The 72089-nt window shown below is 45.5% G+C and overlaps 1 protein-coding gene across 1 annotated transcript; it reads left to right on the top strand.

The window, feature by feature from the left end:
• Positions 1–18737: 18737 nt before the first annotated feature.
• eif2b3 (eukaryotic translation initiation factor 2B, subunit 3 gamma) lies at positions 18738–70339 on the top strand (the record flags this gene model as incomplete). The annotated part of the gene is made up of 6 exons (XM_079529346.1): positions 18738–19057; positions 19562–19717; positions 22447–22604; positions 48824–48983; positions 51412–51523; positions 70246–70339. Exons 2-6 carry the CDS (start codon positions 19570–19572, stop codon positions 70337–70339), a joined length of 672 nt encoding a protein of 223 aa, XP_079385472.1. The 5' UTR covers positions 18738–19057; positions 19562–19569.
• Between the last annotated feature and the right edge of the window lie 1750 nt (positions 70340–72089).

Raw genomic sequence — 72089 nt, 5'->3', positions numbered from 1 at the left:
GCCAGCCAGCCAGCCATGCAGCCAGCCAGCCAGTCAGCCATGCAGCCAGCCAGCCAGTCAGCCATGCAGCCAGCCAGTCAGCCAGCCAGTCAGCCATGCAGCCAGCCAGCCAGTCAGCCATGCAGCCAGCCAGTCAGTCAGCCAGTCAGCCATGCAGCCAGCCAGTCAGCCAGCCAGCCATGCAGCCAGCCAGCCAGCCAGCCATGCAGCCAGCCAGCCAGCCAGCCATGCAGCCAGCCAGCCAGCCAGCCATGCAGCCAGCCAGCCAGCCAGCCAGCCATGCAGCCAGCCAGTCAGTCAGCCAGTCAGCCATGCAGCCAGCCAGCCAGTCAGCCATGCAGCCAGCCAGTCAGTCAGTCAGTCAGTCAGTCAGCCAGTCAGTCAGCCAGTCAGTCAGTCAGTCAGCCATGCAGCCAGCCAGTCAGTCAGTCAGTCAGCCATGCAGCCAGCCAGCCAGCCAGTCAGCCATGCAGCCAGCCAGCCAGCCAGTCAGCCATGCAGCCAGCCAGCCAGTCAGCCATGCAGCCAACCAGCCAGTCAGCCAGCCAGCCAGTCAGCCATGCAGCCAGCCAGCCAGCCAGCCAGCCAGCCAGTCAGCCATGCAGCCAGCCAGCCAGCCAGCCAGCCAGTCAGCCATGCAGCCAGCCAGCCAGCCAGTCAGCCATGCAGCCAGCCAGTCAGTCAGTCAGTCAGCCATGCAGCCAGCCAGTCAGTCAGTCAGCCAGCCATGCAGCCAGCCAGCCAGTCAGCTATGCAGCCAACCAGCCAGCCAGTCAGCCATGCAGCCAGCCAGCCAGCCAGCCAGCCAGTCAGCCATGCAGCCAGCCAGCCAACCAGCCAGCCAGCCAGTCAGCCATGCAGCCAGCCAGTCAGCCAGTCAGCCATGCAGCCAGCCAGCCAGCCAGCCAGCCAGTCAGCCATGCAGCCAGCCAGCCAACCAGCCAGCCAGCCAGTCAGCCATGCAGCCAGCCAGTCAGTCAGCCATGCAGCCAGCCAGTCAGTCAGTCAGCCAGCCATGCAGCCAGCCAGCCAGTCAGCTATGCAGCCAACCAGCCAGCCAGTCAGCCATGCAGCCAGCCAGCCAGCCAGCCAGCCAGTCAGCCATGCAGCCAGCCAGCCAACCAGCCAGCCAGCCAGTCAGCCATGCAGCCAGCCAGCCAGCCAGCCAGCCAGTCAGCCATGCAGCCAACCAGCCAGCCAGTCAGTCATGCAGCCAGCCAGCCAGCCAGCCAGCCAGTCAGCCATGCAGCCAGCCAGCCAGTCAGTCATGCAGCCAACCAGCCAGCCAGTCAGTCATGCAGCCAGCCAGCCAGCCAGCCAGCCAGTCAGCCATGCAGCCAGCCAGCCAGCCAGCCAGTCAGCCAACCAGCCAGCCAGCCAGTCAGCCATGCAGCCAGCCAGCCAGTCAGCCATGCAGCCAGCCAGCCAGCCAGCCAGTCAGCCATGCAGCCAGCCAGCCAGTCAGCCATGCAGCCAGTCAGCCAGCCAGTCAGTCATGCAGCCAGCCAGCCAGCCAGCCAGCCAGTCAGCCAACCAGCCAGCCAGCCAGTCAGCCATGCAGCCAGCCAGCCAGTCAGCCATGCAGCCAGCCAGCCAGCCACCCAGTCAGCCATGCAGCCAGCCAGTCAGCCATGCAGCCAGTCAGCCAGCCAGTCAGCCATGCAGCCAGCCAGCCAGCCAGTCAGCCATGCAGCCAGTCAGCCAGCCAGTCAGCCATGCAGCCAGCCAGCCAGCCAGTCAGCCATGCAGCCAGTCAGCCAGCCAGTCAGCCATGCAGCCAGCCAGCCAGCCAGCCAGCCAGCCAGCCAGCCAGTCAGCCATGCAGCCAGCCATGCAGCCAGCCAGCCAGTCAGCCATGCAGCCAGCCAGCCAGTCAGCCATGCAGCCAGCCAGCCAGTCAGCCATGCAGCCAGTCAGCCATGCAGCCAGCCATGCAGCCAGCCATGCAGCCAGCCATGCAGCCAGTCAGCCAGCCAGTCAGCCATGCAGCCAGTCAGCCAGCCAGTCAGCCATGCAGCCAGCCATGCAGCCAGCCATGCAGCCAGCCATGCAGCCAGCCTGCAGCCAGCCTGCAGCCAGCCATGCAGCCAGCCATGCAGCCAGCCATGCAGCCAGCCTGCAGCCAGCCATGCAGCCAGCCTGCAGCCAGCCATGCAGCCAGCCTGCAGCCAGCCATGCAGCCAGCCATGCAGCCAGCCTGCAGCCAGCCATGCAGCCAGCCTGCAGCCAGCCATGCAGCCAGCCTGCAGCCAGCCATGCAGCCAGCCATGCAGCCAGCCTGCAGCCAGCCTGCAGCCAGCCATGCAGCCAGCCAGCCAGTCAGCCTGCAGCCAGCCATGCAGCCAGCCTGCAGCCAGCCATGCAGCCAGCCAGTCAGCCTGCAGCCAGCCATGCAGCCAGCCTGCAGCCAGCCATGCAGCCAGCCAGCCAGTCAGCCTGCAGCCAGCCATGCAGCCAGCCAGCCAGTCAGCCATGCAGCCAGACAGACAGACCTGCAGCCAGCCAGCCAGACGGCCAACTTTCTGGCCAGCCTGCCAGCCAGACATACAGTACAGTACAGACACGCACAGATGCAGACACAATGAAACATGGTCCAAAAGACAGAGAAACATCAGCCAGGATGTCTTGCTGGTTGGACTAAGTTCAGTTTGGCATCAACTTTGTGTGAGTTCACTGACATGACAGTCAGTTCAGTGAGTGGCCAGTACTGAGGACATAGTGTCCAGGCGGACACTCACACCAAGCTCCCCGTTTACTGGAACAACCACAGGACTATTGAGTACTTTTTGAGTACTAATTGAGTACTTTTTCCACCACTGTTTTTTTTTCACTCACAGCACAGAAGTCACATCAGCGGTTCTCAAACTTTGTCACTTCAACAAGAACCCATGTTACAGATCTGTAAAACAGTGGTTCCCAAACCTTTTCAAGTCAAGCACCTTCCTTGATATGGATGTGGATTTGGCCGCAGACCCCCAACTGAAAAGAGTTTGTGGCCAGGGACCCGGAGTATAGAGAAGATTTGTGTTAAAAATATATATATATTCGCCTCACTGCTGTCGCCCCACAGCTAGAAGGTCCTGGGTTCGATTCCCGCTGGGGACGCTGTGGGCGTGTACTCTCCTCCGCGTCATCAGTGCCCATACCCGAGGCGGGGTTGGCAAAAGGGCCTTTCTGTGTGGAGTTTGCATGTTCTCCCTGTGTCCCCTATAGGGTAGGTATATACCCTCAAAAAACATGCAGTAATCCTGGTCTCTAAACTGCTTCCCCCTGGACAACCGGGGCGCCTGATGGAGGGGAAAGGAACTAGTTGGAATAACGTGTTCCTTCCACGCGCTACGTCCAACCGGGGAAACTCCCCCCTGTCAGGTGAAAAGAAGCAGCTTGGACTGCATAGAAGGAAGCATGAGGTCAGTCCGCTGCCCTCCGAGGTGGCAGAGGAAGTGTAGCGCCCAGGATTACATTAGATAATTGACACTGGGTGAAAAAATTGGTTGCAAAATCATGGGATAAAAATGATGTAAAAAAATAAAAAATAAAAAATAATAATCACAACATTTTCCAAAATGTTAAAAAATAGCAGATGTACAAGCTTGCAGCGAGGCACAATACTGGTGATTTATTCCTCTAAAGTTAACAATAAATCAAATACCTTAATTTATTAATTCATTAACTTTTGTGTTAATTTAAACTTTGTCAATCCAGTGAAACTTTTAGACATCAATTCTGACATCAAAGTGTGTGTGTGTGTGTGTGTGTGTGTGTGTGTGTGTGTGTGTGTGTGTGTGTGTGTGTGCGTGTGCGTGTGCGTGTGCGCGTGCGCGTGTGCGTGTGCGCATGCGTAACAATTCCGGAAACATACACAACTACTGTACTTATTTTGTTTTACGTTTTTTTGAGACCATTTCTTCCTCGAAAAGAGGGCTGGGAGACAGTCAACATATAATTACATGCTTTTGGAATGTTAGGAAGCTAAGGCTTTTCCATTTGCACTTAACCCAGAACGTGACTTCAGCGACATCAGGCTAATTATGGTAGAACATCCTATATTACAATTGAAAACATGTGCCCAAAAGCACGCACAGGAACAAAAGGCACCAGCTACTACGTCACTGACACGCTGCAACACGCTGCAACACACACTGCAACAACACACTAACACGTCACACACTTACCCTCCGCGTCGTTGGTTCCCTATCTCCTCATGTCGCGCCGCACGGCCACACTCGCCACCAGCCGCGTAAAAATTGTCATCGCACTGCCACTACAGCCGGCTCCCGTCCACACTCGCTATCAACATCAATATCAATAACAAACACAAACACGCCACAAGCACCGACACCCCCGCCTAATTTGTTGCCACGTCTATGAAAACAAGCACAGACAAAATGCCATTCAACACGCTACTTACACACACTACCACTCGCTTACAATACGCGGACCTGGCAACACTACATTCCCTCTCCCATTCGCTCACAGCCCACCACGTGACCCACACAGGGAGGGAGACGATTGCGTGATGCTTCTAGGTACAGGATTCTATAGGTCACCACTTTTGGTGTGACACACACACAGTGTACAGCCTGCCGGAAACCAACAGTAGAAGAAGAAGAACAACAACAACACAGGTTCTACACTGATTCTAACTTGGATGGAGAGCGCCGCGATTACATACATACAACGTTACAATCATGCAAACACGACCGCATCGACACCTGACGTGGTACAACCGGGCCGAACCGAGGCGCATATATGGATAACAACAACAACGCCAACACTACACGCAGACGCTGCAACAACGCGATGCAACACAAAACGTAAGTTACGTATGTAACTATGGTTCTATGAATCCTGGATGACTGCTTAACACTGGATGATTTGCGTCCAGTGTTAAGCACTGCCTCTGGCAGTCAGTACGGATGAAATACAACAGCTGTGTACAACGCAGTGTCACTGCAGACACGTGTGTGTGTGTGGTGTGTGCGTGCGTGCGTGCGCGGGGGGGGGGGGGGGGGGGGAATTTGGATCGCCTCGCGATGCAGCTGAAATGGCACACACACACACGCCACAAAACGCTAATAATAATAATAACACAAAATTACACCACTACACTAATCATAACAACAGTACAGAGAACAGTACAGTACACATGAGTACAGTACAGAAAAAAACCTCACATCAGCATATTAATCCATATCCAATAATAATAATAATAACAAATAATAACACAACACTAATAACTATAATATCAACAGTACAGACAACAGTACAGTACAGTACATCAGAATATTAATCCATGTAATAATAATAATAATAATAAATAACAACACAACACTAATAACAGTACAGAGAACAGTACAGTACAGTACACATGAGTACAGTACAGTACAGTATACTGTTCCTGCGCCTTGCCATGCTCTCTTTCAATCATAATAACAATAATCAATAACACTACTAATAACAACAATAATATCAACAATACAGAGAACAGCACAGTACACATGAGTACAGTACAGTACAGAAACAAAGCTCACATCACAATATTAATCCATGTAATAATACTAATAATAATAATAAGAAATAATAACACAACACTAATAACTATAATATCAACAGTACAGAGAACAGTACAGTACAGTACATCAGAATATTAATCCATGTAATAATAATAATAATAATAATAAAAAATAACACTAATACAACAGCACAGAGAACAGTACAGTACAGTACACATGAGTACAGTACAGTACAAAGACTTACAGTACAGCACAGTACAGTACAGTATACTGTTCCTGCGCCTTGCCATGCTCACTTTCAGACGCAAATACACAAAACCACACAGGGCCACTCAGCCAGCTTGGCAACTTTGCGCTTTCCAAGCAAATGCATAAATTCAAACATCATGGCTTGCCATTGCCTTCTTCCCATTTGCGACGCATCGCATGGCGCGAGGATGAGCGGGCCGAAGGCCCGCGAAATTCTAGTTATGTACATGCAGAGAATACACACACACATTAAACTCGTATCACATGTGCGGTGGAGCCACACAATGGCTAAGCACTTAAGCCATTTTGACCTGAGATCAGATTCTAAAAATGTCTTCTACATCCTGACAGTTTTCTGAAAAAGCTGTTTCTATGTCAGCCGTTCTTCGATTTTTTTTTAAATGGCAGACCTACAAGCTTGTAGCTTGTAGATCTGCTATTTTTCAATAGCTAAAGCATAACATAATGCTAACACCAAAAGGGGTTCCCGCCCAAAATGGATTAAGCTATTTTAAAAGGATTTTTAGGAAATGTTTGGGAATGTTTGAAAATGTTCAGCCATAATGCCCACAATAGGAGCGCCAGGTTGAAAGTGGTTTTAAAATATAGGATTGGATGCATGATGCTAATTGCTTAAAATGTACGATGGATGCCTGCAGACAATGGTTGACAAATACCAAACAATTTGTGGGTCACGGACCAATTTTTATGGGTCACGACTCGACTAAAAATACCATTTTCTTTTCCTACATTTAAATATATATATATATTTCAAAATTATTTTTTGAATAAATATATTTTAAATTATTTCCTACATTTTAAAACAAACAAACAAAGAAATTATAAGTAGTCTCAGTCGAATTAGCCAGACAACTATTAATTACACAATCTCCGAATGTTAGTATGCTACACAAAACATCCCGAAAGCTGACAACGGTAGCTGTCATCTGTTCGTCATTTCCGTTCGCGGAAATATATTTTAAAATATTTTGATATATAGCTATATATGCTTCAATTATTTTTTTATTTTAGGACAAAGCTCTGGCAGGCAACAGTCTGGCTCGTGAGACTGGTGTCTAAAGTTCCCTCCAGGCTGCGTTTTTCCGCCGTTTTTCCCGGAAAACGGCAGCAGTCTCCCATGGTTTCCTCTGCCGTTGGCCCGGTGTTGTGTGAATGTGTGCATGTAATGCACTTCCAAAAGCGCTGTGGGCTATATAGGCAATATTGCTACTGGTAGGTTTTCAGGAATGTCATTCACCAAACCAATGGCAATGATATTATCGTCTCTGTCGGGTGGAAAACTCCTCAAATTAAAAAACAGCAAATCAAAGTTCGAACTGGATGTGCTATACATTTGATGCTTTTGTGTGACGCTGTAGTATGATCAAGAAGTGCGTTAATAAAAATAATAAAAAATTAAATAATAATAATAATAACAATAATAATAATAATAATAATAATAATAATAATAATAATAATAATAATAATAATAATAATAATAATAATAATAATAATAAAAACAGAATATGCATGGTGATAGGAGGTTTATGCCCTACAGCAACATTATGTGTACCAGTATTGGCCAAGAACAAAGGTGCCTATCCCTTGTCAATGCGTTAGACGGTGACCCCTTGGAGATGAGGTGGAGTGCAATAATAGCTACCATCAGCTTCCAATACTCAGCACATAGTCTACCCAAGCTGTGCTATTCATACGCTCTGGTTCCTGCATGGGATCTTACAGCTACCCTGGCCTGACCTGGACTGAGCTAGACTCTACTAATAACATGTGCCAGACATTTTAATTACTGTCCCTTCAAGTTCTGTACGTCCAAATTACTGTGCTTAATTTTGTTGTCAAAGCATTGTGTCAAATTTAGCTCAACAAACCGAATATTCTTTAATACTCTACATGTCACAGACAAACTGCAGTGTCGACCCTGACTGAAATTGGAGGGAATGATGTGAAACTATAATTTTCATCTTTGAGTGTGCGCGCGTGTGTGTGTGCGTGCACGCGTGTGTGCTTGTGTGTGTGTGTGTGTCTGTGGCCACTGTCTGTCTGACTTCATTGACTGTCTGGGAGGTCTAAAGAACCACACTGGACACACACACACACACACACACACACACACACACACACACACACACACACACACACACACACACACACACACACACACACACACACACACACACACACACACCGCAGACACCCAGAGAGATCACAAGGCCAGAGACTGTGGACAGACAGGCTGCTGAACTCTGTGGTCAAAACACAGTGGAATCCTCCTTCCTCCTCTTCATTCCTTCCCCCTGTCCTTTCCTCACTCCTTCCCTCCTTCCTTCCCTCCTTCCCCCAATTCCTTCCTTGCTTGTTTCTGCGTATAAAATGTCATATTGTTAAGAATGGGAGACAATGACATTTTTAGTACCTTTTTTGTTAGTTTTTTAATCATTAATTTAATCACTTTCAATGTGGCATAGGCCTATGTAATTTTGACATGCAAAATAACACAAGATCAAAACATTTGCGGCTATTCTCGCAGGTCACAAAAATAAATGTCAAGTTAGTGTTTAACATCATTATTATTATTTTCTAATTGCTCATTTATTTGGTTCCTTCCGTACCTCGCTCTCATCATAACACAAAGTTCACATTCCACCTAGACATTTGTGAAAGTACACGTGTGTGTGTGTGGTTTCACACACGCACACGTACGCAAGGGACAACTTCTATCCAGTACTTAACATAAATTGTGGTTGGTATAAGAGCAGTTATTTAAGTTGCTACAGTACATACATTTCACTTCTAACACAGGGAATTTCTCATGGAATGAGTAATGAAAAAAAAAAAAAAAAAATCTCTCATGTTTTCATACAATAAAAAACCCACAAAATACCTCCCTTTACACCACTCCCTTTCATCCTTTCTTATTTTGAAAGTCTCTCATTTCTGTCTGTCTGTCTGTCTGTCTGTCTGTCTGTCTGTCTGTCTGTCTGTGTCTGTCTCTTGTTACTGGTTGTCAGGCAATGAGGCAAACTACCATACTGTCGTAGTACGACTGTGTCGTTTTAAAGAGCTGAAAACAGGAGATCGGCTTCTTTCGGCATGTGTGCCTCTGTCTGTCGCACAACGAAATGTAAACCAGTCAAACAGTAGACAGATACACAAGCACACGCAAGGAATGCAGGGAAGCAAACAAACAGGCAGGCATGCAAGCAGGCAGGCAGGCAGGCAGGCAGGCAGGCAGGTAGGTAGGCACACAGACAGATAGACAGACAGGCATGCATGCATGCATGCAGGCAGCCTGTGCAGTGGCATGCCATCCCCTTGCGGCAGGGAGTTGCCCAGCTTTCCCCACTCTGGCTCATCAAAAAGCCAACCCAGATATTTCCTGCCTCTGACACTAGCTTGGCTCTCGCGTCCGTTCCTCCTTCATGTTGGAGGGAAACAAGAAAAGAATTAGTTCAGCTGCGTTCCGCACAAACAGAATGAACTTCAAGGTCTGGTGACGGGATCATTAACAATCTTTGGGAGAGAAAAAAAAAGAAAAGGAAAAGAAAGAAAGATATATTCATTTGTCAAACTCTCTGGAAAACATGTCTCCATCAGTGTTGTTTGGGTCAGTGACTCCTAACATTTTGCAGCTGGTGCTACAGAGGCTATTGGTGGACAAACCCCTCTGCTTTCACACATTCATTCCACTGAAACGCTCGTCGCAATGCTGCGAAACCTGGACAAATGAATGGGACTGATTGTGTGGCCCCGTAAGGGTCCATTTTGGTTTCTTGTACACTCTAAAGAGTTCAATTAACACAGAGGATTTTACTGTGTGTTGTCTCAGGACCAGAAGCTAATTCATTCTGAGTTCTCACATCCAAACGTTCACAAAATGTACTGTAGGTTTTTTGTTGTTTTTGCCATTAATAAAAATCACATACCGGTAGTATAAACACAAATTATATGTAGACATCCATCCATCTGTCCATCTACAGTACACTAAGTAATCACTAATGCCTATTTGATAGCTTGAACGTGAATACATAATTGAATCAAACAAGCAGTCAGTTGATCAAGGAACAAACCTACAAACAATGAATGAATGAATGAATGAATGAATGAATGAATGAATGAATGAATGAATGAATGAATGAAGCATGTATTGAACAGGGATAGCTTCAGACACGGTCATACAGTCATTAACTTAAGACCTCTATATACTTAGTAAACTTGACCAGGGTCGGTACTTGGGCTAATCTGCACAAAATGTCTCTTCACCGAAACGCGTTGGCGAACTTTCCCCCAGAATAGGGATGCTATAGTTCAAGGAAACAGGTGTGTGTGTGTGTGTGTGTGCATGCTTGCGTGCGTGTGCGTGCATGCCTGTGTGTGCGTGTGTGTTTATCTCAGTCATCGGTGAGCCATGGTGAACGGACCTGTTTAGGTTGCCATAGCAGCGGCGAGGGCCCCACAGAGCACTGTGACCTGGAAGTGGTATACATACATACACAACCGCAATGTGAGTGTAGGTGTGTGTGCATGCGCACGCGCATGCGTATGAACAGTATGAGTGTGTGTGTGTGCGTGTGTGTGTGTGTGTGTGTGTGTGTGTGTGTGTGTGTGTGTGTGTGTGTGTGTGTGTGTGCGTGCGTGCGTGCGTGCGTGCGTGCGTGCGTGCGTGCGTGCGTGCGTGCGTGCGTGCGTGCGTGCCTACCTCCAGGCTCAGAGGGAGGCAGTGGTCTGGGGACTGGTGCCCACACACACACACACAAACAGACACACACACACACACACACACACACAGAGACACGAGCACATGCACTCACACACCCTTCACTTGGCTTTGCTCTCTCCCTGGGTGGTCTGAGTTGTGAATGTTTATGATCTAAACCAAGCTAATCCAACTGGCTTGTTTCACTGAATTGAGAATGATTTACTAGACACTGCTACGGCTAGGCCACAGGCCAGCACGGACCAGGAAATCACAGCCCATCTCACGACTCAACTTCAAGTCATTCTACTGTCTGTCTGTCTGTCTGTCTGTCTGTCTGTCTGTCTGTCTGTCTGTCTGTCTGTCTGTCTGTCTAAGTTAATATAAGGCCAATGTGGCCAATGTTTGTCTGCCCATGTGTAAAATTTTGGTTCTTTACTTTTTTCTTTCCATTTCTGACTTGGTATCTCACTGTTGATGTCTCTCTCTCTCTCTCTCTCTCTCTCTCTCTCTCTCTCTCTCTCCCCCCCCCTCTCTCCCTCTCTGTCGCTCTTATTTAACCTCAAGCTGATGTCTTTATTTGACGGATTGGCCGGGCTTTGGCGACGCAGAATACCAGGGATCAGTGGATTTGCAATTGGCTGTGAAGTCTTTCAGTCTTATTTCCATCTCCTTTCCTTTTTTCCCCACTTCACACTGATTTCCCACAGAATGGACATGGCAATCTTGATAACCGATTTGCTCTGGCGCTCTCTCTCTCTCTCTCTCTCTCTCTCTGTCGATCTCCTCACCTCACACACACATATACACACGCTAATCCAGTCCATCGCTTAAGAAATACTGAGTCATGTAGAATGCACAATTGTGTTATTTCTACACAGCTATGGAAACCTATCTACACCAACAATGAATACAATTAAAAAGGCCTGTGTGAGTCTTCCCCCTCAAAATAAAACTTATATAGCATTCATTTTGTTTCACTATTGTGACACCTTATCTCAGAATTTTGTTTGCTTTGGCCACAAAATCATAATCAACTGAAGACTGTGAAGATGTAAGTAAGTAGAAATATTGATTAGAATATCTGCCATAATCTGAAAGATAGCAACATTGGTTTAGTTAGTGCAGGATTTGAATGCAAGGAACCAGCCTGCTTGCCAGGAGCAATTTTGGGTTTAGTGTCTTAATGACATAACAACATTACACTGATGCTGATTGTTCAGAACCTGTCATGTGGGGGGAAAAAACTAATTTGTCCAAAAGTGTTCTATATGGCAGAACATCTAGTACAGTCAGTGTGCCAAAACGTACCGTTGCTTGTTATAGTGTCACCATGAGGCCAATTTAAGTGGATTTCATAACCCGAGTAGTGGATGAGACTTTTTGACATCCAGACATCCAGATGCTTTGAAGATGAAAACGGCAGAATGATAATAATGATCCCTACAAAAAACACTACAGTTCCAAAACCTACGGAAAAGAAAAAAAAAGAAAAGAAAACTAAAATACTTCCACAGTCAGCATCCTGACTATATAACAACCCATGCACATTTTTCTTCCTGCCAGACCCCACATTTGAGTCATCAGTGACACCGACCAACAGAGGTCTTATTCTCCAGTGTAGTGATATGTGGAATGTCTCACTCACGTCAGCCCGTTGTAAAGCAGCGGTGGAATAGTAATCTCCCTGAGTGCCGGTGGTATGGGCTGACTTTTATAGTAGCCTCCGCCTCCCTGCCAGATCCCCCTGGATCTTTATGACGAGACAGCGATGCCACCTGCACGCTGACACCCACCTTGTAAACGGTGTTGGGCAAACAGTGAAGAGAAACAGAGAGGAAACGTCAACATGGGTGTTTTTTTGTCTTGGTGTGGCTGGCACATAGAATTGAACAGTGATACCATGTTGTTGAAGCTATATTAGAGCTTCTTTGAACGTTGGTATATACATTTTTGAGTTAAGGATGAGTTTGGGTTTTGCGTAATTGTTTGTTATGTGCATAACTCTAGATGAAATCATATAAGTATATTACACACACATTTTAAACAAATGTATTCATGACCACACAGAGAGCAGTACACACATTAAAGCGACAGACAGACAGACAGACAGACAGACAGACAGACAGACAGACAGACAGACAGACAGACAGACAGACAGACAGACACAATGTACATGCATATGATAATATACACAATTATGCATATAGATATATGATACAAATGTAACGCCCGGTAGCCTGAAGGGGAATTCCCCCAGGGGGTCTTTGGCAGTCCCCATGCAGCAAAAAATGTGTTAATGCATAATAATTTTAACCACTTTATACATTTATATGTTGGCTATTAAAAAATAAATAAACTTGAAAGTATAGGTTAGGTTAAACAATTTTGTCAAACCACTGTTCTGAGCCACACACTGCTACACAAATGCACACTTCATAATAACCCCCATGCCATAATCTCAGACTGTATAACAGGGGGAGAGAAGCGGGGTTTCAGTGACCGCGTCACAGTGTGTATTTCATGTTAGCGCTGGATGGATTTGGTTTGTATCGTCGCCGTCCAAACACAGTGAGCTGGGTGGTCTAATGGACATTTACTCACCAAGCGTTTCCACAGCCCAGACTCTCAATGGGAACTCTGTGTCAACTTGACCAGAGCGATTCCATTTGAGTGTCACTGAACTCTCACACAGCAACAATGTATAAATCAACAGAATAACAAGGTTACTGACTGCGAGCCAGGAAATGATACCATGTCTCTCTCTCTCTCTCTCTCTCTCTCTCTCTCTCTCTCTCTCTCTCTCTCTCTCCTCCCCTTCCCTGCTTTTCTTTCTCCTTCTTTATTCCTCTTCTTTCTCCCTCAATTTTAATACCACTCTCCTTTTTACTCTCTCTCCCTCTCACCATTTGATGCCACCTCTCTCTCTCTCTCTCTCTCTCTCTCTCTCTCTCTCTCTCACACACACACACACACACACACACACACACACACACACACACACACACACACACACACACACACACACACACACACACACACTCTCTCCTCCTGCCAACCTCTTGTTCACTTAGTCTCAATCTCATCCTCTGTCTGTCTGTCTGTCTGTCTGTCTGTCTGTCTGTCTGTCTGTCTGTCTGTCTGTCTGTCCCTCTTCCTTCCCTTCTCCTCTCCTCGTTGTGTTATTGCAGGGTTCCACCGAGCAGCAGTGAGCAGTCAAGCTCATCTCCTGGCCAGAGCAAACAAAACTAAAGCCACATTCCCCGAGTTCAATTTGCTGTTACATCTCAGCTCTGTGAATTGGGAGTTTTCAAGCTTAATGTCTGGAGGAGTGGAGAGCCTGGGTGGCTGTCGGGTGCTAATCTGCTGCTACACACAGTGCTTTGTGTGTGTGTGTGTGTGTGTGTGTGTGTGCGTGCGTGCGTGCGTGCGTGCGTGCGTGCGTGCGTGCAACTGTGTGTGCGTGCGTACGTGTGTGCTTGTTTGTGTGTTTGTGTACTGGGGCAAACCCAAACAAGAGGAACAACTACCGGTAAGTTCACAGGGGGAGTATTTTATTCAGTCCAGGTTTGCCATGGTCACACCTGCAGCCCGTCAGGCAGTCAAGGGAGGTCCTTAAGGTGCTGTCTACACGAGGACGTATTCTCTGTTACCCGCACAAGTAGCCGATCTGCCCTTTCTGCCACACGGAGACAGCGTTTTGGGGGACTTAACCGGTTCTTTTTGAAACCGGCTCCCAGAATGACAAACTTCGGAGACGCTACTTTGTCGTCTCCGTGTGTACAGTACGAATACAGCGAATATTTGCTGAAACGGTGACGCCATAGTCCCCTCGCCCCCTCGCCCCCTCGCCCCCTCTAAACGAACCTCACGTCACCAGGCGTTCCACCTCCAGTACAAGAGATGGCTGCATCCATGATCATCAGCCGGCTTTTTACAGCAACATGATACGTTCTTCTTCTCCAAGCATAATGGTGAATCAGTTTGAACACAGGGCGAAGCCCGCTGGCAACACCACTCTCACTGCCATGAAGAGGCTCACCTGCTGGTTTCTCTCTCTCCCTGCATTAACCCATAGGACGTCGATAATGACGTCGAAATTTAAAAACAATCTTCTAAATCACGACAGTTTTCTGAAATACCTATGTTTCCAAATTTGCACCACATTTTCACGATTTTTCAAAAATAGCAGACCTACAAGCTCATAGCGCGCCACCGAGTGGCGCACTATGAGCTTGTAGATCTGCTATTTTTCAATAGCTAAATTATAACAATGTTTAAAACACCAAAAGGGGTTCCCGCCTAAAATGGGTTAAGCACCGGCTAGTCTTGCATATCCAGACTATTCCACAAACTCCGAATACATATATAGAGTCTGGAACTACATAGTTCATTTTTTAATTTTCATTCCAGCTATATAGGCTCTTAGATTATTTAGATTCACAGTATAAATTTGCATGACCGCAAAGACAAAATGGAAGTGAGGAGGAGGCGGGACATTCACTTTACTCCCAGATGATCGTTTTGGCGATCGAGCCATGTGGCCCATCTCCTGTTCCTGTAGCGCGAGGCGTAATAATTCCAGTAATGTAATGTATTTCCAGCAATTATTCAGAAATAATGTTTGTTCACGAGCTGGTCCAGCCGACTCCATTCACTGCCATGTATTCATGGAACTTCCGGTGCGCGGTAAAGCGTCCATAAAATGCATGGTGTACCATGATGTCATGATCTCTTCTTTCTGTAACGTTCCTTGGGGACCGACAGGAAGAACCCTCACACCAGCCCTTTCCCAAGTAGTTCTCAAACGTTTTGTCAAGGACCGCATACTGTAATTGAGATATATTTGGCCGCGGAACCCCATCTGAAAATATTTTGTGCCAGGGACCTCCAGAAAATACTTTCAAGATTTTCCATCATGATAAAAAATATTTAAAAAATATAGCAGATGTAGGCCTACATAACTCACAGTAGAGTGCATAGGGAACTATGTAGTGCCTCAAAGAAGCTTGGATGCCATGAACAATGAACCTAGCATCTGTCTAAACAGCATGGCATCTACAGTAAATCACATTCCTAACATTTGTGGTCTAGAAAAAATAAATCTAAGAAACAAAACACAAGAAAGTAATCATGTTCATGTGTGTATGTGCTTGAGAGTGAGAGAATGCAGAGAGATAATCAACCAACCTGCACATCGGGGGCAATTAGGGGTTCAGAGTCTTGCTCAAGGACACTTCGACACTTAACTCTTGGGGAGTCCGGAATCAAACTGGGAGCCAACCACTCTACCCCTGAGCCACTGCTCTCCCTACATATACCGGTATATACGCACGCACGCACGCACGCACGCACGCACGCACGCACGCACGCACGCACGCACGCACAAACGCACACACACACACACACACACACACACACACACACACACACACACACACACACACACACACACACACACACACACACACACACACACACACACACACACACACACAGTATATCAGGTTGTTTTCTATATTTCTCTAGCCAGGTTAACAACTCCCCCTTGAAAACATTTCATTCATTTCATTAAAATGTTTTCAAGGGGGAGTGGTTAACCAGCCTAATATATCTCTGCTGGTCAGGGGAAAAAAATATGCATTTTTCAGGAAATGAAGACAAAAAAAACTTAAAACAATGCAATACTGCTTCATAAAAGTTGGTATTGTGACTTTATATATTGTCAATTACTTGCATGAGAGGGGGAGAGGTGGTGGAGTTACTGTAGCTGCTTTAGCAGACAGTTTGAGGGTCCAATGGAGTTAAGAGGTTTTGTCCGAAGCACAATACTTTCCATTGGTTCAGTATTTTTTTAACCAACACACCAATCTAAAACCTCAAATTTTGTTTAAAGGAGCATTCAGTGATTTGGGTGATTTGGAAAACCACCCAGTCCGCCCGGGTAACAAAATGTGCACATGCACGCTCTACAGTGGGGGGAAGTGCAACAGGCCAACAGCACGTGCACCAAGGCCCGCCCCCACTCGATCATGATTGGAGGAAGGCCCCACTCATCCTGATTGGATGAAGGTTTTGCCACCCGCCACCAAAACTGAAACTAGGGTTTTTTGACCCCAGGGGCTCACTGGGGACAGGGAGGAACTCCTTATATGGTCAGCACACTCTATAGTAGGGAGGATTATCCAGAAAAAAAGAAAAAATAAGTGATATTTGAATTAAGTCAAATCACTGAATATACCTTTAAGGTTTCTTCCCGACAGCGACAAGGCTTTTGTTGTTTTTTCTCCCCAAATACTAAATGCTGAAAAATTATTATTTTAACAATATTGTTTTAATATTACACTTAATTGCCTACAGGATGTGGGTAATTTATGTTTACATACCCATTTATGTTAACATAATGTAGTAATGCACGTTTTTTGTTCATGAACTAAGAAAAATGAAAAACAAGATATCTAATGAATACCGTAGCCAATTATTAAATCGGCTACATAGATTTTAAATGTAAATAAACATTTACATTTAAATACACACTCAGCCAATCAGCCATAGGCCTACATGAAATAACATTGGAAATTAATATTATGGGTCATTTTCGAAGGGGTTTGCATGTAGCTTGTGCATCAAAGCGTTAAAGGACCACTTCCCCACTTATCTTCATATAATTGGTCCTCACTAATGTTCATGATAAAATACCACCATTTTTTCCCCTACTCAGTCTGTGGCTCAGGAGGTAGAGCAGGTCGTCCAATGATCCATGGGTCGGCGGTTCGAATCCCGGCTCCTCCTGTCTACATGTCGAAGTGTCCTTGGGCAAGACACTGAACCCCAAATTGCTCCCGATGTGCTGGTGGTACCTTGCATGGCTTCCGCCGCAATCGGTGTATGAATGTGTGTGTGAATGGGTGAATGTAATGCACAATCTATGTAAAGCGCCTTGGATAAAGGCACTATATAAATGCACCATTTACCATTTACCATTTTAGGGTTGTGGGAAGTTCAGAAACCCTTCACCAGTGACATCATCATAAGCAGATTACTTTTTTTAAACAAGATTTAAAAAATATATAGATTCTTATTATCGTGAGAACAATGGCTTCCATTATCGCATTGCAACTTCTCAGGAATAGAAAGCCTGCAGTTTCCATTAGCTTGGATTTGACATCCATGATGTCACTGGTGGATGGGTTTCTGAACTGCCCACAGCCCTCCCATGAGACACAGACTGAGTAGAAAGAAATGGTGGCATCTTTTCATGAACATTAGTGAGGACCAATTATATGAAAAGGTAGGTTGAGAATTGGTGAAGTGGTCCTTTAACAAACTCCCAAACATTATTGAGGGAAGTCATGCTTCATAGGACATTTAGCACAATTATATTTGACTGTACTTGAGTCCAAACAAAAAGTGACCAGTGTGTACTACTCCACTTAATAGTTATTTAATATTTAAGAAGTAATTAATACAGTATGTAGGGGTTCTATTCTATCTATTCTAAAGTTACATCACATTTAGAGTAGGCTAGAACGCTGATACCAGAGCCATAGAGTAAGACAGTTATGAATACGACAACTCCATTCACTTCATGGGGCCAGTCCAATGGCGGCTCTTCTATGGGGCGACTGTGGCTCAGGAGGTAGAGCAGGTCGTCCAATGGCAATGATCCATGGGTCGGCGGTTCGAATCCCGGCTCCTCCTGTCTACATGTCGAAGTGTCCTTGGGCAAGACACTGAACCCCAAATTGCTCCCGATGTGCTGGTTGGTACCTTGCAGGGCTTCTGCTGCAATCGGTGTATGAATGTGTGTGTGAATGGGTGAATGTAATGCATAATCTATATGTAAAGCGCCTTGGATAAATTAAGGCGCTATATAAATGCACCATTTACCATTTTACGTGCGAGTGACAAATAATGTCCTGGACCGGAAGTTAACAGCCCAGCTTTAATTTAAGTTAAATTGCTTTATTTTAGATGTTTTATTTTTAGTAATAGTAGAACATAAACATTACAGAGACTTTAGTTGTCACTGTACAAGTTGTCATGTTGCCCACATGCCTAAAATTGCTGATACTTGCGCCGACCTCGTTGAAAACAATGCATTTCAAACTCAACTTGTCACTCTCAAGGCTGCATGAACAGGGCTCGAGCGCTCAGTTTTCTGCCCCCTCAATGTCGTAACTCTGTTTTACTCTATGGCTTTGGCTGATACTAGAAGGAACTATCATGTAGATGAGGAGCAGGTTCCTGCACGGACTTCTTTCACGGGACGCACACAGGTGTCATCATCATACATGTTGTTAGCTGTGTCGCCTGTTGCATGGAGTTATACCTAAACAATTTAACAATAATAGAATATATTTCGTTACCACATATTCCAGGGCGAGCGTGTCTCACATAGCAACCCTGCGGCTGTTTCTACATCTCGTATTTACCGAAGCAGTGGCTGCCGTTCAAGTGCTACTCGTTAGCAAAGTGCTAACAACAGTGTGACAGCAAGTACATGCGACTAGTGGCGCTGTCATCATATTCACTGACAACAACAACAAGTGATCAGAGGAACTCTGCACGTTGACAGGTAGGTTGAAGCGATAATATGATGTTATAATTACATACTCGTTCACTATGCTGTTCTAATATAACCAATTATATATTAGAACTACATAACATTAGACTTCAAGAAATGTACTCACTCGTGCAAGCAATGTGCTGCTATAATTCAATAATAGCCATTCAATATGCTGTTATGTCATTCAGCGAGTTGTGATCTTTTTTGTTGCAATTAATTATAGCAATGAGCATACTTTATCAGTTACAAATGGATAAATGAACACTGAGGAATTAATTCTGTCTTAGTATTGAGTACCAATGCTATTGGTGTTAAGAGCCAACCCCCCCCCCCCCCCCCCCCCCCCCTCTCTGTCTCTCTCTGTCTCTCTCTCCCCTCTGTCTCTCCGTCTCTTTCTCTGTCTCTCATCCATCTACCTCCTCTCTCTCTCTCTCTCTCTCTCTCTCTCTCTCTCTCTTGTCTCTCTGTCTCTCTGTCTCCCTGTATCTTTCTCTCTCCCGTCCCCTCTCTCAGCAGACATTATGGAGCTCCAGGCGGTGTTGATGGCAGCAGGTGGAGGTTCCAGGATGATGGACCTGACCTACAACACCCCCAAACCTCTGCTGCCAGTGGGCAACAAGCCTCTCATCTGGTACCCCCTCAACCTTCTGGAGAGAGTGGGCTTTGAAGGTGACACACTTTTATAAGGGTGCAAGAGTTAATCTAACTAATCGGTTTAATCACCTATCGCCTGATGAATTGAACATTGTGGACCCTATTGGAAACAAGTGTAATGCTTAATTGGGTCGTCCACTCACAGTTAACAGCCTTTGTATTGAGTTTGTGCTTGAAATGTACTGTAATTCTGCAAACTGTTAATACATTTTTCAATCAATCAATCAATCAAACTGTCCAAAACTGTAACTTTTCAGGATTCAAATAAAAATAATTAGCAAAAGTAAGAAGATCTACAAGCTCGGAATGCGTCGCTTCCCGGTTTGTTTAGAGGTTTCTTGCCCAAAAGCAACGTTTAAAAAAGTATTGATTTTCTACTGCTATTGTATTTTGGCTGGTTTTCCATGACATTTTGTACAACATATTATAAAATGGGGCTTAATCAGACTGATCAAATCAAATAATTTAGACTTTAATTTAGACATCAATTAATTGAGAAAAAAAAGTGAAACGCTTCTCAACTATCCGATTAATTGATTGAAAAATCACTACATAACTGATAGTTGATAGTTTATACAATGCCAGCAATACTGTCTGTCTGTCTGTCTGTCTGTCTGTCTGTCTGTCTGTCTGTCTGTCTGTCTGTCTGTCTGTCTGTCTGTGTCTTCATTCCATCTGTAACAGTTTCTGGGTTTGATTCAATGGTTTGGTGCCAAATTGTCTTTGTTCTCTTCGTATCGTTGGTAGTACACATTTAACTCAGTAATAGTTTAGGCCTGTCACCTCAGGGACCCATTTTGTGTACCATTTTCTTTTCTCACTGGAGTTGCATTTGGAAGGAATCGAGTAGCTAGGTGCCCCCATCAATTAGGCTGTTGAGGTGTGTGTGTGTGTGTGTGTGTGTGTGTGTGTGTGTGTGTGTGTGTGTGTGTGTGTGTGTGTGTGTGTGTGTGTGTGTGTGTGTGTGTGTGTGTGTGTGTGTGTGTCTCTGTCTGCGTCTAGATTTACACTCCAGTCTAAATCTTGTAATAATAGCACAATGTGCATTCGGTCCACAACTGGCTGGCCTGTAAAGGGATTTGACACAATGAGCTTGCCTTCCAGTAAACAGCACTGTTTATTAGAGCAGCCCGTAGGTCCGCCTAGACCTAAAGAAAAGCTACCTTCCTATACATTATCATCATGTGTGGCCAGCAGTTTACTGTGTGCAGCCAACTAGCCAAAGCCCTGCAATTAGATTTTACAAGGCTGACACAGCCATAGTGAGCTAAATGCCCAGGAGGAGACACATTTTATACAGACAAGGGTAATTAAAGCAGTTTTTTTTCTTTTTTGCTGTTTTTATTTCTTTTTTGGATTTGTTAAATGTTTTGGCCATTTTGGGGAGGTAATGAAAGGCTGGTCTACACAGTAAACTTCTCCTCTGCATAACATTTTTATCCATTTGTGTAACTGCAAGTGAACAAAATGTAACTAAATGGACCAGGGTTAAGTTAAGTTGACACTTAAGACTGATGATTGTTTACTGTGTATTGTGTATGTTCTGAAGATGTAGGACTGTGGCTGCATTGCATTATTGCATATAGTAAAAAACTATGGCTTAATATAATACCCAGTGTGCGCTTTACAACGAGGTCTGTGCCATTTTCTAACGCACAGCAACAGTACATATGCAGTATGTTTTTTATTAGCAGCTTGGCTTCATTATCAGCTTAGCCAAATATGCTAGTCCCCCTCATTTTAGCATTTCTCTCTGATAGCTCTGTCACTGCTGGGCACACATGTATTCAATCTACAATCCATACATTTTAGGAACCCGGCTCTCCCACGTTTGAAACCAAACATTTACCACTCATAAATTAGCCAGGGAGATATTGCCTTATGGGCTTCGGGCAATACTATTTGTCAACCAGTAGGTGTCCTTCCTATTGTGGAAATTGTGCCAGCATTAGGGATGTTAACAAATAATCAAATCGATTAATCGCGGTTAGGAAATGTTTCAATTCAACTTAACAGTAACAATTTAATTAAATTCTGCGGATCAGGCCTGGGCCATGGCTCAATGGTCCAGGCACCTTGGCTGGTAATCCAGTCTGGCAGTGTGCCGCGGGTTCGACTCCCGATCCCGACGGCCTTTACTGCATGTCTTCCCCCCATCTCTCTCCCCATTTCCTGTCAGCCTACTGTCTGTCCTTCCATAAAAAATATAAAATTAAGGCGAAAGCCACAAAAAAACGTAAAAATCTGCGGATCATTGGGGGGTTTTCTGTGAATTTAATGCTGTCTCTGCACGCGCGTTGCGCGGCCAAGGAACGCACATGTGGGACGGTTAAAAAAAGTCCCCCCCCACCTTGGTGGGGGGGGGACAGAAACGTCTCTGCTTGTGCATGTGATGTCACAGACAAGACAGGGCACACTTCATTTTATTCTTCATGTATCTCAAATGGTCAAATAAATATTTGATTAAGGAAAAATGGAGATTTTTATGTTAGACATTATTGAGGGAAGTTAAGATTCACAGATAAAAATAAAGCGCTGCTTATCAACTAATCGGTTAATCGATTGATAAGGCTATCAATCAATTAATTAATTGATAATTTGCATCCCTAGCCAGCATACTGAGCATTAGGTCAGGTGATGCCAACCTCCTCAACGCACCTTGTGAGCCTTTCCTCCATGAATATGGATCCTAGTGTTCACTGTTCACGTGGTTCATGTGTTTCTTTCCCCCGTGGTCTCTCCAGAGGTGATAGTGATCACCACTAAGGAGGTGCAGAAGATGTTGAGCACAGACCCCAAGATGAAGCTGGACGTGAAGATGAAGCTGGACGTGGTGTGCATCCAGGACGACGCAGAAATGGGCACGGCAGATGCTCTGCGACACATCCAGCAGAAGATCAAGGTGTGTGTGTGTGTGTGTGTGTAGCAGGGTGGCTCAGAACCTTTGCCTGATGATCAAAAGCTTAATAATATCAAACCAGGCCAAATGGGGAGGATTCCCCGTTAGGCTAGCATTGTTCCCGAACTCTGGGTCACTGAGAACCCATGTTTGGGTCGTGGAACGATTTTTCTTGTCTTGTAGAGTGTTGGTGTGTGTCCGGCTGTAATTCATTAACCCATCAAATCATGTGTCATTTTACATTTTAGCTACAGTATATACAATAGCAACATATATTTAAAAAAAAACTCTTATGATTTTCAACAGTGGTCCTTAAAATGAGCATGCAGAAATATTAATAATTTTGAATAATTTAGCTTTTTTTTAACACAAATCTTCTCTTCTGGTGGTCCCTGGCACAAAACATTTTCAGATGGAGGTCCGTGGCCAAATACATCAAATCAAATCAAATCCATTTTATTTGTATAGCACATTTAAAAACGACTCATCGTACCAAAGTGCTTCACAGGTCAAAGAAAAACAATACGATACAGTGCAATACAGTACATCAGTGAAAGTGAGACAATATGAGACAACATTACATATCAATATGAGACAACATAACATATCATTTTGGGGATCTGTGGCACAAAAAGGTTTGAGAACGTCTGATTTTGAAGGCATTTGTAGAACGGGCCTCGGATCTTAACGGGTTAATCTCGCACGAATCACTGGAATAGTGAGATTAATTGACTTCCCATCACTGGACCGATCAGCGCCACATTTCTTATGTATGCTGCCAGCAGGCCAAGGAAGTAAATCTCTTCATATTTTTGACATATTAAGAATATTCATATTTTTGTGTGAACGTTTTTTCCACATTTTATGAATTCATGATCTCACAACTATCAGTCTTGCCCAAATATGGTGTTCCATCCATCCATACTGTCAAAGAATATGACCTCAGAACCACAGGGAAACCACGGCATTATTTCAGCCAAAGCAAAGCTAGAGTCCTGCATTTCTTTAGAGGCGTAAAAAACGGACTGAGCAATAAATTGAAAAGATAAGCTCATATACTGACATTATTACATTTTTGACTAAATTACTTATGACAGGCTTATTTTTTGGGGGGGTTTCTGAACAGTGAACACTCCATATTGTATCATAAGCTAACCTTGTTTTGTCCCCCAATGGTGTTTATTCTAAGTTGAACACTGCTGGAAATTGTGGTGAATGAATCACCAGTGCTCTAATATCGGTTCAATCAAACGATAATCATAATAATCTCTGAAGAATTTGACATGGTGAACACGCATCATCACTGGAACTGATCACTTGCCATTTTGGAAGCATATGTGCCATGGGGAAAGGGTGCGGAACGGGTGCGATTTATTTTGTATGACGCAGACCAGTGCACACCAAATTGGATGTGTTTTCCTTGTCCATCAAACCAAACACGAAACAAAACAGAAAACACATCAGACTCTATAAAGACCTATTCTCACGTAGGCGCTCTGAGATCTGAAGACGTACCAGTAAGACGAGCTGAGGGCGAGGTCTTGCTGAAACTACAGGTCTGCTCATATATATTATTTTTTACATTTTCGGGCCAGGTAGGGCGAAAAATGTGTGCTAATTAGTAAGGCCAGGCGAGGACTCGGGCCAGCCCAGTTAGGGCTCATGTAAATGGTAAATGGTGCATTTATATAGCGCCTTTATCCAAGGCGCTTTACAGAGATTGTGCATTACATTCACCCATTCACACACACATTCATACACCGATTGCAGCGGAAGCCATGCAAGGCACCAACTAGCACATCGGGAGCAATTAGGGGTTCAGTGTCTTGCTCAAGGACACTTTGACAGTAACTCTGGGGGAGCCCGGGTTTGAACTGGCAACCTTGCGGTTACCATCCAGGCACTCTACCCCTGAACCACCGCCGCCCCTGTAGGGCTTGGCCTTAATTTTGGGGCCTGTTGAGAACTCTAGTTTTCGCCGGCTGCCGGGCGCAGCTGTGCTAATAACTTTGGGTGTGACAGACTGACAACCATATATGGACGGACTGACTGACAGGCTTTGCAGGTTTTCATAGTAATCTGCGACCTACCGTCGCAATAAAAGACAAATAGCATTGTAGAACCAATGCAAAGACTTCATATGGTATCGGGAGCAATGGGGTTCCACCGTAACCTGACTCCGCCAGATGGGGCAGCAGAGAGTACACTGGGTTCCCCCCTCCTGCTCCCATCTGGGAACTCTCAGGCAGACTTGATGCCCGGCCACAAAACGGCCTGGCCAATCAGCAGCAGCTATAGGCGGGTTAGCTGCTGCTGATTGGCCAGGCCGTTTTGTCTGTCTCTGCCTGAGAGTTCCCAGATGGGAGCAGGAGGGGGGAACCCAGTGTACTCTCTGCTGCCCCATCTGGCGGAGTCAGGTTAGTTCCACCGCACCTCAAGCCAAGTTCAGGCTGGTCTGGTGCATCTCAGGAGCAGCAGGACTAGTACGTAATTAGATATGAAGGAAGAAGGCACTGGATAAGATAAGATTGGGTTCTGTAATTAAAACGGTTAGGAATCACTGCTGTAGCCTTAAGAATTGTTCTTTTGTGGGTCCCTGGCGCGTGCTCCGAAAACCTACCCGGGTTGTGCAAGGACGCGCTGTGATTGGCCAGTACTAGCCACTTTGAGTGGCAGTCGGGGCAAACGCTCTTGCCAGAACATGATTTACTATTCTGTCCTTATCGGGTCGCAACTCCAACTGCCCTGAGTCGGCTCAGCTTGAGACGGCGTGCCTCCGTTTAGTCCATAGAGTAATATTTAGGTCTTGTCCGCAGTTGTTGTAGGCGAGAGGCGAGAGACACTTCCGCCTTGGCCACAGAAGCGGGGCGTGGTTATAAGGGGCGGGGCGTGGTTATAAGCACAACCCGGATGGGATTTCGAATGTCGCGTCCCTGGCATATCCTTTCAAACAGGGGTTATTTCTTTCCTTTTTTAAAGATATTTTTTTGGCTTTTTGAAAGTAATCTGACAGGAAATGGGAGAGAGATGGGGGGGGAAGACACGCGGCAAAGGCCGTCGGGATCGGGAGTCGAACCCGCGGCACGCCGTCAGGCTGGTTCAGCAGCCTAGGTGCCCAGACGGTTGAGCTAACCGTCCGGGAGAGAAGCACTGTTCTATGATGTCCAAGTCCTTTCATTGCGTTTAGATTTCCCCAGATGTATCAGTAGGCAGACTGTTTCCAGTCCGGGTCCCCCAGCTAAGTGACGTGGACCCTAATCCGAGTCCGTAACAAATGGAGTGTGCAAGTGGAACCAAAATGGCCCTTACAGCATCATGTGGTTCCATTTGTACACTGTCGGGGTTAAGACTCCCCGCTATAGAATATCCTAGCAGTGGAACGGTGGTCAACCAGGGGTGTAGTTTGAGAGGCCATGCCAGGAAAACTCGATCTGCTCCCATCTGCACAACAGCTTTGCTTACTTTCAGTGAGGTCATTTGTTTTTTATTTGGTATTCTCCTTTTTTTTTTGTAAGTAAGGATTAGTGTACACTACAGTGATGCATGTGAGGCGGTCGGTCATTATTGGAAAATACCGGTAAACCCACCGGCAGGTCAAGGTTTATTTTCCAATAAGGACAGCCTCACTGTACATTATCACGCTTGTTACACGGTTACACGGCTTCCGCTTCCATCGCAGCGTAAGAAACACGGGGCCGAACACCAGTCTGTTATTGAGAACAGCTATCAGGGAATAACAGATTGAGAACAGGTCTAGGAAATAACGGATTTTCTAGCGGGTCATAGCAGGTTATTTAGACAGATGCTAGATTCACTGTTTACCTCGTATGCTGTCGTTTCAATTCACAGATTATTATTTTGATTCTGATAGTAATTGTTTAGACTAGTGAGGCCAGGTTCTTGGTTTATCGAGGCACTACACGCTGTCTCTCTGAATTTCAGGTACTGTACGTGTTTACCTTGCTTATAATAAGTCACTCTGGTTGAGAGCATCTGCTAAATGCCTAAATTGTAAACAGACTGTACGAGGCCTCTATGGGCCAATGAGAATCCAGTTTTCGATGTTAATGCTATTGAAAGTTGGGTTTTTGAAAATCTTTTTGTTCTTTTATAGAAAAGTTTTGTATCTTTACTTTCGTCACTGTGGGAGGAAGTTGCGTAGGACCAAAACCGTTACGTTATTTTCAGGAAATGAAAAGATAAGAACAAAGAAAACCGGTGTTCCATAATGCACTATAGTGTGATTTATCTGGTTAGCGTACATACATTATGCTAGTATCAGCATGTGTACAGAGTAGACCTACAAACTATCTTCGGTGCTCGGCTCCCGCATACAGCTAACAACTCGGGCTTAAGAGAGTAAAGAGAGAAGGCAAAGTGAGAATGGTGATTGTCAGGAGATGGAGGAAGCGTGAAAGAAATAAATGGATGGGGGGCTGGCCGGGTGTGTGTGTGTGTGTGTGTGTGTGTGTGTGTGTGTGTGTGTGTGTGTGTGTGTGTGTGTGTGTGTGTGTGTGTGTGTGTGTGTGTGTGTGTGTGTGTGTGTGTGTGTGTGTGTGTGTGTGTGTGTGTGTGTGTGTGTGTGTGTGTGTGTGTGTGTGTGTGTGTGTGTGTGGAGGGGGGGGGGGAGTGACAGAGAGATCCTGTGTGCCGCAGCGCCATCACTGATCCGTGCCTTCCCCTCCCTGGACGGCAGATGAAGCCGAAGTGCCTCATTTCACCTGCCGAAAACACACCACACATACTGTAACACACACATACACATACACACACACGTACACACACACACACACACACACACACACACACACACACACACACACACACACATCACTGCCGCCAGACCCCCGTCTTGTCCTGCCTGCCTGCTCAACCTTCCATCCCACGCTCCATGTTTCCATCCATCCATCCTTCTTTCTCTCTCTCTCTTTCTCTCTCCCTCTCTCCCTCCCTCCATCCGTCTCTTTCTCTAAACAGATGAGGTCATGGCGGAGGGCCTATAGCCAGCCTTCTGCCAGTCAGTTTAAACCGTGTGCACCATTTACACTCATCCTGCACATCTGTGTGTGTGTGTGTGTGTGTGTGTGTGTGTGTGTGTGTGTGTGTGTGTGTGTGTGTGTGTGTGTGTGTGTGTGTGTGTGTGTGTGTGTGTGTGTGTGTGTGTGTGTGTGTGTGTGTGTGTGTGTGTGTGTGTGTGTGTGTGTGTGTGTGTGTGTGTGTGTGTGTGTACCAGTTTATTTGAAACGGAGCAGTTGTATTCATCCCCGAGCGATGTGCGTGCGTACACAACGTACACAGTGTGTGTACGGGTGTGTGCACAGCCAGTCAAAGGAGCGCACCATTGATGACCGACCAGAAGGAAGCATTCAGGGGCTTTGGGCCCTGGATGATGACACACAGTACAGGACATGGGGGGATTTATTTGTGTGTGCGTGCAGATACAGTAGGTTGTTAACAGCAGATTGCTCTTGTCGTTCTTTTGAAATGTTGCTTGAGGTAAACACTATACGCTAAGCCAGTGGTCAAAGTACCATACTGTAGTATACGTTGTTGATCCAAGCCGGATCACAATCGATTGATTGAAAATAAATAAACATGCATGAAAATGCCCACCCACCTGACCACTTAACACGGCAGCCGAGATGGGTAGGCCACGGTTGTTTTTTGGGTAGGCCGAGATTGCTGTATGGTTGAGCTCCCTCAGGGCTCTATACTAGCATCTTTTCTGTTTTCTGTTTCCGACACGTGCGACACGTTGTGAGCTTATCGATTAGCTATTTTCTGTGAAAGCTTTCTGTGGTCAAACCACTTATGCACTGTTTTCTAAAAAGCGAATATAGCCTATAAATATAACCCATTTATGCCTGAGGCCTAAGGCAGTTTTATGAAAGACACCCTAAAACCTGAGGTCCTATAGCTTCTGAGAAACTTCACAGAATTGAATCCGGAAAAGTACAGAAAAAGACTACAAAACTACAAGGAGACGTGCACGCATCCCCGGCTTCAGAGATAAAGCCATTTTGGGCGGGAACCCCTTTTGGTGTTTTAAACATTATGTTAGAATTTTAACTATTGAAAAATAGCAGATCTACAAGCTCATAGCGCGCCACCGAGTGGCGCGCTACGAGCTTGTAGGTCTGCTATTTTTTTTAAATCGTTGAAAATGTGGCGCAAATCATTGAATATATATCAGAGCGAACATTTTTAACTAAGATATTTGCTTCTGGGGGGTCCCTGGAACTACATATTTTGAGATGGGGGTCCGTGGCCCAATAGAGATAATTCTGGGGGTCCTTGACATGAAAAAGGTTGAGCACCACTGACATAGAAACATGGGGTTTTCAGAAGAATGTTAGGATTTAGAAGCCTTTTTTTTAATCGCCCTCAGTCCAAAATGGGTTAAGGGGAAAGTAACATGGCCGCTGGTTTAACAAGCTCACATGTGTTGACGGGTATAACACAGTGAGCCGCAGGCATGTACCACACAGGACAGCGAGTCCCCGGTTCAATACCCCGGTCCCCGACTGTCCATTTGAACCATTTGCTGCATGTTACTACCCCTCCTCCCTTCACTACTACCCCTCCTCCCTTCACTACTACCCCTCCTCCCTTCACTTGTGTTTCCGCTCTCTCTCTCTCTCCACTATATCAATCTATCAAATAGAGACTCCGAAAAAAAGCCCAAGAAATAACAACGGCCAGTAGAGTGACGGAAAAGACTGCTCGACTCATTTTGCTCCAGCACACCAAGCATAAGCTAGCAGTAGCAACAGCGCCAGCTATAGCTCTAGGTTTATCAGCACTCCAAAATTGATAGAAATATAGAAACCGCAACTGTTAAACTGTATCTGAATTTTAACAACCCTCGTCTATGTCTTCATGTGTATAGTATTGCTCCTGTATATTGTGTATGGACCTTAGAGTATATATGAATAGAGACGGCACCCGGAGGAAACCCTGAGGAGAAATGGACATAGTGGCCGAATGTGGTATTGCAGCGTGGGCCCAAACACATGAACGCGCTGGTCCGTTGACTATCATTGTGCACGTTCATGATGACACGTGGACGCTGTTTCATACGTGAACGCACGTGAACGCGTGCAATGATAGTCAACGGCAGCGCGTTCATGTGTTTGGGGCAAATCCATTTTAGAATGCACTCTGTTCCTACCCGGAAGGAGGAGTGAAATCACCTCATGCGCTTTAGAGCAACTTAATGCAAGTGGATGGGAGGATAACTCGGGTGCCGTCTCTATTCATATATACTCTAAGGTATGGACCAATAATGGGGGATTTTAAAACATAGGCTAAAAACCCTCAACGTAGTACCCTTAATACTGTAATAACACATTATTCAAGATTCAACATTCAGCAGCAGTGACGACAATGATGGGATCATTGAGAATACTGAGATTCTTTAGGGTGATGTGTGCATGCGTCCTACTAAATATATACATATAATTATGTGCGCACTGTGTGAAATATCTTATCTATACGGTGTGATTTGTTGATATCCATAATATGGATATATGATATTGGATATTTATTTGCACATGAATATTTTAACACATTCACTTCATAACCCGCTAAACCCGCTATTTGTTTTATATGTCGCGACAAAGTCCGGCTTTGTCGCGACTCGCGGACATCGTGACGAGGTTGACACGTTATGATGACATTACCGGAAATCGACCTATAACTTGCTTGCAAGGGCTTCTGGGAAACTGAGTCCAATGCGAAGTGAACGAGGGGGTATAGACGATCTTAGCTCGCTTTGCTCTTTCTCTGTGAGTCGGATCGCAGAAGTGGCTTATGTGTCGGCTCAATAACAAACCGTGGGACTATTTTCAGACAGACTTTCATCATAAGGAGGTAGAATTACGACGCATTGACTCCTCAAAGGTAACTGTAAAAATCCGCAATCAACGTAACTTCTTATAATGACTAGTTCGGCAATGAAAAGGAACATAGCATGGCCATATGAGTTCAAACTGTAAATGTTTAAGTTGAGGTACTACTCACTCTGGTATTACTGTACTGACATCAGTGTTTTAATATGGACATTTTATGAATGTCTTTTTAAACCTTTTACTTAGTGATGCACCGAATATTCGGCCGCAGAAAATATTCGGCAGAAAATATTCGGCAGAAAATATTCGGCAGAAAATGGCTAAAAATGCATTTTTGGCCTATTCGGTTTCGGCCTGAATAGGCAGAAAATATATCGCCGAATAGTGTATGCAATTAATGCATTCAAAAGAGCTGATTAAATGTTTTATGGACCCATAATAGTGATTATTATTTAAATCCATCGCCACTAGGGGGCGCCAAAAGGCCCTGACCGCCACCATATATCTTTTATTTTATTTTATATATTTTTATTTTTTTCAAAAAAAAAGTCTAAAAAAAAAACTAAAAAAAATATTTTTCTTTTTTTTTATTTTTTTTTACTATGTTATAAAACACGAAAAACACGTCCTTGGCGCTCCAGGACATCATGAAAAAGAAGTTAAATAAGTCCTTGGCGATGGATGAGTTAAGTTAGGTTTTGCCATAACCATTGATTTTGCCATAAATCAGGTAGCTTTAAGGTACGGCCATGACAGCAATGGTAGGAAAAAAGATATAAAATATTAATCATATTCGGATATTCGGTATTCGGTTTCGGCCAAGAATTTCCCTTTCGGTGCATCGCTACTTTTACCTTTTAGGCCATTTTTACTATTAACTGAAAATAGTTGATCTACAAGCTCTGAACACGTCACGTTGCAACACATTGAGAGCTTGTACATCAGGTATTTGCGGTGCGCAACACAAGTATAAATCAAGCATAACAAATACCCTAACCTCTAAATGCCCAGTTCTAATCCTAACCCCAATGTGAATCTGTTCCTAATTGTAAAAAATATACTTGTGGAGACATTTGGCCCTCACAAGAACAGTACACACACACACACACACACACACACACACACACACACACACACACACACACACACACACACACACACACACACACACACACACACACACTGAGAGAGAGAACGGGACTAGCTCCAGCATGCTCCCATTGAGAATGCTTGGGTTCCTAATCCTTTGAGCAGCCGGCTAGATTAGAGGCATTGAGTTACACACACACTCCAACGTCCACACACTGTAGGGTGATGAGTGAGCAACCCGAGCAATAGCCTGCCAAATCCCTGTGTGGAGATCACTCAAACAAACTGTCGCACGCACGCACGCACGCACACGCACACACGGACACACGGTTGTATCGCTGCACTTGTGAGGACATCAACATTTTAGGATGCCATTGAAAATAGCTGAAAAGTTGCATTTATAAATGAGGCATGACTCTAAACCCCCACCCCCAAATCTATCCTCTTAACCTATTTTGGGCGGGAACCCCTTTTGATGTTTTAAACATTATGTTATAATTTAGCTATTGAAAAATAGCAGATCTACAAGCTCATAGCGCGCCACCGAGTGGCGCGCTATGAGCTTGTAGGTCTGCTATTTTTGAAAAATCGTGAAAATGTGGTGCAAATCCTGACAGAAAGCTGTCAGGATTTAGAAGACATTTTATAAATTTCGACGTCAGACCTAAATGGGTTAATGTCTAATCCTGACCCTGACTCCCAACCCGAATCCTTTTCTAATTGTAAACTCTGATGTCTGAAAGTATTTTTTTTTAACTATCAAACATTTCCATTGCAAGGACCACGAAAAAGGACCTCACACAATCTATTTACTAGTATGCTTGTGGGGAAACGACATATTGTCCTAACATGCTAAGTAACACACACACACACACACACACACACACACACACACACACACACACACACACACACACACACACACACACTCTCACAAATACAAACGCATGCCACTTTACACAAATCCCACAAAGGGATTTGGTGTAACCTATCAAACAAAAATACTTACAGGAATCGTTGTGGAGTCTGGGTGTGTTTAGTGGGTCGATCCCCTCTAGCTTTATTCAGGACAATGATTAACAACCACATTTCTGAAGGGGTTTGCTTCAGTCATCAGCTACGGTGACGTTACATGAATAAAATGGATATGCCCCAAAATAATAACTTGCATCCTTCGCATAGGGGCTTAACTTTTGAAAGGAGTACTTTACATGGCCGTATTGTCTTGCTGTGACTGCTTAACCCATTCTGGGCGGGAACCCCTTTTGGTGTTTTAAACATTATATTATAATTTAGCTATTGAAAAATAGCAGATCTACAAGCTCATAGCGCGCCACCGAGTGGCGCGCTATGAACTTGTAGGTCTGCTATTTTTGAAAAATCGTTAAAATGTGCCTCAAATCTTTCAGAAAATTGTCATGATTTAGAAAACATTTTTTTTTAATTTCGACGTCAGGCCTGGATGGGTTAAGTCCCTTTGACGTTTGCATTGTCAACCGGGTTTGATCAGCTGGCGTCTTGAGTCGATGTGGCCTAAGACAGAGAGGAGCGAGCGTTTTCAGCAGTGTTGCCAGATTTTACAAGACAAACACGCAGTCTATGAAAACAAGCCCAAAAGAAGTGACTAGACCACATGTGCAGATTTGGCGTGCACACACACACACACACACACACACACACACACACACACACACACACACACACACACACCTATTTCATCCGCCAATCTACAAGCTCACACCGTGTCGATACGTTATGGTCTTGTAGATTTCTTTTCAGTTTTAAATCATGAAAACATAATTTGTTTTTGAAACATTTTAAATAGACAAATCTTGTATTGGGGTCCCTGGCACAAAATGTTTATAAATGGGGTCCACGGACACATACATATACATTCGGGGGTCCTGAAAATGTTCAGGAAGGAAGCATAAATAAGTCCAAAGTCGGAGCGGACTTGGCAACACTGTTTTTTTTAGAGCCACCGATTGAAAAGTGTGTTCAGATGTGTCCGTCGCACAAACATTAATGCCGCTAAGACGAAGAGCGCTTTGGCAGAGCAGGACTGGGAGATCCAAACGAAGCTTTTGCATGTGAGCGGGACACAGGAGATGCGGTTGAATGAAGACTAGACCCATGCCTTCTCTTTTCCCTCCCTCTGGTACCCCCCCCTTCCCTTTTGACTTTCCTCTAGGTCCCTGGTTCTGGCATGGCCGTGATACAGTAGCGTTACACTTAACCCATTCAGGCCTGACGTCGATATTAAAAAAAAAAGTTTTCTAAATCATGACAATTTTCGGAAAGATTTGAGGCACATTTTAACGATTTTTCAAAAATAGCAGATCTACAAGTTCATAGCGCGCCACTCGGTGGCGCGCTATGAGCTTGTAGATCTGCTATTTTTCAATAGCGAAATTATAACATAATGTTTAAAACACCAAAAGGGGTTCCCGCCCAAAATGGGTTAAACCACACGAATACCTAGCATCCCTATTCTCTGTCATAATAGAACAATCCGGGAACCAATTCAGTAAAAGAACAAAAATGTCTCTTGTTTTAGCCAATGGGGGCACAACCCGTCTTTTTGTGTTAAACGGGAACTTCTGTGCTTCTGTGTTTCTTCCTACTAACAACATCATTGCATGTTTAAGGTAGTAGTGCTGACAGATTCTGCTGTTGGGAGAATCTGTCTTGAGAGATTAATAATTGACACATTCGGTAAAATAGTCTTACGTTTCACCGACAATATATGATCTACGAGCTGGGGTATTTTTTGACAAAGAGATTTGATTGTAGAGGGGGGAAAAGGAGGGGGCCAAGTACAGACCCCTGGGTAATCCCGGTCGGGTTTAAGGGGGTTAAGGACATGTCTTACTTTAAGACAAGGGGTTAGCTGTTACAGGTCCAGTGTCTGTTGTGAGGATCAAATCTGTGGCTTCTCAGTTAAGTTCAGATGTTTAATGTCCCTCATGGGGAAACTTGCAGTGTGGGCCCTACACAAATCAGTCTGAACAAAACCACAGATAATCAGCTATAAACAGTTAAAACAAAATGAGTACAGTTTAACAGACAATCGATAAAACCGGGGTCCGGTAACCTACAAACAAGAATCAAAATGCGATATAAGGACCATATGTGAAAAGTACTGACAGAGGCAGTGTGCAAATAAAGTGTATTTTTTTGTACATATCGTTGCTGTCAGGCAGAAACCACGGGGCGACTGTGGCTCAAGAGGTAGAGCAGGTCGTCCAATGATCCATGGGTCGGCGGTTCGAATCCCAGCTCCTCCTGGCTACATGTCGAAGTGTCCTTGGGCAAGACACTGAACCCCAAATTGTTCCCGATGTGCTGGTTGGTACCTTGCATGGCTACCTGCCGCAATCGGTGTATGAATGTGTGTGTGTGAATGGGTGAATGTAATGCACAATCTATGTAAAGCGCCTTGGATAAAGGCGCTATATAAATGCACCATTTACCATTTTAGAAACCTTGTATCTCCAAATTGTAATGCTTTATGTTTTATTTATTTTTCTGTAAATTAATGCCTTGCTTCATCATACAAAACGCGTCGTGAGCTTGTAGATCTGCTTATTTTCACTACTTTGGTAAATGTTTTTAACCCATTTTGGGCGGGAACCCCTTTTGGTGTTAGCATTATGTTATGCTTTAGCTATTGAAAAATAGCAGATCTAAAGCTCATAGCGCGCCACCGAGTGGCGCGCTACGAGCTTGTAGGTCTGCTATTTTTGAAAAATCGAAGAACGACTGACATAGAAACATAGCTTTTTCAGAAAACATAGGTTTCCTACCCGACAGTGGCGATGTGAGAGAGGAGTGTTTGTGTGCATTGCACCTGGTCATTGCAACCTCTGTCCTGTAGGGAGCAGCTGACATTCCTCATTAAGGCGGGCGGCGGTTGGGATTATTGGCACTTCTCCTTGCTTTCTGCCAGGACTCCCAAAGACTGCTGCTGCTCGCCGCCTAATCTTGCCAATCACCCCTAAACTACTTTGCTTGATCTGGGTTTTGTTTGTTAACTTTGAGGTTGTCGAGGCAAAATGATCAGTGATCGGACACTCTCCCTAAAACCCTTTTACCACACTGTTTCGGGTAGGGTAAGGGATAGTTTGATGTTAGAAATAAGTGTTAAATAGCCCTATATTCTGATAGTACTCATTGCTATAGTGTTTGTTCAGTGACAGGAGTTACCATGTCGGGGCGGCGGTGGCTCAGGGGTAGAGTGGCTGGATGGTAACCGTGAGGTTGCCAGTTCGAACCCGGGCTCCCCCAGAGTTACTGTCGAAGTGTCCTTGAGCAAGACACTGAACCCCAAATTGCTCCCGATGTGCTAGTTGGTGCCTTGCATGGTTTTCGCTGCCATCGGTGTATGAATGTGTGTGTGAACGGGTGAATGTAATGCACAATCTCTGTAAAGCACCTTGGATAAAGGCGCTATATAAATGCACCATTTACCATTTACCATGTCTGGAGAGAGAACTCACACAGGATGCAGATTAAACTAGAAAGTTGCAAGTGTGGATCCACTGAAACGAGCCCCGAGGAATCCACTGGGAACTGAATTCCGTCTCACCATTTATATTATTTATTGTGATGTCATGTGAAGCATGACAACAGTGACCACAGTGTGTGAAGCATGACCAAAAGCTAAACGTTTCTGTTGTGCAGAAGTTAACAAAAAGCAGGTTAAAAAAATTATAATCTCGGGCCGAGAACAATAGTGTGTGGCCTACAGCAACCACACTAACAAGTGAAATTGGGAGTGATGACACAGAGAAATGAGCAGATATAAGTCCTGGACTTTATTTTAAATTGTTTTGTAGTAATAGTACAACATAAACATTAAAGAGACTTTAGTTGTTACTGTACAATACTTTAAAACAGTTGTCATGTTGCACACATTAAAATAGCTCTTGTTTGCGCCGCCCTCGTTGAAAACAATGTATCCAGCTTGGCTCAGTTTAGGCTGCATCAACAGCGCTCGAGTGCTCGGTTTCTGCCCCCTCTATATCGTAACTCCTCTAGTAGATGTCTCTGGGTGGTGCTAAGGTATAGGCCTACATAATTAACTGGTGGGTGTGGCCACATAAAAAACATAATTTTAACACTTTCTGTACACTTTTTTGAAAGAAATCTTCTTCCTAGTATAATCATCATAGTACCTGATGATCATGTTTTTGGAGGGAACAAATCACGGCACTCCATCTTTAAGTTATTTGTCATAACTGCCCTGTGCACTCCATCTTTAAGTTATTTGTCATAACTGCCCTGTGCACTCCATCTTTAAGTTATTTTGGGCGGGAACCCCTTTTGGTGTTAGCATCATGTTATGCTTTAGCTATTGAAAAATAGCAGATCTACAAGCTCATAGCACGCCACCGAGTGGCGCGCTATGAGCTTGTAGGTCTGCTATTTTTGAAAAATCGAAGAACGACTGACATAGAAACATAGCTTTTTCAGAAAACTGTCAGGATGTAGAAGACATTTTTAGAATCTGATCTCAGGTCAAAATGGGTTAAGTTATTTGCCATAACTGCCCTGTGCAATTTGTGATTACGAAGCAAACAGAAATACACCAGCAGTATAACAGCCCTAGTGGTACTGTACCATGCTTTTTATCCCCTCTTGTTTATTGTGAATTCATCCAAAAACATTAATTTGTGCTTTGGGCTCAAAGCTTCAAGTGTTTCTGACTGAATGAAGAATTCATTACCCCATTTTGGGCGGGAACCCCTTTTGGTGTATTAACTAAGCATTATGTTATACTTTAGCTATTGAAAAATAGCAGATCTACAAGTTCATAGCGCGCCACCGAGTGGCACGCTATGAACTTGTAGGTCTGCTATTTTTGAAAAATCGTAAAAATGCGGCACAAATCTTTGAATATATATTCTTTCAGAGCGAACGTTTTTTTTATTTCGACGTCAGGCCTAAATGGGTTAATAGGCTGTTGTACTAATACTTGTAATTATAGTAATTATAACTCATCATTCATCATGGAGGGATGACAAAAAGCTAATTGGAAATTATAGAAAAGTCATTCGAAAAATACAAATATATATCGCTGCGATCGGGCAGAAGCCCTACTTCAGGGGTGGGCAACTTTGACGATGGAGAGGGCCACTATAGTTCCATTCTCACTCCCTAGGGCCATATATTACTGTCGTAGCAAAAATAGCTGATCTACAAGCTCAAAACGCGTCGCACTGCGACGCGTTTTGAGCTTGTAGATCGGCTATTTTTGCTATACTCGAATTGAAATCTTACATTTTTGCTATTTTTGAATTGGAATCCTGAAAATTAACATTTTTATGTAATTTCAAATGCCTTTAATTATACTTGTGTTGAAGCAATGAGCTACTAATTTAGACTGAAGTAATTAAAGCGGGTCATGTTTGCAAATCAATACTATATCAGTATTCTGATATTAACCTGCGGGCCGCATTAAGTGAAGGTGGGGGCCGCATTAAGTGAAGGTGGGGGCCGCATGTGGCCCCCGGGCCGCCAGTTGCCCACCCCTGCCCTACTTGATCATACTACAGCATCACACGGAAGCATCAGAAGTAGCGTACTGTAGCAGATCCGCAGCTTTTCATGCTTCTGAATTTGAATACTGACCTAGTAACACTTAACAGTTTCCACCGGACAGAGACCATATGTATAAATACAATGAAATCATCGTCATTATTTTAAAAAAAGATCAGAAAAAAACAAATAATGTGAATTATACAAAATAAAAAAAAGATCAGAAAATATTTGAAAATAGTAATCTTTTTGTGTGTGTCTTTAAAGCCAGGGGGGGGGGCCCTAGCTAGTGCCCCTGTTGTGCGCATGCTATAATAATAGGCGAATAGTTGGCAGAAAATAGCCGATCTACACGACAGGCTCACGACGTGTGGTCATTTCACATTACGACGTTGAGCGGGTTAAAAAGAGCTTACGTAGTTGACACGGAGATCCCTGCAACCTGCAGCCGTAAACAGTAGTTATGGATCGGTGTCATCGACCGCCGGAATGTGCAAGAGTAAACTCCTATTTGACAGCGGAGAGAGACCACACGCATGTGTTTTTGGGTGTCCTCTTGTGTGCATACGTGTAACTGTGTGTGTGTGTGTGTGTGTGGGTATGTATGCATGTGTGTGGTCCTGACCTGTCCAGCAGAGATCATGGCTGTTGAAAGGCCAGAGTGTCTCTTGTCAGTTGACCCTCCAGCTGACTCCACTCTGCTGTCGCCTTTGTGTGTGTGTGTGTGTGTGTGTGTGCGTGTGTGCGCGTGCGCATGTCCACGAGACTGTGCACGTTTGGTGCATATCTGCTATATCTCTGAATGTGCCCAACGTGTCTACGTGAGAACGTGTGTGCGTGAGTGAGTGTGCGTGCACGTGAAACAAGACAAGAGGCAGAGAGAGAGAGTTGAAAGATGCTGGGGTTTGCCAGTGTCGGTTGATCTGATGCAGACGCCTACCGGTTGCACCGTGGCAGTTTCCTGTCGCCTGCTTGCAGAGCAGAGCAGAGCAGGCTGTGCTCGGGGGGTTTGACCCCCACAGGTCAACCTGCACCTCATCCTCCATCACCCATTAAACACATCACATGTTCTCCACATCACCTCCTCCTCCTCCTCCAGTGGTTCTCAAACGTTTTTAATTTCAAGGAGGAGACCCCTCCCATAACTCTGAGAGTGCATATGGAACCAAGCGCACCGTTTGCTAACTTGCTTCCCTATGCTCAGAGTTACAGACCTGTGAGGTCTGTCATTTGGAAATGGAAGCTACTCAAGGACCCTGCTTTGAATAAGAATCACTTTAATTGTCGCATCACATGTTTACAGGTGTAAAACAGTGGGCATTTTTTGTGTGTTTTAGTTGAAAGAAACAAAACTAGAGGGGGGAGCAAGGGGGAAAATACGGTGTGCGTGTGCTTCCATAGACGGGGAGCGACTGACGTGCCTAGTGATTCATCAATGAGAGGCTTGCGTTTATTTTGGACGTGCGGAGAAGTTGAGGGGCAATCACGCAAGCGTATTTTCACGTGCGTGGTCCCGTGAAATAGTCTCGTGCGTGCTCGTTTTGTGCACATGCCCGCGGCGGGTGACTAGACCTAGATTGTGGTGAGCTTTATTTTACGCTATGCGCCCGGCGCCCCTCATGAGCAGACCTGTCGCTATGCGCCCCGCCGCGCCCCTCATGAGCAGACCTGTCGCTATGCGCCCCGCCCCTCATGAGCAGACCTGTCGCTGATCCAGGCGACAACGTCTGCGTCACTCGCTCCCCGTCTGAAAAGGCCTCAATTCTGCTTCTACTTCTGTTCTACTCTTCTTTCTTTCACTCCTATTCTCTTGTTCCCTGCCTCCTTCCCTTGTTCCCTGCCTCCTTCCATTCACAATTTGAACCTTTCATTAGCATCACTATTCTGGGGCTAACATTCTGCAAAAGAAAATGCAGATCTACAGTACAAGCGCTCAATGCTTCACGTTGCAACACGTGAGCATGCATCGTCCGCAAGGATTATTTATTTTAGAGTGAAAACAGGAAGGGTCCTACTTGTGAATCTGGTCAACTAAGAATAGGCTTTAAGGGGCTGGCTTCTGCCCTTGTTCCCTCTGATTCCTTACTTACTATCTGCTTAGAGTATATATTAATAGAGATGGCACCGGATTTCTCCTCCCATCCACTTGCATTAAGTTGCTCAAAAGCACATGAGGTGATTTCACTCCTCCTTCCGGGTAGGAACAGAGTGCATTCTGGGATGGATTGGGCCCAAACACATGAATGCGCTGCCGTTGACTATCATTGCACGCGGTCACGTATGAAACAGCGTTCACGTGTCATCATGAACGTGCGCAATGATAGTCAACGGACCAGCGCGTTCATGTGCTTGGGCCAGCGCTGCAATACCAAATTCGGCCACTATGTCCATTTCGCCTCAGGGTTTCCTCCGGGTGCCGTCTCTATTAATATATACTCTAAGACTATCTGGACTCATTCCTTATTTCCTCCTTCCTTCCTTCCTTTCTTCCTTCCTTCCTCCCTCCCTCCCTCCCTCCCTCCCTCCCTCCCTCCCTCCCTTCCTTCCTCCCTCCTCTGTCTCAGGGGAAAGGTTGTCTCAGTCATTGGGGCTGCTGGTACTAATGGTGGGATTAGTCTGTCTGCTGACAGCGCACGTCACTGGACAGCCAAATGGACACCACACACACACACACACACACACACACACACACACACACACACACACACACACACACACACACACACTTAGCACATCAATGGAGCCTAGTTAGTAAAATGACTGATGGAGGTTTAGCTCTAGTCTAATTCTGGGTGTAGTGTAAGCGATATCTCAATGGAATTCCCATTATTCTCATACATGGGCCCAAACTGTCCTTGGCTTCCATGTTATTACATAGCTGGGATACTGAGAATAGCTGAAGCTAATGAAGATAGTCCTGGCTGGGTGGGCAGAGGTGTGTTATGTGTGTTGGAGAGTTTGAATCGCTGTTGCCAGAGTTTGTTTGCTAGAGAAACACAAGCAGGCAGGTGTTCCAAAACACGCCCAAAATAAGTGACTTTGTTGCATGATCACACAGCAAATCCCCTGCAAAATGACTCCATATAGCATACAAATCATTTCAACTTCTTTTGATTGGTTGATTGAATACTCAAAAAGATCTGGTGAAATATTGGGAATTATGTTTGAAACATTTTGTATATGTATGTATGTGGGTCCCTGGCACAATATTAAGCGGACATGCAGCACACTTTCGGTAGTGTCAGGCTGTGTCCCCCAAATCTATTGCAAACAGTAGAAACGATTATTTGAAGCATATTGACCTCTGTGTCCTCATTAAAACCTGGCATCCCTATTTTAGGCATTCATTGAAGGCAAACAGTTAAACACTTCAACCTCTGAGTCCCTATTCTGGGTGTGTCATAATAGGAGGAATCATTCGGAAAATATATTATATGTATTATGCTCAGATGCACAGTGATGTAAATGGGTTTTCAATGTAATGAGTCCCGGGATGCAGGGATGGTCTTTTAGATGAGTCCCAGGGACATTTTATGAGTCCCACTTCAACGACGTTAGGAGTCATATTTTGCTATTTTTACAAATTCCAGCATTTAACTCCCATTTCATTTTATATGGTTATAATGGTTATATTCATGTAGAAAACAGAAGAAGAAATGATTATTATAACTAAAGCTAGCAAGATAAACTAGAATAAAAAAACAGTAGTACAGTACAGTAGTGCATCCCGTGGATGCAGAGGTCGTTGTTTTATTGCGTCCCTTAACTATAAACTGCGTTTTGGGATGCAAAATGCACCCTATTTTAATCTCTGGATGCATAATACATTCGAGCTCAAGGGCTTGTGAGCTTGGAGATATTTGGAGATATTTTGTCAGCTATTTTTGGCGAAGAAATTGGGTGTAGATGGAAAAAGGTAAGGGGCCCAGAATAGACCCCTATGAGACCCTGGTCAAGTGTATAGGGTTCTTAGAACCCAGATGTAAGAAATCAGATGTGATGTGTTGTGAGCTTGTAGATTTTTGACACACGTCATACAGTGAAGTATAAATTAGGACTAAAGTGGTTAAATGGTTTAGCCGAGTCATCCACGTTCTCTGATATAATGGCTCTTACGTTTTGCACCAGGCCATTTGAAGTAGTCTTGGAGACGGATATGTCTTAGTAGTATGGTTTACAACATTAGTATCATTTAAAGTATGTTTGAATTATCTCCACAGACAGTGTAGACAGTGTCCAAAGTGCTCACATAGTTGGCAAAACAAGTTGAAATGAAGGACTCAAGTGACAAGCTAGTAGAGCTTGTCTCTATAGCCCCCGACATTCAGAAAGTGATTTTGTCTTCCTCGACCGGAGACGACAGACTAATCGGTTCACGAAGTTGTTTCAGTTGTGCAAGTTTATTTTGGCATCACGACTACACAAATGGTTTTGTTAGATCGAACTACATGTAATAGGCAATACTAGGCAGTTTGGTCGGCTTTGTTTATGTTCAAAGCACTAACACTAATGTTTTGTATTTTTCGCGCACTGTAACTCTGCTAGTGTAAAAATGTACCCTCACCGGTCCATTTTGCAGACCAAGGCTTTCCATACCAGTATTAGTGCTGTGTGTTACCCAAACATCCATATTGTACAAAAGGGGCCACTGCCAACACCCCGGCCATCCATTTAACATTGACCTTTGACATTAGCTACAGTAGGGAGGGGAGCGACCGTGGCGTCTTAAAACAGCCTCCGAGCCAGCTATCTGTTGGCCATGTGTGTGTGTGTGTGTGTGTGTGTGTGTGTGTGTGTGTGTGTGTGTGTGTGTGTGTGTGTGTGTGTGTGTGTGTGTGTGTGTGTGTGTGTGTGTGTGTGTGTGTGTGTGTGTGTGTGTGTGTGTGTGTGTGTGTGTGTGTGTGTGTGTGTGTGTGTGTATGCTATAAACATAGCATGTGTGTCATGTGTGTGCTCGAGCCGCATGCAGAAGCAGCACACAGACGGGTGTCACGGCCTAGCTAGCAGCGTCAGCCAGCCGAAGCGGGGCTCAGGGAGGGATGTGGGTGTTTTGGGGCCCCTGGCTCCAGGCCTTCTCCCCCCAATGAGCCATGGAGACTGACTGTACAGAACCAACCCCTCTTACCCCCCCTTACTCTCCACCTCATGTCTTTTTCCATTACTCTCCATCGCTTCTCCTTCTCCGTTCTTCTCCCTACCATGTCCTCCTCCCCTCCCACCGTGGTAGCCATCTCGCTTTCCCATCAGGGAGGTGATGTCCCATCACCTCCCGAGCACTGACGAGCCTGGAGCGTGGAGCAGACAGTGGTGCTCAATCGTTTTCGTGCCTAGTTAGGACCCCTAGAACCGCTCCAAGGACCCCACTTTGAGGGGGGAATTGTCACGACAACGATATTGTGATAATCAAAATCTCTTCAAATTAAAATGTTAGCCACTTATAGATCGGCTATAAGAGATTTGGTGTAGAGAGTGGCAAAAGAGCGTACCAAGTGTGCTCTTTACACATCCGTTTGACTAATAGAGGGTTTCAATCAGGCTATTCAACTCAATTGTTCAGGTGGCCACAGAAAGCCAATGGGCTAGGGGCCGGACTTTCATTTTTTTAAATTAAAATCTAAAGTTCTTCAGAAAACTCAGGATTTAGAAGGCTTTTTTCTTTTCTTTTTTAATCGACCTCAGGTCTAAATGGACTAAGTTGATGTTATTCTCTTATTTTGCACAGAGAATATGTACATTTGGAAAGCCTTGTTGCGTTTCTCAATGCACCCTGTGGGGCATCATTATAAAAAAGCCTGCATGTGTCGGTATTGGTCGATATCGGAAACAGGAATTGTGAAATGATCAAGTCACAATATCGGAAAATCGAACATCGGCATAAAAGCAAATATTGGACATCTGTACTGTAGTCCCATCCCTAGTGAGGAGGATGGAGAGATGGGAGCCCTCGACGCGGTGGAAGGGTGGGTGGAAGGGTGGGTGGGAGAGAGAGAGGTGGAAGGGTGGGTGGGAGAGAGAGGTGGAAGGGTGGGTGGGAGAGAGAGGTGGAAGGGTGGGTGGGAGAGAGAGAGGTGGAAGGGTGGGTGGGAGAGAGAGAGGTGGAAGGGTGGGTGGGAGAGAGAGGTGGAAGGGTGGGTGGGAGAGAGAGAGGTGGAAGGGTTGGTGGGAGAGAGAGGTGGAAGGGTTGGTGGGAGAGAGAGGTGGAAGGGTTGGTGGGAGAGAGAGGTGGAAGGGTTGGTGGGAGAGAGAGGTGGAAGGGTGGGTGGGAGAGAGAGGTAGAAGGGTGGGTGGGAGAGAGAGAGGTGGAAGGGTGGGTGGGAGAGAGAGAGGTGGAAGGGTTGGTGGGAGAGAGAGGTGGAAGGGTGGGTGGGAGAGAGAGGTGGAAGGGTTGGTGGGAGAGAGAGGTGGAAGGGTGGGTGAGAGAGAGAGGTAGAAGGGTGGGTGGGAGAGAGAGAGGTGGAAGGGTTGGTGGGAGAGAGAGGTGGAAGGGTGGGTGGGAGAGAGAGAGGTGGAAGGGTGGGTGGGAGAGAGAGGTGGAAGGGTGGGTGGGAGAGAGAGGTGGAAGGGTGGGTGGGAGAGAGAGGTGGAAGGGTTGGTGGGAGAGAGAGGTGGAAGGGTTGGTGGGAGAGAGAGGTGGAAGGGTTGGTGGGAGAGAGAGGTGGAAGGGTGGGTGGGAGAGAGAGAGGTAGAAGGGTGGGTGGGAGAGAGAGGTGGAAGGGTGGGTGGGAGAGAGAGGTGGAAGGGTGGGTGGGAGAGAGAGAGGTGGAAGGGTGGGTGGGAGAGAGAGAGGTGGAAGGGTTGGTGGGAGAGAGAGGTGGAAGGGTGGGTGGGAGAGAGAGGTGGAAGGGTGGGTGGGAGAGAGAGAGGTGGAAGGGTGGGTGGGAGAGAGAGAGGTGGAAGGGTGGGTGGGAGAGAGAGAGGTGGAAGGGTGGGTGGGAGAGAGAGGTGGAAGGGTGGGTGGGAGAGAGAGAGGTGGAAGGGTGGGTGGGAGAGAGAGAGGTGGAAGGGTGGGTGGGAGAGAGAGGTGGAAGGGTGGGTGGGAGAGAGAGAGGTGGAAGGGTGGGTGGGAGAGAGAGGTGGAAGGGTGGGTGGGAGAGAGAGGTGGAAGGGTGGGTGGGAGAGAGAGAGGTGGAAGGGTGGGTGGGAGAGAGAGAGGTAGAAGGGTGGGTGGGAGAGAGAGGTGGAAGGGTGGGTGGGAGAGAGAGGTAGAAGGGTGGGTGGGAGAGAGAGGTGGAAGGGTGGGTGGGAGAGAGAGGTGGAAGGGTGGGTGGGAGAGAGAGAGAGGTGGAAGGGTGGGTGGGAGAGAGAGGTGGAAGGGTGGGTGGGAGAGAGAGAGGTGGAAGGGTGGGTGGAAGGGTGGGTGGGAGAGAGAGGTGGAAGGGTGGGTGGGAGAGAGAGGTGGAAGGGTGGGTGGGAGAGAGAGGTGGAAGGGTGGGTGGGAGAGAGAGGTGGAAGGGTGGGTGGGAGAGAGAGGTGGAAGGGTGGGTGGGAGAGAGAGAGGTGGAAGGGTGGGTGGGAGAGAGAGGCGGAAGGGTTGGTGGGAGAGAGAGAGGTAGAAGGGTGGGTGGGAGAGAGAGGTAGAAGGGTGGGTGGGAGAGAGAGGTGGAAGGGTGGGTGGGAGAGAGAGGTGGAAGGGTGGGTGGGAGAGAGAGAGGTAGAAGGGTGGGTGGGAGAGAGAGGTGGAAGGGTGGGTGGGAGAGAGAGAGAGGTAGAAGGGTATTCAAAGCAACCAAAGGTATGGCTCCCCCATATCTTGCAAGCATGATTGAACCCTACAAACCCTCCTGCGCACTCGGATCAGCCAACGCAGGAAAGCTGGAAGTACCCTCACTAAAAACGCCGGGACAACGCTCCACACGTCCCAAACTCTTCTCCCTTCTGGCCCCAAAACTGTGGCATGCACTCCCCGTTGCAATCAGAACTGCAGCATCACTCCCAATCTTCCGCCGTAGTCTGAAGACCCACCTTTTCAGACTCCATCATGGCCCATAGCACTTATCCTACCCCCTTAGATAGCACTTTTTAGACTTAGATAGCATTTGAAACAGACTTATAGCATGTCATGTAGACAGCACAATAATTGCATTGTATGTAGTCATAGCACATCATAGTACATATGTATAGCATAGTATAGTATATATGTATAGTTTATATGTATAGTGTCATTATATAGATATGTTCTAGTTACGTTCTTAGCTTACGCATGTTTCATGATAAATGCATTTTATATATGTGATGTATTCCCATGCTTTTGTTCTTGCCTAATGTAAGTCGCTCTGGATTAAGAGCGTCTGCTAAATGCCTAAATTGTACATTGTAAGGGTGGGTGGGAGAGAGAGAGGTGGAAGGGTGGGAGAGAGAGAGGTGGAAGGATGGGTGGGAGAGAGAGAGGTGAAGGGGGAGTGAGTGGGAGGTAACAGACACAGGAGCAGCAGATGGGAAGCAGACACACTCTCAAAACAGAAACAATGACAAAGCCACATAGGATTTATTAAGGGCTTGATGTATTCCGTTCGTTGCTCGGCTGGTCTCATGCGCCTGAAAATAGCCGATCAACAACACGCCGTGATGCGTCGACAGTTTGTATAGAGCTGCTTTTTTTATCCGCCCTTGCGGTGGAATATAAAACCGGTCGCTTTCAAAGGTTTTAGCAAACTTGGGCCCCTACCTGTGTGCGCGTGCGTGTGCGCGTGCGTGTGCGCGTGCGTGTGCGCGTGCGCGTGCGTGTGTGTTTTGTACCCAGCAAGGCTAAACTTGGGATCGGAAGAGCTGAGGGTTTGTCAAGTAGGTTCATGCCTGATTGTAGTCTCCCCCTCAATCTACTCTCCCTCCTTTATCTTCATCTCTCTCTCTCTCTCTCTCTCTCTCTCTCTCTCTCTCTCTCTGTGTCTCTCTCTATCTATCCCCCCATCATAAGCTCCTTTCTGTTGTGACTGTCGTTAGGCAACACAGTCCATGCCTCTTCTCGCATGAGAGCCTTCCTGTGGAACGTCACCATTGTTCTCATGTGTTCATATTTACTCAGACTGTATGCATACCAGCACGACTGACTGACAACGCATCCATGTGTTTTTATGTTGTCCGTTGCCACTTTTTGTATTGCTGCTATTTTGGACAGCACTCCATGGATCTAGCGTCTCAACGGGATTTACCTGTGTGTACATAAAGGTTTAATAATCCACAGTTCCACACCTAAAGCAAAACGCTGCACCATTTTTCGGACTGGACTTTCTGTGTGATGTTTTTTTCCCACATGCACTGCAAGTGGTACACGTACTATGTGTGTGCATGTGTGCGTGCGTGCCTGTGCGTGTGTGTGTGTTTACTCTCATGATGAGTATATTGGTTAAAGGACCACTTCACCACTTTTCAACTTCTCTTCATATAATTGGTCCTAACTAATGTTCATGATAAAATACCACCATTTTTTCCTACTCAGTCTGTGTCTCATAGGAAGGCTGTGGGCAGTTCAGAAACCCGTCCACCAGTGACATCATCGATGCAGGCTTTCTTTTCCTGAAAAGTTGCAATGCAAAAGTTGAAGCCATCGTTCTCACGATAATACAAATCTAAATATATTTTAAAACAAATCTTGTTTAAAAAAAAATCTGCCTAATGATGATGTCACTGGTGGACGGGTGTCCGAACTGCCCAAAGCCCTCCTATGAGACACAGACTGAGTAGGAAAAAATGTTTTTTATCATGAACATTAGTGAGGACCAATTATATGAAGAGATGTTGAAAAGTGGTGAAGTGGTCCTTTAAGGGAAGCCCCACTTTTTGGATGTTCCCATGTTGGCAATGAATATCTGCACAGCTATAAAATAATCTCACTTATAACTACTTACATCAAGCAGAAACATTGCAAATGTGTGATTTTGAAGCAATGCAACAAGCATAACTTTTGCCATGTGTCTGTCGGCATTACATCAACACAGTGTAGCCAAAATGTCAGCACATAACTTCAAACCGTAACTGGTTTAGCTCCAAACAAGAAGTCAGATATATGCAACGTATTTGTTACGTGGACGCCACTTGATACATGTTTACACTTTGAGTTGAGATCAAAATGAAACGGCTTGTTATGTCTCAAATATAGGCCTTTTCTCATACATACTGTATAATAACAGAGAACTTGAGCCACTTTTGACTTTTCCACCTGGCGTCCCTGTTTTGGGCATGTCATTATAGTCTAAAAGTGTTACAAATAGTCCAGAAATAGTGAATAAGCTCACAATGCACCGTGAGCGTGTGGACGGCACATTTTGCCACACAACGTCAAAATAAAATGGGGTTTAAAATCATTAAAACGCAAAACATTGAGAACATGCATGCATATAAAAATGCTAAATAATATGTGAAAAAATATAAAATAGTAAATATTTAGTTTGGTTAAAAGGATCTCTCCTCAACACAAGTTTAGTTTTTCTGGGAATAAAACAATAAAAAGCAAGGCTTTTGCACACCTACAGGCGACAGGTGCATCGGAGAAGGTACGGTGCCCGACAATGAAAAAGGAACAAACACCCGCGCACTGTCTTCAAATGCAGTGAACCAACTTTGAATAAGGAAACAGCAACGTTTCGGCATATGCGGCCTTCATCAGGCTATCTTTAAGATTTAAGGTGTCCTTCTGGGAATAAAACAAAAGGGGATAAAAGTGAATCGCATTTTTGCACCACAAAGATTATTTATTTCCTTCTCTCTCCCCCTCACCAATCTCCAACCCCCCCCCTCCCTCCCCAGACGGATGTGCTGGTGGTCAGCTGTGACCTGATCACGGACGTAGCGCTCCATGAGGTGGTGGATCTGTTCAGAGCTCACAACGCCACCCTGTCCATGCTCATGAGCAAGGCACACGAGTTCACAGAGACAGTTCCTGGCCAGAAGGGCAAGAAGAAGACAGGTAACTAACAGGTTTCTGCTCGATGATGGTGACAACTGATTAGATTGTTGCATCAAAGCCGTATAGCAGAGCTGGGCGATTGCGGCTGGGCCATGAATACAAATATGACTATCTTTTACCAAAGACCTTCATATCATTAATGATATGTTGCTGCACAAAGCATAATGTTTTTGGTGACACTTTGATTTGACTGTGTACCGCACTTTGGTCAATCTCAGGCGCGTGCCTTTTCAAGCATGTTCATTTTAATGATCAATCAATCGATTGATTGATTTTTGATCAATGAAACTAACGTAGTAAAAACTAATTTTTCAAGGTTTTGCCGACAACATTTTGTGTACAAAATAATAATAATAATATTTACACAATCAGCGCCGGGATTTCTTTCAAAATAGAAGCTTGGGGGGCCGGGAAGATATGGCCGCTTTTACTCTGTAAGTTCCCCCCCCCCCCCCCCTTCATTCTGGACAAAAAACGGGAGACATATTTTTGCTTGCTTACCTCGCTAAGATTACGATAAAAGTCGCTGATCATTGCTCGCTTCATATATTTTTGTGGCTTTCGCCTTTATGTTATATTTTTTATGGAGGGACAGACAGTAGGCTGACAGGAAATGGGGAGAGAGATGGGGGGGAGGACATGCAGTAAAGGCCGTCGGGATCGGGAGTCGAACCCGCGGCACACTGCTGAGACTGGATTACCAGCCAAGGTGCCTGGACCACTGAGCCATGGCCCAGGCCGCTCGCTTCATATTTTGAACGAGAGGCATGTTGAAGTCAGAAATGAAGAGCTTAGTATATCCATCTGGTCAAAACCATGCTTTCATCACGTCACGCATGATCAATAATAAAGTTTGAGTGCATGCACTGCACACACATTAAGTTAAGAACGTCATCACACTGCTACCTCGCTGTGTGTGTGTGTGTGTGTGTGTGTGTGTGTGTGTGTGTGTGTGTGTGTGTGTGTGTGTGTGTGTGTGTGTGTGTGTGTGTGTGTGTGTGTGTGTGCGTGTGTGTGTGCCAAACTTCACTTGAAAGTTACGTTTGGCAAACTTAAAGAATTGTGACAACAGCGAACGTCTAGCCATAAATTAGCATTCCTACGGCCGAGGGTAGCTTCACTAAATGGACAGGCGATTGTCTGTGTGTCCGTGATGGACGAGTTGTCAATGGAATGCAGCCCAGCTATTGTTGTCTGGGGAGGTGTTACATTCATTCCATTTCTTTGCCGGCACACTTGGGCATTTCAGACGGCACAATAAAAGTGCCGCGGCACACAGGTTGGGAATCACTGCCTTAGATTTCGCGCGCCGAGCCTTTCTTTGTGAACAGTAAACAGGGAAGTGAACGACAACACGCATGCGCGAAAGAGCAAGGAGTATGGTGCAGAAGGAGAGGCCAACTAAGAAAAAAATGCAGAATATTTTTTCTCTCGGATGATATCAATGAAAATGCGCTAGGACGTGTGTACACGTACCACACGTCGTACGGTCTAAATGGGTTAATGTTATATTAATATTATTACTAAAATCATAGTATTTTCCCGGATTATTTGGGGTATTATTTGCAGTATCCTCGCGGCCCGCCAGTGGTGGAGAACCGCTGTTGTAGGGAGGAATGTTAACGGTGTGTTTTCTCCCATGATGCAGCGGAGCAGAGGGACTTTGTGGAGATGGGATGTTAACGGTGTGTTTTCTCCCATGATGCAGCGGAGCAGAGGGACTTTGTGGAGATGGGATGTTAACGGTGTGTTTTCTCCCATGATGCAGCGGAGCAGAGGGACTTTGTGGAGATGGGATGTTAACGGTGTGTTTTCTCCCATGATGCAGCGGAGCAGAGGGACTTTGTGGAGATGGGATGTTAACGGTGTGTTTTCTCCCATGATGCAGCGGAGCAGAGGGACTTTGTGGAGATGGGATGTTAACGGTGTGTTTTCTCCCATGATGCAGTGGAGCAGAGGGACTTTGTGGAGATGGGATGTTAACGGTGTGTTTTCTCCCATGATGCAGTGGAGCAGAGGGACTTTGTGGAGATGGGATGTTAACGGTGTGTTTTCTCCCATGATGCAGCGGAGCAGAGGGACTTTGTGGAGATGGGATGTTAACGGTGTGTTTTCTCCCATGATGCAGTGGAGCAGAGGGACTTTGTGGAGATGGGATGTTAACGGTGTGTTTTCTCCCATGATGCAGCGGAGCAGAGGGACTTTGTGGAGATGGGATGTTAACGGTGTGTTTTCTCCCATGATGCAGCGGAGCAGAGGGACTTTGTGGAGATGGGATGTTAACGGTGTGTTTTCTCCCATGATGCAGTGGAGCAGAGGGACTTTGTGGAGATGGGATGTTAACGGTGTGTTTTCTCCCATGATGCAGCGGAGCCGAGGGACTTTGTGGAGATGGGATGTTAACGGTGTGTTTTCTCCCATGATGCAGCGGAGCCGAGGGACTTTGTGGGTGTGGACGAGTCGGGGAAGAGGCTGCTGTTCATGGCCAACGAGACTGACCTGGAGGACGGACTGGTCATCAGAAAGTCCATCCTCAGGAAGTAAGTTAGCCAATGTGCAATCCATTATAACACTGGTTTTCAACCAGTGGTCCTCGAGGGGGTTCCAGGTGGTCCCCAGCTAAATGATGGAGAGTTGGTAACCAAATGGACCCTTATAGATCTTTAAACCATTTGGTTTAATTTTACACTCTGTTACATTATTGTTAGCCTTGGTATCCAGGCTTTTATTTTTGTTCGCTACGGCTCAAAACATTTAAATTGAAAGCCTGGGCGAACATGAGACATTCCCAGGTCTAGGAGTGGGAGTGAGCTACAGTGCAGAGGTGCGTCCCTCTCAATAAAGTGACGTCAGTTTCCTCCGCTGTTTTCTACCAGGGAGGGGAGGGGAGGGGCGGAGGGGGGCATCTCTGATCGGCTCAAATGGCAAATGAATAATGGGCCTTGATATGAAAAGGGTTGAAAACTACTGCATTATAACACTGGTTTTAAAAGTATTATAATCTATTATTATACACTATGATTCGATTATTTGACCTTATAAGTCATTATACAATTCTTTAATGGTTATCACTTATTATGGTTTATGGTTCCACACCACCGCAGGGGGTGCAGTGGCCGGTGTGGAGTCGGTCGGACCCACGGTTGAGTCAGTCGAGTCAGCGTTTCCAGACAGCCAACTATCCGACCGACTCTCCCTCAGGTTGTCGGACTCGTTGATTGACCCGTTGAGTTGAAAGTCTGACGATCGAATGGTTCTCAGGATTTGTAAATACAGACGGACAGAGAATCGGACAGAGTTTTCGTGCATTTATAGTAGGATGTTTATAACGCATCATACTAGACATGGGCTTCATAGAAAGTGATATTTTTCTAGATAGTTTAAATGCCAATAATAAGATCATATTTTTTCCACATTGGATAGCAAACGAGGAGACGTGGGCCAGCTGTTTTCTTCACAGCCTATAGCTCAGTCTGTACAAACATATCACGCAATGATGGAATGGAGTTGTCACAACTCATTAGAGACACACTTTATCACTAACTCACACAAGGGGAAATAGCACATGTAGTATGTGGCTATATGTGGAACTGTTAGAGTAAAACGAACACTGTAAAATTAGTGTACAAAGGTAACCAAATGGACCCGTATGGGTCCCTTATGTTACATGTGTATGCTCTCAGAGTTGCAAATGGATTAGCCTGGAACTCACCTATGCTTTCTATGGCATAGGCAGCTCCTGGCAGGATCCGCCGGCAGAAACTGTGCGCAGCTGCTGGACATGAGACTAATTAATTAGAGCGACAGAGAGACAGAGAGGAGTGTGTGTCTGTACGGGTGTGCGTGCGTCAATTTAACAAAGGTGCAGACGATCAGAAATCAGCAGAGAGTGATCGACGTTTGCGCTACTCTATGCCAAATTGAAGTGGACTCTGCCCCAGACTTTTTTTTCCTCCCTGGAAATAAAAACGTCTGGGTTTCCGAGGCTACAAATGGATAGACTAGCCCTGAGGGTTTTACTGTGTAGCTAAAATGGTAAACCCACATGCAGCATAGACCCACATGCACCCACATTCAGCATATCTGAAGATGTTGATGTCACCCCAATCCCCCCCCCCCCGCAGAGTCTATAATATACCCAATGGCTGTTTGGTATTTTCCCAAAGACTCAAGTCAAAATGGATCCATATAATATAAATATAAATATAATAATAACAGCTCAGATGTATATTGAATATAGCAAGTACCCACTGTTTACTGCTTTACAGTACATAAAGAAAAGGAAGGAACCACATTTTCATATGAAGGATCCAATAAAACGAAAAGTTTAAGCATGAAGTAGTACAAGTGTTATTGCCAAATCGCAGAAAAACTCAACCAAATTAAATGAATGAGAAATACATTGTCTGCATGATTTTGGATTTCCTAGTGTGGCCAGTTTGTGTTTAAGCCATAACCAGCCAAGATGGATGTTCAACTCCACAATGCAAAGATAGTTTCAGGTCCACGACAAATGCATAGATTAATTTGGGCCGGTCCTTGACATGAAAATGTTTCACACAACATAAACAACATTTGACAGCAAGACCAAAATCAGCAACTACACTTTGACACAAAACCGCAGCCCGCATCTACCAATAGTATATACAAGTGACTTTGCAGAAAATCAAGCCCAAAGTTGCTTCTAATAAGAGGACATGACGACACTGGTCCTCGGTCCTACTACTGCCTCTGTCTGATCCACTAACACAGGACCTGCTGCTCATACAGCTTATTATTTTTTGAAATTATGTTTTTATTTTGGTCATCGTGTACAAGCATAATGAACAACTACATCATGAGATCATGTGTATATATATATATATATAAAGATATATTTCCCATGTTCTCAATGGTGACCAAAGTTACAACATTTTCTTTTTCTTTGGAGCAAAAAAAAAACGAACAAACAAGAAAAAACAAAAAAGACGAACATCTGGGCAGCTCTGAAGGGAAAAGGGGGAAAGGAGACGCTTTCACAAATCTACATTACACTTATTTGTACGCAAGTACAGGGTCATACATTCAGCAAGTTACAATAAAGAAAGGAAATGAGAATAAAACATGAAAATAAAAGAGGTATAGGACGAGCGATAGCAACACAATACTTTGTTTTCCCTTATTCAGCAAAAGTCTGATCGGACAGGTGCGATATATTCAGTCCATTTAGTCCAGATCCAGAAGAACTTTTCTTCCTGAAATCTGAGTGAGTACGTCAGTTTTTCCATCTTGTATATATCATGAATTATCTCGATCCATTCTTCTACCGTGGGTGGTTGTGGTTGCATCCTCATACAGCTTATTCAAGCCGCAGTTATACTTGCTTGCGTGTTGGTGCCGTGCTCAGTAAATATCAGATATACAACCTCACAGCGCGTCACCAATTTGACACGTTGTGAGCTTGTAGATCTGCTATCCACGGCATGCAACCCCAACTCGCAACAACAATCAGGCTTTAGCCAGTAGCTCATGTTTTCTTTTGACTTCCTCCGCCATTATTTTCTACCTTTTTTTTTTTTCCTCCACATGAGTGGGATTTTCTTTTTCCTTTTTTCTTCTGCGAGGCTTTAGTTAGTGTGTACAGTGTTTTAGGTGGTGGGAGGTTGTGTGCACACACCCACACTTGGATTGGGTGCCTCTCTTGTTAGGTCTAAGCTCCCTTTTAAGCCCTTGCATCTGTGTACACCACCATGCATGCTATCTTAGGTCTGGCTTCATACACTGTTTAGCCTGTTCTTGTGAAATGGACCTTCTTGCAACAAGGACACTCAACTCAAATGGATCAGTAAGGGTTCATTCGGTTCCGTTTGTACACTCTGTTCCAAACGGATACATGAGTAATACTGAGGATTCTACTGAGAAGGCTTTGAGAATAGAATAGCATAGAACTGTGATGATGGGTTCTATCTCAAAACCCTCAACCACTTAAACCCCAGCATCCGCACTGTGGCGGAAAGCGTCTGCGCGAAATAGCAGATCGACAAGTTCACAACGCATTGCAAACGTGAGACTTTTCAGCTTGTCGATCTGATCTTATTTTTTTCCGGCGAAAGCTTTCTCCCTCCACAATAACAGAAAACGGAGAAGGCACTAGCACAGAGCCCTGAGGGACTCTGCTCGACCATATGGGGTTTAAGTGTTAAGTAAGTTACTGTGTGAGCCCTGGGTCATTTTTGGTCAGTCACTTAATTGGGTGTTAGTTCTATGCCAGCAATGGGGAAATAAATAAGGTGTTTTTGGGGAGTGCCATTTACGGTGGTATGATGATTACTTGGACGGGTGTTATAACTGATAGTTTGACTAAATCTGGATGCTTGGGGGCGGGTTTTAAATACTGGCCTGTAAACTCCAAAGTGAGAGTGCGTGCGTGCGTGCGTGCGTGCGTGCGTGCGCGCACGCGCTCCGGTGGTTTGGATCGCAGTAACAGTCAGAACGCTCTCCGTTCCGCAAGAGTGTTTGGGTCTCTATACGGTCTCTCAAGTCCAGCGTTACGTGGGAGAGCGTGTGTTTTGGGAGCTCGTAAATACTTCAGGGAGCCAGAGGAGCCACTGTAAATTCTGGCCTATAAGAGAAGGAGCTGAAGCAGCTGCTAATGGCATGCTTCTATACACGGGGAAATCCTCCCGCACGCGCACACACACACACACACACACACACACACGCATAACGAGCTATAGCACATCATGGCGGGACGGTGAAATGAGGTGCACACGGTGACCGAGAAACCCACTCCGACACATACACACCCGTCCTCACACGTTGTCACAGCGTTGTGGCAACATATTGAGCTTACAGTTAAACATTCATGGGCTTACGGTGAAAGACTTATAGCCCGTCCGCCTCTCACCGTTTATACACACACACGCCAGACAGGGCACATTAAACTGTCACAGAAAAATTGCTCGACATATTTATAGTTCATAGTGGTAACATAGTAGAATCCAGTATTTTTTGGCAAAACTTTGATGGTTGATTTGATACCGGGCTGGACCGGCTAGTAGTTTACTGGACCGGCTAGTAGTTTACTTAGCTTCAATAAATGTACACGTCTTTGAAGTTTTGCACACCGAAACCTTCACAGCTGAGGAGGGCCCCACGCGCACGCACATGCACGCACTGTCTCACACACACAGACACACACACACACACACACACACGCACACGCACACACACTATCGGCCCCTTGCATGGTGAGCAGTCTGGATTTGTTCTCAGTGTACACATTGTCTTGGGACTTAGTGTGTTAGACTAAGCAGCCTGCTCAGTCTTGTGACATCCGTCCCCAAAGCTTTTCCCCCCTCTAGAAAGGAGTACTCAGCCTCAGCCCTTTAGCTCAGTAGGCTTTCCTATACTTTTTTGTATCTTGTGACCCCTTAAATGAATAGATACCTAAGACTCCTCCCTTGTTAGTTCAGTGTCCCTTTGCGTTATCTATCTATTTTTGAAGGGCGCCAGCCCCTCCTATACACAGGTTTAATGTTTGTCTTTAGTTCAATGTTTGTATTGTAAACGCCATTGACAATGAAGGGAAAATGTACGTCATAATGTGCCTCATTACGTCATATTGTCTCTTTATTGTTAATGGTGTTTAATGTTTGTGTTGGCACCGTTTGTTTTATATCACCATTACATCACCTAATCAACATGAGTTAGACTTTAATATATATATCGCCCCTCACTTCACACGTGTGTGATTTTTAAAACACCAACGGACCTGACAGAACCTGCCACATCAACTCATACTCAAGGAAAGACACAAGGCGTTCACACACAACCCAGTTTATATGGTGTCTGGAGCTCGTTATCCATCGTAGTTCACCTGGTCCTCACAGGTGATGACACTCAGGCTCAACAAGGAGAGAGGACAGAGAACTGGCAGGGAATATGTCCAGGGGTCATCAATATGTTCCTACACAGACATTTTGTCCGTGGCAAGACATGGCCTTGTCCGTGGCAAGACTTTGTTTTTATATAACATGATGTTTTGATCATAAGTCCAAATTTCTGAATGTTTCGTCAGGTAGTGAACAGATTTTTTTTTTTAAACTCTTTATTTTTTGAATTTTTGAATATGCAAGAGACACAAAAGACATACAAGGCATACATTAAAACAAAAACATCAACAGAAGAAACAGAATAATAATAAAAAACAAACAAACAAACAAATGAGGTCATGGGATGTACAGCAACAACCAACAACAATACATATTACAGACTTTTGGATTCATTGACAACCGGAAAGACACAGCCCATATTCACTCCATATCCGCCCCCCCCCCCCAGCTAAATACTCTATCCATTTCTCCCATCTTCTTTCACCCAGCTCTTTTTGCAGTCTTAAAGAATAGGTCATCTGTTCTAGGAGATGTAGTTGTTTCACAATGTTGATAAATAGGTCAGCAGTAGGACAATTCTTTTGTAACCAATTTCTTGTAATAGCTTTTTTGCTTGCTACAAGTAAAAAGGTAGTGAACAGATTTAATGTATTTCTGTTGTTGTCATGGCTGCCAGTTCCCACCTGATGTTGTGTGGGAGTCCAGACTGCTCCAGACCATTCTGAAGAACTGCTAGTGTGCATAACGTCTTCAAGCTAGGGCTTAAGTGTAAGATATGTAAGATGAGGTCTGGTCTAAAGAGGATGGTACAATCTCCCACAATGCACGAGCACATTTCTCCGAAACAATCCGGGCCTTTCCCCTTGGGCTCAACCTTCGTCCAGGAGAAGGTCTCGGAATTGAATTTCCACATATCATTGATCTTCCGTCTCAGATCAAAGTTGGAGCCACCACATATATACAGCTCTCCATTGTAGGCAAAAGCTGCATGACCGTGACGTTGTTCTGGAACAAGCTGTGCAGAAGTTGTGCTCAGCCAGTGGTTGGTCTCTGTGTCAAACACTCTGATGTTGTTGTCCTGGTGCCCACTGCCCCCAAATACAAACATCTTTGTCCCGATGAATGTGGCGGAATGGCCTGATGAAGCAGGTGGTGGAGTGCCACTTGTGATAATTAAATCCCATATCATTGTAGTGGTGTCCAACATGTAAATATCATTAGTGAGTCCAGTCAGCTGGTTCCATCCTCCATGGATAAACATGAACTTCTCCAAGGCACAGGCTGAGTGGCAAGCCCTCGCCTCTGGAACAGTTCCAGATACGTTGGGCTTGAACCATCTGTGGGTGTCGACATCAAATGCATAAAGAGTGTTGTCCCCGTCCCCAGTGATGGTAAACCAGTAGTTGTCGTCACATTTAGTCTTACAATTCACTATCCCTCCCCAGATGTATATGATATCTTCTATCAGTACAGCTGTTTGTGCTTGGTGCATGGAGGGAACCTCAAGAGAACATTCTTCTCTTCCAATTGTCACCGGGGGCAACTTCATCCAGCACAAAGTCACTGTGTTGAAGACGTGTACATCAAACTGATCCTTGTTGTTGTAGGTCTTCTCTTCATAGAATAACCCTCCAAAGGAATACACCTTGTCCTCCACTGGTCCAGCAACACAACCAAAGTAGCGGTGGGATGTCTGTGATCCTCTTTTCAGGGGCACCGACCAGCACAGCATCTCTATCTCGATCTTGTATTGCCCTTTCTTTGTCTCGTGTCTGTCTGGCTGTTTAACTCTCTCTCTCGAGCGTTGATCGGCTTATCCAAAACTCTGTTCCTGTGCAACACTCTGGGTGTGAGCACTGTCTTATATAGGCTGACACAGCTGTGGCCTGATGTCACTCATAACACAAACTGATGCCATGCATGTGGAACGACACTGATTTGCGCAGGTGTTCTGTCATCATATGCATTCATTATAATGACACTGGTCTCTACTGTGTGTGTGTGTGTGTGTGTGTGTGTGTGTGTGTGTGTGTGTGTGTGTGTGTGTGTGTGTGTGTGTGTGTGTGTGTGTGTGTGTGTGTGTGTGTGTGTGTGTGTGTGTGTGTGTGTGTGTGTGTGTGTTTGTGTGTGTGTGTGTGTGACCAAAAAATCACACCTGTGTGAAGTGAGGGCCGCTCTTGTCGTCGTCCAATAAAAAATGAATATACTTCTTCATGAATTATTTGTCAACTTATGTTATTATCATTTAACCATGATACAATGTTTCAAAAAACTCATCTTTTCACCATGATTTTTACATCGCGATTATTATTATTTTTTATTAAACCGATTTAAATTGTTACCAGTTTGAATCGATTTACCATACATCGTTACATGTCTAGATTGCCTATAGGGGTCAAGATATCAAAGTTGGCTCTTGGACCCATTTAGACCTGATGCCGATTCAGAAAAACGCCTGAAATCCTGAGCTACCTTTTTAGAAAAAACAGCTATGCATATAAACGGCTAATATGAAGTATATGTATAGCATTGTATACCGTAGGTGTTCCATGGGTCTTTAAATAAGGAGACATTACACGAGGATGCCTCCTGTAATGTCCTCTAGCGGCTACATTACATTACTCCTGTAATGCCTCCTGTAATGTCCTCTAGCCGCTACATTACATTACACCAGGATGCCTCCTGTAATGTCCTGTAGTGGCTACATTACATTACACCAGGATGCCTCCTGTAATGTCCTGTAGCGGCTACATTACATTACACCAGGATGCCTCCTGTAATGTCCTGTAGCCGCTACATTACATTACAGGAGGATGCCTCCTGTAATGTCCTGTAGCGGCTACAGGACATTACACCAGGATGCCTCCTGTAATGTCCTGTAGCGGCTACATTACATTACACCAGGATGCCTCCTGTAATGTCCTCTAGCGGCTACATTACATTACACCAGGATGCCTCCTGTAATGTCCTCTAGCGGCTACATTACATTACACCAGGATGCCTCCTGTAATGTCCTCTAGCCGCTACATTACATTACACCAGGATGCCTCCTGTAATGTCCTGTAGTGGCTACATTACATTACACCAGGATGCCTCCTGTAATGTCCTGTAGTGGCTACATTACATTACACCAGGATGCCTCCTGTAATGTCCTGTAGCGGCTACATTACATTACAGGAGGATGCCTCCTGTAATGTCCTGTAGCGGCTACAGGACATTACAGGAGGATGCCTCCTGTAATGTCCTCTAGCGGCTACATTACATTACAGGAGGATGCCTCCTGTAATGTCCTGTAGTGGCTACATTACATTACACGAGGATGCCTCCTGTAATGTCCTGTAGCGGCTACATTACATTACACCAGGATGCCTCCTGTAATGTCCTGTAGCGGCTACATTACATTACACCAGGATGCCTCCTGTAATGTCCTGTAGCGACTACATTACATTATACCAGGATGCCTCCTGTAATGTCCTGTAGCCGCTACATTACATTACACCAGGATGCCTCCTGTAATGTCCTGTAGTGGCTACATTACATTACACCAGGATGCCTCCTGTAATGTCCTGTAGCAGCTACATTACATTACACGAGGATGCCTCCTGTAATGTCCTGTAGCCGCTACATTACATTACACCAGGATGCCTCCTGTAATGTCCTGTAGCGGCTACAGGACATTACAGGAGGCATCCTGGTGTAATGTCCTGTAGCCGCTACATTACATTACACGAGGATGCCTCCTGTAATGTCCTGTAGCAGCTACATTACATTACACGAGGATGCCTCCTGTAATGTCCTGTAGTGGCTACATTACATTACACCAGGATGCCTCCTGTAATGTCCTGTAGCAGCTACATTACATTACACCAGGATGCCTCCTGTAATGTCCTGTAGCAGCTACATTACATTACACGAGGATGCCTCCTGTAATGTCCTGTAGTGGCTACATTACATTACACCAGGATGCCTCCTGTAATGTCCTGTAGCCGCTACATTACATTACACCAGGATGCCTCCTGTAATGTCCTGTAGTGGCTACATTACATTACACCAGGATGCCTCCTGTAATGTCCTGTAGCAGCTACATTACATTACACGAGGATGCCTCCTGTAATGTCCTCTAGCGGCTACATTACATTACACCAGGATGCCTCCTGTAATGTCCTCTAGCGGCTACATTACATTACACCAGGATGCCTCCTGTAATGTCCTCTAGCGGCTACATTACATTACACCAGGATGCCTCCTGTAATGTCCTGTAGCCGCTACATTACATTACACCAGGATGCCTCCTGTAATGTCCTGTAGTGGCTACATTACATTACACCAGGATGCCTCCTGTAATGTCCTGTAGTGGCTACATTACACGAGGATGCCTCCTGTAATGTCCTGTAGCGGCTACAGGACATTACACGAGGATGCCTCCTGTAATGTCCTGTAGCGGCTACAGGACATTACACGAGGATGCCTCCTGTAATGTCCTGTAGCGGATCTACATGCCCCAAATAATGGCAGCAGCATGTCCATCATGGAGGGTGGTCCACCCACCTCCTGTTTCCACTTGAAGTTTAAGGTTAAGGTGAGCGGAGAGCTTTCGTTTCCCTCCCATCTGCTGACATCATTATATCATACTACTAGTAACGCTTCTCCCGTGGATGGTTGCGTGCTTTCACTGCTCACTGCAAGAGCACGTCATCAGACTATTTTCGCCAGAAAGTCGTTGGTGTCTCATGCTACAACTTTTGCCGAATCCATCATTTAAAGTGTGTCAGGCGCAGGTGCACTTGGCTCTTAACCCATTTTGGGCGGGAACCCCTTTTGGTGTTAGCATTATGTTATGCTTTAGCTATTGAAAAATAGCAGATCTACAAGCTCATAGCGCGCCACCGAGTGGCGCGCTACGAGCTTGTAGGTCTGCTATTTTTGAAAAATCGAAGAACGACTGACATAGAAACATAGCTTTTTCAGAAAACTGTCAGGATGTAGAAGACATTTTTAGAATCTGATCTCAGGTCTAAATGGGTTAAAGGAAATGGGAGACGACACTCTGATTTACAGTATGTTACGCCCTAAAACACACCCATGACCAATTCAGAGGCTTAAACGCAACCCCGTGGCGTCCTGCGCCTCACTTTACACCCGGACTCCACCCCGCCTCCGTTTCGTCATTACAGTCATCCAAATGAAAAATCTAAATAATAGAAGGCTTCTGTTATTGTGATTTTGTGTGTAGGCTGGCTATATATATATATATATATATATATATATATATATATATATATATGCATATATGCAAGCAGTAATATATTTTCATGGACAGAAATGACGAACAGATGACGTTATCTGCTTTCGGCATGTGTAGTTCCAGACTATAGCATTTGGAGATTGTGGAATAGTTGTATGGCTACGCGAGACTACCCCGCTAGCACATAATAATAAATATATATATATAATATATGTTCAGGAAATGAAAGAAGCCCTGGGGGGGGGGGCTTTCCAGTCACTGTATGTAAAAAAAAAAACAGACAACAAATCAAGTTGAGATATTGACATAATGTCATGTCCATGTTAGGAATCAGACAAACATTCAGACTGTATTTAATCATCTTGTCCTTCGTCCTTCTTTCCTTCCAAGCAGCCAGCCAGTCCACCCAAAATACCCCTCAGGATGTCCTTATGTCGGTCCATCCCACCACCAACCTACCTTTTCATTGTCCAACCTTGAGCCTGCTCTTTATGCTTGAGATGTTCTTCTGCTTCTAGATTTTACAGGGTGCGACACCCAGCATACAGCTAAGTATAGCTCCAACCTTAGCCAGCCTGCATGGGATTGCCCCCTGTTCTATCTCCCTACTAGTTTCCACAAGTTTGAGGTGTGTCAGCTCACAACATTCAACACATGTGAGAGTGTTCGACCCAGGAATCGATTAAACAGTGTGAAGAACCCAGGCAGACTCTTCCCTCGTACATTCCAGCTTAGCTTTCCACACCCTCTCACACGCGACCTGGCCGTGGGCCCATTTTGTTGTGTGATAAAAACTTTTTTGCGGAATACTGAGGACTTATACGACTTATTCCGTAAACTCGAGACATTTCAGAGAAAAACGAGTGGATGTGAAGGATAATACTACGGTGTCACACAAACGTAGCAAAAATAGGGTTAGGTTAGGGTTAGGCTCACAGTGTGTCGCACTGCGAATAGTGAAAGTGGTTAAATCTGTCTGTGGGTTTTATAAATATTTAACAAATGACGAGCAAGTATTAACAAGAGCATCGGATCCTTTGTAACACAGGTTATCTTTTCCATTTCCTGAAAAGTAAGGGTTGTGGTCTTGTGGACAGATTTACACCAGGCAGCGACGACATACTGTATACACTACACACACAGGCACGTGTGTGCGCGCACACACACACATGCGCGCAATATAGTTGAACTTAGAACAAAGGCTACAAAAAAAATCCATTAACTTGAGTTTCTAGTGTCTCATTCACAACAAAACACTGGTGTTTTTCCAAGCGAATGAAAGAATACATTTAAAAGGCCCAGAACATACCCTTCAACCATAAATACACTTAAAAAAATTAAATAAATACATAAAAATAAGGACATTACAAGCTGTTCTTTCTACATTAAGGTATTTTGGTGAAGACCGTTGCATGTGTCTGGGGGTCTCCCTCTGTGTCCAATTAAAACGCACCGCTGCCTGCGCACACATTCCAGGTCTGGTGGAAATAGCCCTGCTGCATTGTGGGAAAACCAGGTGGGAGTTCTGTTTTTGGTTTTTTTCCCTAAATAGCAGTGGTTCTCAAAGTGGGGGTCCAGGGACCCTCAAGGTTCCTTGGTGGGGGGTTCCAAATGGAATCCTCACAGGTCTGTAACTCTCAGAGTTATCGGGCATTTTGAAATTAACCCATTTTGGGCGTGAACCCCTTTTGGTGTTAGCATTACGTTATGCTTTAGCTATTGAAAAATAGCAGATCTACAAGCTCATAGCGCGCCACCGAGTGGCTCGCTACGAGCTTGTAGGTCTGCTATTTTTGTAAAAATCGAAGAACGACTGACATAGAAACATAGCTTTTTCAGAAAACTGTCAGGATGTAGAAGACATTTATAGAATCTGATCTCAGGTCAGAATGGGTTAATAAGGTTTGAGAACCACCGCCTTATAGGAGGCCGAGGCAACACGGCACTCGTTCACTACTAGGCCTTCCTCTGTTCACTACTAGGCCTTCCTCTGTTCACTACTAGGCCTTCCTCTGTTCACTACTAGGCCTTCCTCTGTTCACTACTAGGCCTTCCTCTGGCCACTACTAGGCCTTCCTCTGTTCACTACTAGGCCTTCCTCTGTTCACTACTAGGCCTTCCTCTGTTCACTACTAGGCCTTCCTCTGTTCACTACTAGGCCTTCCTCTGTTCACTACTAGGCCTTCCTCTGTTCACTACTAGGCCTTCCTCTGTTCACTACTAGGCCTTCCTCTGTTCACTACTAGGCCTTCCTCTGTTCACTACTAGGCCTTCCTCTGTTCACTACTAGGCCTTCCTCTGTTCACTACTAGGCCTTCCTCCGTTCACTACTAGGCCTTCCTCCGTTCACTACTAGGCCTTCCTCCGTTCACTACTAGGCCTTCCTCCGTTCACTACTAGGCCTTCCTCTGTTCACTACTAGGCCTTCCTCTGTTCACTACTAGGCCTTCCTCTGTTCACTACTAGGCCTTCCTCTGGCCACTACTAGGTCTTCCTCTGTTCACTACTAGGCCTTCCTCTGTTCACTACTAGGCCTTCCTCTGTTCACTACTAGGCCTTCCTCTGTTCACTACTAGGCCTTCCTCTGTTCACTACTAGGCCTTCCTCTGTTCACTACTAGGCCTTCCTCTGTTCACTACTAGGCCTTCCTCTGTTCACTACTAGGCCTTCCTCTGTTCACTACTAGGCCTTCCTCCGTTCACTACTAGGCCTTCCTCCGTTCACTACTAGGCCTTCCTCTGTTCACTACTAGGCCTTCCTCTGTTCACTACTAGGCCTTCCTCTGTTCACTACTAGGCCTTCCTCTGTTCACTACTAGGCCTTCCTCCGTTCACTACTAGGCCTTCCTCCGTTCACTACTAGGCCTTCCTCTGTTCACTACTAGGCCTTCCTCTGTTCACTACTAGGCCTTCCTCTGTTCACTACTAGGCCTTTCCTCTGGCCACTCGTTCACTACTAGGCCTTCCTCTGTTCACTACTAGGCCTTCCTCTGTTCACTACTAGGCCTTCCTCTGGCGTTCACTACTAGGCCTTCCTCTGTTCACTACTAGGCCTTCCTCTGTTCACTCGTTCACTACTAGGCCTTCCTCTGTTCACTACTAGGCCTTCCTCTGTTCACTACTAGGCCTCCCTCTGTTCACTACTAGGCCTCCCTCTGTTCACTACTAGGCCTCCCTCTGTTCACTACTAGGCCTCCCTCTGTTCACTACTAGGCCTCCCTCTGTTCACTACTAGGCCTCCCTCTGTTCACTACTAGGCCTTCCTCTGTTCACTACTAGGCCTTCCTCTGTTCACTACTAGGCCTTCCTCTGTTCACTACTAGGCCTCCCTCTGTTCACTACTAGGCCTCCCTCTGTTCACTACTAGGCCTCCCTCTGTTCACTACTAGGCCTTCCTCTGTTCACTACTAGGCCTTCCTCTGTTCACTACTAGGCCTTCCTCTGTTCACTACTAGGCCTTCCTCTGTTCACTACTAGGCCTTCCTCTGTTCACTACTAGGCCTTCCTCTGGCGTTCACTACTAGGCCTTCCTCTGGCCACCCGTTCACTACTAGGCCTTCCTCTGGCCACCCGTTCACTACTAGGCCTTCCTCTGGCCACCCGTTCACTACTAGGCCTTCCTCTGGCCACTCGTTCACTACTAGGCTTTCCTCTGGCCATTCGTTCACTACTAGGCCTTCCTCTGGCCACTCGTTCACTACTAGGCCTTCCTCTGGCCACTCGTTCACTACTAGGCCTTCCTCTGGCACTACTTCGTTCACTACTCGTTCACTACTAGGCCTTCCTCTGGCCAGGCACTACTTCTTTGTTTCATTCATTCATTTATTCGTTTGATTTATTAGCTGTTTCTTCATGCCAGCCCGTATTGATTTCGTTTCTTGGAGCGGAACCAAACCTCTGGATGATTTGCCAGGCTGGTTTTGGCTGACAAAAGTTTCCGCTGGTGAAGGCAAAACCTTTTTTTTTTTTTTGCAGACTAATTGTTAATCGCTTTAAGTCTTTTTCCCCTTGGCACTTAAGAGGGGTTCTCGTACGACTTTTTGATATTCGGTGGTAGGAAGTTACAAGGAAAACACACACAACCACACAGAAGGAAAAAGCAATGATGTCACGGCGCAAGGATGCAAACGTGGTGGTGTTATGTTTGGGTACAAGTATCACACATATCCCCCTCTCATCCATATTAGGGCAGACGTGCAGCTCGCCCCCCGAGATCAGTCGAGCATTTTCTTTAATGCATCTCAACATGCGTTTATGTGACTTAAATGTGGCCCACGGAAGACATCAACAGCTCTAAGCAGCAAGATGCAAAACAAAAGGGATCCCACAGAGTCTGCTCCGGAGGGAACTGAATGCCATAGATAATGGCTAAGCTCTATTAAGCCTCTATTTGGAAACCAGACTAATGAGGACCAAGTCATTCAGCTGCACTTGAGTCATGTTCTGTGGTGTTTTTTTTTAGCTGTAATTAAATAAGACATTACACCCCGTGTGTGTGTGTGTGTGTGTGTGTGTGTGTGTGTGTGTGTGTGTGTGTGTGTGTGTGTGTGTGTGTGTGTGTGTGTGTGTGTGTGTGTGTGTGTGTGTGTGTGTGTGTGTGTGTGTGTGTGTGTGTGTGTGTGTGTGTGTGTGTGTGTGTGTGTGTGTGGTGTGACTCATCTCCCACTGTGGACTTTAGTAGTACTTTAGTAGTAAGTCATTAAGTCGTTGGTTGAGTCATTCCTTAGCCCGGGGAGCTTCGTAAATTCCTCCTCCTTTCTGCACCGAGCTCTACATCGGCTCTTACAACCGCCACACATGATAGGCCGTGTTGTTGGACGGGAAAGCAGGACAGCTTTCATTTCCTGGCAGAAATGCCGAGGTTCTTCTGCAGCTGATGTAAATGCAGACAATGTTTATGCTCTAGGAACCGGGGTCAGAGATTTAAATGTGTTGCGTAAAGGTGTGACGTGATGCATACGTAAGTGAAGTCATCTCCTGTTTATATGTTTTTTTTAATATACAGGACACTACTATATAATTCTAAAGGAGCTTCTAGCCAGTTGAATGCTAGGCAAATTGTTCTTTCCTCCAATAGTGTGTTGATACAAGACACACAGCAGCCATTTTGCTCTTTCACGCTCTTCTGTGTGCATGTGATCAATTGAATGTCAATCAAACATGTAGCAAAATGCATATGCGTGCGGTCCACCTAATTCTAGACTAGGCTTCGCCCCGCCCTACTGTAGTAAGAAGTATTAGGTGGCTGCAGGGCGGAGCATTCTTCTCATCTCACATGGCTCCACACCAATTTGACCGGCCAACTCGCTAGCATTGGTCTAATCATTAGACTACGGATACCACTGCCCGGGTTAGCGTCCCAACAACCGCAGACTAGTTTTTTTTAAAGTATAGTTTTAGACCACAACGGAGGGGCGCCGTCTCTAGCCAACTTGAGCCATGGGAGACGCCACCGAGTGCCCTTAGGGGCGCGAGTTGCCACGTTGAATGTTCGCTAGAGCCCCCCCTCCCCCAAGGCAATGCCAACACCGAGCAATATTTATTTCCCACCATGGAGTAACCTCGCGTCAGTGTCATCAGACCTGCCAGAGGAAAGTCTGGCAGGTGGGGCGTTACCAAGTCTAGAGACGGACGTAGTGTTGAACCATGCGGTCCAGTGACGTAGTGTTGAACCCTGCGGTCCAGTCCTCCAGAACGGAACATTTCCTGTAGTCTTCTTGATCACTGAAGCGAAGGGACTTACACATTTCTAAAGATATATGTTCATTTATCCTTTTGCAATGTACAGGTCCATTTGGTTCCCACTCAGAGTTAAGTTAACACTCAGGATTCTGTGCACGCAAACTCAAACAGGTAGATGTTCATGCACACGCAAACATGCACGCGCACACACTCAAACGTGTCCTGTGCATGCATGTTGCACAGGCACACAGACAAATACCGCAGAGGCATGTCTCTCACACACACACACACACACACACACACACACACACACACACACACACACACACACCTTGCTACTGGCCAGATATCCCTGGATATCTCGCCTGGTGGTTGCCCAGGTGGCAGCAATGATGTCACATGTTTGGTGTTCCCGTTAATTCTACCTTTAGCCCCCCCCCCCACACACACACACACACACACACACACACACACACACACACATAAACATAAACACACACACGTAGTCAGGATATGCTAACATATGAGCTGTTGCATGAAGAAGCACATTGGGACCACGTGTGTGTGTGTGTGTGTGTGTGTGTGTGTGTGTGTGTGTGTGTGTGTGTGTGTGTGTGTGTGTGTGTGTGTGTGTGTGTGTGTGTGTGTGTGTGTGTGTGTGTGTGTGTGTGTGTGTGTGTGTGTGTGTGTGTGTGTGTGTGTTCGGGGGGGGGGGGGGGGTCATCTACTGGTTGGTAGGTTAGACACATGTCCTCTTTATGCTGTTTAATAGTAGGGCTTACAGTCATCATAATTCACCGCAGATTTGTTTACACACACGCACACACTCTCGTGCACATACACACACACGTACGTACACGCGCGTGCAGAGTGTGATTTATTGCTTTCAGCATCTGGTTGTGAAATCTGCGTGACCAAACACTCCTCCTGAGTCACTCTCAATGTTTCATAGTACATTCTGCAGGCAGGACCCAGGCCAGGATCAGAGTGGAGGAGGGGAGGGGAGAGGAGAGGAGAGGAGAGGGGAGGGGAGGGGAGGGGAGAGGAGAGGAGAGGAGAGGAGAGGGAAAGGGGGGGGCCAAAGCAAAGGGACGGACAGCATTGAAAACGGAGGGACAAGAGGTGGACACAAAGAAATGTGTGGGGGCGTGAGAGTTCTGATGCAGACCCCCAAAATCGCCCATCTACGGCCATTTCCAGATTTCCGACGTGCAACACTGTAGTGCGCTAATGTACAAACCGGGCCTGAAAGAAGAAAGATGGCGGTGGCGGAGGAGGGAGTGTTTGTTTATTGCAGCCTAAAAAGATGAGATGGTTTTCGTTGGCTCTCGCTTCATAAATGTCACTTTCTTAACACACCACAGGTTGTTAGAGCTCTGCCTGCGTGTCCGGCACACACACACACACACACACACACACACACACGTGCGTGTGCATTTGTCCTGTGTCCGTGTTGGACATGGTGGAGGCAGTAGTTCTAGGGTTGGGGGTGGGGGTGACACGTCCCATGTACCATGTCGCCAGAGGACAGAAGACAGATGTCACCGCGCCGTGACTTTTATGTGGGCCCTGAGCCGTCTCTTGCCTTTTATGACATGGTCTTGAGGAGGAGCAGTCCACCCTCGAGTGGTTGGAAATGAGAAGCAAACCGTGAAACTGTGTGTGATGAAAATAATTGTCTTTGGTAAAGCTTTTTCGTCGTAATTGCCCATTGTAGCGAAATGGGGGATGAAGAAAAAAAGTTCCCCAGAAGTAGCAGTATGAAGGCAACCGCACTAATGAATGTTGTTGCCTCTGGCTTTGATACAAACATGCTGATCTTCCTTTTTCTTTGTTTTTTGTTTAGTTTATAAGTATTTCAGTTTGGCTGCACTTTTGGTTAGTACGTGGTGAGTTAGCCCTTGTTGTTTCTTTTTAGGTTCACTGTGTCCGTCTGTCCCCATCCGTCTTTCCATCTGTCAGTCCTCTGTGCACTTAAATCCCCAAACAAGGTATCTTGAAGATTACAGTCTAGACTAGCAGTGGTTCTAGAACTTTCACAGTCAAGTCCCAAATTCATGTGTATTTGGCTGCGGACACCCATCTGAAAATGTTTGGTGCGATGGACCCTGTTGAAAATAAAAACAATAGCAAGCTTGCAGTGCGGCACAAGGTGACACTCCCATTGGTGTCACTTTAGCCACTTTGTCCACTTTCTCCTCATTGACCAGTACTAGTTCTCTGTGGCTTTTCCTTCCTATAGCTGGTGGATCTTTTACTTTTGAGGCTTTTGTGTGTCGCTGTAGTATGATCAAGTAGGGCACAAAAAGTTAAAATATGGAGATAAGAGAGGTTTCTGCTCGACAGCAACCATATATTATGGACAGTGTATTATCATTAAATGGTTGAATGTCTTATGTACTGTAGACTGTTGTTGCTCATTCCCTCTCTCTCTCTCTCTTTCTTTCTCTCTCTCACACCAGACATCCAAGGTATCACATCAAAACAGGTCTGGTGGACGCTCACCTCTACTGCCTGCGCAAGTCAGTGGTAGACTTCCTCAACCTCAACAAGTGAGTTACCCTGTGTGTTCTCACTACATGATTACATGAAACCGAGAGGCTACACACACACACACACACTTGAAAATTAACACGCGTTCATTGGCGAGTCGGTGGAGCTGCACTAGGCTTTGAAGGGTCATTTCAGCAGGGTATTGAAGGCTTTGAAGGGTCATTTCAGCAGGGTGTTGCAGTCGGTGGAGCTGCACTAGGCTTTGAAGGGTCATTTCAGCAGGGTATTGCAGTCGGTGGAGCTGCACTAGGCTTTGAAGGGTCATTTCAGCAGGGTATTGCAGCGAGGTGTTCATTTGAAGGGTCCTTTCAGCAGGGTATTGCAGCGAGGTGTTAATTTGTTTTACTATGTGTCACCAGGCAGGCTGTAAGGCCTTTAGCCCCTTCAGACAGACGCTGACAGGGGGACACCTCAGGTACTACTAGCCACTGCCTCTTATATACATCCATCCATCCATGCTGTGCACTGTTTAGACCCTCTCCATCACTACACTACATCCATGCTGTGCACTGTTTAGACCCTCTCCATCACTACACTACATCCATGCTGTGCACTGTTTAGACCCTCTCCATCACTACACTACATCCATGCTGTGCACTGTTTAGACCCTCTCCATCACTACACTACACTACATCCATGCTGTTCACTGTTTAGACCCTCTCCATCACTACACTACATCCATGCTGTGCACTGTTTAGACCCTCTCCATCACTACACTACATCCATGCTGTGCACTGTTTAGACCCTCTCCATCACTACACTACATCCATGCTGTGCACTGTTTAGACCCTCTCCATCACTACACTACATCCATGCTGTGCACTGTTTAGACCCTCTCCATCACTACACTACATCCATGCTGTGCACTGTTTAGACCCTCTCCATCACTACACTACATCCATGCTGTGCACTGTTTAGACCCTCTCCATCACTACACTACATCCATGCTGTGCACTGTTTAGACCCTCTCCATCACTACACTACATCCATGCTGTTCACTGTTTAGACCCTCTCCATCACTACACTACACTACATCCATGCTGTGCACTGTTTAGACCCTCTCCATCACTACACTACACTACATCCATGCTGTTCACTGTTTAGACCCTCTCCATCACTACACTACACTACATCCATGCTGTGCACTGTTTAGACCCTCTCCATCACTACACTACACTACATCCATGCTGTGCACTGTTTAGACCCTCTCCATCACTACACTACACTACATCCATGCTGTGCACTGTTTAGACCCTCTCCATCACTACACTACATCCATGCTGTGCACTGTTTAGACCCTCTCCATCACTACACTACATCCATGCTGTGCACTGTTTAGACCCTCTCCATCACTACACTACACTACATCCATGCTGTGCACTGTTTAGACCCTCTCCATCACTACACTACATTTACAATTTACAATTTACAATTTAGGCATTTAGCAGACGCTCTTAATCCAGAGCGACTTACATTTAGCAAGAACAAAAGCATGGGAATACATCACATCCATGCTGTGCACTGTTTAGACCCTCTCCATCACTACACTACATCCATGCTGTGCACTGTTTAGACCCTCTCCATCACTACACTACATCCATGCTGTGCACTGTTTAGACCCTCTCCATCACTACACTACATCCATGCTGTGCACTGTTTAGACCCTCTCCATCACTACACTACATCCATGCTGTGCACTGTTTAGACCCTCTCCATCACTACACTAAATGTTCACTGTTTAGACCCTCTCCAT

Source organism: Electrona antarctica (assembly GCF_951216825.1).
Source record: "Electrona antarctica genome assembly, chromosome: 19".
Classification (NCBI taxonomy): Eukaryota; Metazoa; Chordata; class Actinopteri; order Myctophiformes; family Myctophidae; genus Electrona; species Electrona antarctica.
This window is presented reverse-complemented; position numbering and strand designations above follow the sequence as displayed.